The 72,089-nt window shown below is 39.4% G+C and overlaps 1 protein-coding gene across 1 annotated transcript; it reads right to left on the bottom strand.

Moving 5' to 3' along the window:
• Nucleotides 1-32,765: 32,765 nt before the first annotated feature.
• LOC129781626 (uncharacterized) lies at nucleotides 32,766-61,951 on the bottom strand. The gene is made up of 3 exons (XM_055789261.1): nucleotides 56,938-61,951; nucleotides 55,538-55,819; nucleotides 32,766-33,496 (listed from the first exon to the last, which is right to left on the bottom strand). Exons 1-3 carry the CDS (start codon nucleotides 61,949-61,951, stop codon nucleotides 32,766-32,768), a joined length of 6,027 nt encoding a protein of 2,008 aa, XP_055645236.1.
• Nucleotides 61,952-72,089: the final 10,138 nt, after the last annotated feature.

Genomic DNA, 72,089 nt, shown 5'->3' with positions numbered 1-72,089 from the left:
AGTTTTAGGATTAAATCTACAACCGATCGTTATTAGAATGGTTTCCAGCAAAACACATTACATAATTGTCCCATACAAATTGTCTGCAGCTAATTAGATACACTTAAATTTTACGACCATTCTCGCTGCTCGTCGCTGATTAGATAAGCCCACTTTGTGTTTATTGGCGGCTCAACTGAAAACCTCCAAAATCCAACCGAGGACGGTTTCAAATTGTTATGTTTTTTCCCCGTTCGCTGAGAAAATTATAAACTGGATAATTTTCCAATAATCTAAACACCCGCTGTCTGTAGCAAATGTGTGTATGTGTTTGTATGTGCTATCCCCAGTGGCATGTGGTTTGGAATTTTCTCAGACTGAAGTCTGAAGTCCATGCCGTGCCGAGTGCACTTTAACAGTGGGAAGCAATTTTCTTTCGACCCCTCAGTGTTAGGAATAATTAGACCGTTATTTATGTTCATTTTCCTTTTCCCGAATAAATTAACATCTCGTTGGACGTAATTCGAGTACGTTTTCATTGTGGCAAGAGTTTTCCACGAAGTGGGCCATAATCATCATAGACAGAGGGCGCGGGGCTGATTGCTCGGTGCTTGTGATTCAACCAAAAAAGGAGAGAGAGAAAACATTGATCTCCGTGATTGTTTCATATTTTTAATTAATGACAATAATCCCTCGCCACTCAATTTGCGCCGATTGGAAACTAATCATTCGATTTTCCATTACCGTGCCGTTTACTTCCGACTCGGCGCGTGCAAATATTTTCCAAGTGATTAAGATTTTAATTGGGTTTATTGTTTGTTTATCTGTTCGACATCTCGGGATCGGCAGAGCAGAGGTGGCAGGACGAGGTGAAATCCGTTCGTTTACCGTTCGTCGGCTCTGAATCAATTAATTCATCACGTAGCACGTTAGTGTACACTTCCATTACTCGGTAATGCCAGTACTCCCCGCACCGCCTAGGTACTCATAATCCATTCCATCCCGCACCGGGGGATATGTCATTATTTCGCAAACCGTACTAAATTATTCATGAAGAGATTCAACAGTCTGGCGTCTCTGCCCCTCTGTTTGTCGCCCTCCCTAATTTGTAATCGAATGCAATCCGTCGTATTTATGATGAACGGTTAGTGTCATTTCCATGCTAAGCTCGCAGTAATCAGTCCTGACACTGCTGCGATGGTAAGTGGGAACAATTTTCAAGTGATAATTGCATTCGTTTGATGGCATATCGTGGCTGTCGTGGTTGGATCACTAGCGATAAAGCTTCGGGCTCGATTTTATGTTTAGTCAAAACATTACTGTACATCAACAGTGGTGCATGCCTATATTTCCGAACTTCCCGCACAAAAATACACTCCACAAAAACAAATAGAAGAAGAGAGTGCGAAGTCGAAGAGTTTTAAGGTGATTTTTAAAATAGAGTAACTTCTTGAAAAACCAACGCATGAAGATGGGATGTTCATCATTTTAGAGCCTCTAAATACAGGTCGGATTCGATTATCTGGGATTCGATCATCTGGGATTCGATTATCCGGAATTTTAGACACGATTATCCGGAGTATTTTATTTTTCATTTTCGGAAATTTTGAATAATTTGTATAATTAGAGAATCCGTTCCAAGGGCCTCTCGGTATTGTTCCGTCGTATGGGTTCCGTACTCTCGGAATACCTCCGTTCTCTGCTAGCTCGTACGTTGTGTGTCTCTCGTCACTGTCCACCACTGTCTGTCATCAGAAGAGGAACGTCACTCGTCATAGGTGGAACTGACTCTTCATAGGTTGTTTTAGCTCTTGTTTGTGAAGGTGTACAATGTCGTATACACAAGGTATGGCGAATACACTACAACCCCCCCTTAGGAATAAATCAAGCAAATCCGCATCTTACTTTATTTATTGGTTTCAAGTTTATTTGATTCTTTGATCCTGTATCAATGAGGTACATAGTCTCTATACTTCAAAGGCTGATTTCTAATCCGTTTTGCTGAAGTTGATGGTTCAATCAATGGTTCATAATCATCTCCAGGTGTTGTGCTGTTTGAGTTCGCAGTATCTTCATTACTTTCCTCGTTCATTATAATGGGATTTCCTTCGGGCGTACCATCGCTGTCATTGTTCTCGGCTTGGACATCTTCGACCTTCCTAAGATGTGCAGTACTACGCCTGTATTGGTTACCGGTACGTTTAGACTGGATAATGGTATTTGTTCCCGATCTCCGATTTACGATGTACTCCTCATTTCCAAAGTCAGTATCTAGTTTTATTTGCTTTCGCATTCTTTTCAGCAACGCAACATCTCCTTTATCTAAATCACTCGGTTTCGCATGACGTCTGCGATCCGCATATAGTGCGATTCACATACAACATCCACGTCACGTCCACCTTCCGTCACGTCACGTTACGTCAGTTGTTCTACCATGCATTTCTTATGGAAACATTCACATACACCGGCAACGTAACGAGCCGTCAGCATACGTTCAACGAAAACGACCGGCAGGATTTGTAGAAAAGAATAATTGACGGAGACGGACGGCTCGTTTGGTTTTTGTCTGGGCTTTGTGTCTCGGCTTTTGTTTTGATTTGGTTGTACAGTAATTTATATCTAATTCGACATTAAGCTAATTGAACAGATCTGTGATGCAATACGTTTAATTGGAAATTTTTACCTCTTATTGGACATTTTTGTAAACATTGAGTTCGGAGCCCAAATTATGGCCCCACATTGAAAGTCACCACCAGTCGCGAATGTCCAATTACTGGTTAAAATCGACTCCAATGCGACACTGAATGGTGCCTCGCATGATAAGTAACTTACTGTACTTTTTATGCCAACATATCTCTTAACTCTAAATTTCGGAGTGAAAATCATTCGCGAATAGCTGAGAGAAATATTCTATTTATTATTATTGGTGAATAAGGGTCGGACTGCGGGGTTTAAGTAGTTAAATAATTGAATTCGATGATATTCATTGAATTTTTCAAAATTTAGAATTGATTCTAGGCATGCTGATTTGAAAGAGTGTATTGCAATTTAAAATTGTTGTAGGTGGCGACACCATGAATAACATTACATCAATCATTCGTTTGACATTTGACGTGACGGTGCTGGTGGAAGCATTGACTGCATGTGTGAATTTGTGGAGACGTTGACGGAACGTAGACGTTCTTCTCCGTAACGTTCTATGTGAATCGCACATATTCCTTCCCTTTCTATTTGGCCACTAAATCATGCCCTCGAACGCTGTCGCCCTCCTGAAAATTTTGTAGAGTCGGAAGTTTGGTCCTTAAATATCGACGAACATAATTTCCCTAGGATGTTTGCGGGCGTGATAAGTAAGGAGGTAAAGTCTTAATTCTTTCCTCCAGTCATAGCCCAACTCTTGTGCGATTTTCAGACGCTTGAGAATTGAACGATTTTGCCGTTCAACTTCCCCATTAAACTGCGGCCAATAGAATATAGTATTCAACAGCTTAACTCCATTCGCTTCACAAAAATCTCGGAACTCATCGCACTCGGAGCTGAACTATGGAGCATTATCCGCTTTCAGAATTAAAGGAATACCGAATCTACTAAATGTGATTGATAGCTCTCTGATAACGTCACTTGTGGTCGTACCTTCCATCTCAATGACCTCCATAAACCGGCTGTAGCAGTCAATAATGACCAACAAATATTGTCCTTCTGGAAGTGAACCAAGGAAGTCAAGAGCTACTGTTTCCCATGGAGCAGATGGAAGTTTACTGCGAATTATGGGTTCCGGAGCCTCAGGTGCGGCCACTAATGTGCAGCCTAGGCAGTTTTTCACAAATCTTTTAACAACTGCGTCCATCCTTGGCCACCAAACATTAGATCTGAGGTGGTTCTTCATCATGACGACCCCTGGATGTCCCTCATGAGCAGTCGACAAGACTTTCATCCTAAGTGAACTGGGAACCACAATTGGGTCACTCCTCAATAGAATGTCATTTAGATCACATAATTAGTTGGAAACTACCCGGTACTCGATTGGAAGTTCTCGCAAAGCATCTCGTCTCAAGATATCTAGAATACGTTGGGTTTCAGAAACATTCTTTGAAGCATCTTGGATCTCCTGCCAGGACAATGCAGAGCAGTTTGCGGCATACAGCGTAACTTCGTTAACCATGATTTCTTCTGATTGATCGAACGGAATAGCGTCTTGTTTTGCAAGACGAGATAGCGTATCGGCAACATTGTCTTTACCTGCCACGTGGATAACTTCATAATCAAAAGTTTGCAGCCTTAGAACCCAACGTTCTATGCGCGCACAAGGTTTAGAGCGTACAGAAAACAGAAACTTCAGTGCTTTACAGTCTGTGAAAATTTAAAATTTCTTCCCCAAAAGATAATACCGAAATCGTTCAACGGTCCACACGTTGGCTAACGCCTCTTTCGCCGATATCGCCGCTCTGTTTCAGTTAAAGACTTTGATGTAAAGCTGATTATTTGATGCTGATTTCCACAATCGAACTGAACAAGTATCGCTCCCAGTCCAGAGGGGCTAGCATCGGCTATTAGGCTAGGCGCAAATTGAGAAGCGTATAGCGCTCGTAAGCGAACGCGAGACTACCAACACGATTCATACGTGCCACAAACGTAGCGTGGTGGAGCGCATATTGAGTCGCAGTTTGAGCTTGAGCTTGAGCTTGGGTAGACTGTACAATTCGTAGTTGCTCTCCGTGATTGACCTGAACCAACCAAACTGCACAAAGAACACACAGAATGACGCTTGGGACTAGCAAATCATTCTCGTTGTGCAGTTCTCGGTGATTCGAGCTTTAAATGGTCAATAACGACGCCGGCCACGTCCTTACATTCACCAGGGGAAGGGAAGGAATGTTAGTATGATATTCGCCGCCCGAAGGCCAGAAGGGTCGCCTCTATAGCGTGGTTCCCTAGCGATTATCATGGAAGGGATAGTTGTTAGTGGGAATGGTTGAGAAAAATCAGGATTCACTGCGGTAAGTGATGTGATTCTGTAAACGCTAACTCTAAACTGCTCGACGAAACAAAATCTCAAAAATCGAAGGTATTTAAGGTAATACACTGCCGGACGTACGACTCTATACTTTCTAGAATATTGTAACGATGAATATGATACGATTATATATGATTTCGACACCCGACAACGAAGGTTATCTATGAGAAATCTGAGAAGGTCACCAAGAAACCCCTCTACAGTACGAAGGATCTACAATACATATCTCTATTATTTATCGCAAGTCATTTGTATCTAAATTCCAATTGCTATGACGGATTGCAGAAAGCTGAAAGGGTAACCGGAAAAATCGTTATATTCTATTATTTATCGTACGTACTATTCGTCGAAATTACTCTCCGCGTTATCTTTTGGAATGATGAAAGAATGAAAGAATTCTAAAGCCAAAGAATAAAAGAATTGAAAGAAGAATTGAATAATCAATGAATTAAAGAATTGAAGAATTAAAGAATGAATACAAATATAAAATGGAGCTTGAGCTTGGGTAGACTGTACTCTTCGTAGCTGCTCTCCGTGATTGACCTGAACCAGTGAAATTGCACAAAGAACACACTGAATGATGTTTGGGAGTAGTAAATCATTCTCATTGTGCAAGTTTCGGTGATTCGAGCTTTAAAAAGTCAATAACGACGCTAGCCACGTCCTTACAGTCACCAGGGGAAGCGAAGGATTGTTAGTACGATAATCGCCGCCCGAAGGCCAGAAGGATCGCCTCTATAGCTTGGTTCCCTAGCGATTATCATGGGAGGGATGGTTCTTAGTGGGTAGAGGTATGAATCAGGATTCACTGATGTAAGTGATGTGATAATAGAGACGTTCTAGAAACAATCGTCAATATGTTCCGTCATTCATTGCGCGTGTACTTTATTGCGCGACGGTGAAGAATTATCTTTGAGAAACCTGAGAAGGTAACCAAGAGAACTCCTCTAGAAACAATCGTCCCGGCGGAATACTCCGTTACTGGTTCTGAGGTTCTCTGAAGGATAATATAGCTTGAATTTTAGCTTCCGATGGTTTGATTCCATTACGGTAGATTCGGTGTCCCAGAAACTCCCGCTGTGTTACTCAGAAGAGACATTTATCCCAATTCAACTCTACTGATCTCTGTTTCAAACGCAACAGTATTTGAAATTGTTGATAAAACGAATTCGGTCGAAGGAATATTTATTCATCGAAGTAAACAGAAAACATGAATTCATAAGTTAAACAGATTAATTAGAAAATTTCATGCTACCTTCTCAAGGCGCTCATCGTGTTCTTTGACATCCTTGCCTTCAATAATGACGTCGTCCAAATACCAGTAAGTTCCAGTGCAGCCCAGCAAAATCTCATCCATGGCCTTTTGGGACAGCTCAGGCGCAGTCACCAGGCCAAATGGAAGACGCTTGAAACGAAATAACCTACGAATTGCGATAAAAGTGGTAGCATCACGTGACTCCTCCGCTAATTCTATCTGCAGGAATGCCTCCCTAATGGCCAGTTTGCTCCAAATCTAACCTTTTCCTAAACGCATAAGATGATTCTCTCTCAATACAGCATCGTTGACTCGGCGAAGGTCAAGGCAGAGGCGTGGCTCGTTATTTGCTTTTCCAATGATCACTAAAGGAGACTCCCAGTTAGTAGGTCCCGACTTGACCTCAATGATTTCATGCCGCAAGAGTTGATCGATTTTTCGATTCACCGCATCTTCAAGGGGAATGGGAATCCTTCTCATCGGTTGGAATATTGGAACCGCATTTGGGTCCATGTGAATATAAGTTTTCACGCCTTTTATTTTAGTAAACGGTTCCTGTACCTCGACCACGCGGTTGACCTGTAATCCGACATGTAGGACACCTAGCTGCTTAGCAGTAGCATCCCCCAATAAGCAACGCTGACCACCCTTCACAACCAGGAATTCTGCACTTGCTTCACGTTCTCCCATTGTGATGAGCGTTACGAAAGATCCGAGGATGCTTAGAGGTTTCTCTGTTCCGTATGCTATTAAAATTCGAGACGATCCTTTTGTGAACGAAGATACCGTCACATTCTGGGACTTAAGTTTAGTCCATATATTCTTTTTTCGGCGAACATGGTGGTTTGTGTACCTCTTTAGTGCTGATTTTAAAGTGATTTTTCGTGAGAAATATACAGCTGAATTTGGAATAAATTTGTTCCACTGACGGCTAATTTGAACAATTATTTATCAGGATAAGTACCATTACTTGCATGCTGATAGTTAGTTTGTGTTTTAGTTTGTATATTTACCACGGCTCTACGGCTCGCCGTGCCAATTTAGCCAATTTCAGAAACGGTAAAGATGGCTCGATTATTGTTGAGTGTGCGGCAGGGGATGATATTGAAAACGTAAAAAATGGAATTGAAAACAATCTTGGAGAAAGGTTTAGCACATTCATACCAAAACCAACGAAGCCAAGATTGAAAATTATTGGGATGAGTGATCGATATTCCTCTTATGTTTTCATTGATTATTGGAAGAGTCAAAATGAAAACAAAACATTTCGATGAAAGATGTTAAAGTTGTTTTTTTTTTTATCCACAATTTATCGACAATGTTTGCCTTATAACTATGTTGGTAATATGTAACCGATTACTCGCGGTTGGCTCGAGGTTAGTATTACAAGTGTTTTCGTAATTGTGATGTTGCTGTCTTCAATGATCTGTACCTGTGCCCGACACGGGATACTTCCTATTGGGATGCAGCTGACCATTAATCAGCAACGCCCCCCTAGTCTGTACCCCATATCTAGCGTGGTGCGTCTTTCTCGACTCGAGGAATCCAGGATAGAATGGTCACTAGCCGGCGCAATCATCAGCTCGTGTAGAGTTGTCATGAGCGGTACAACCTTTGGCTCTTGTTGAATGATCAGTGGACTGCACAGCCTTCGGCCCGTGCATCTGTAAAGAGTGTGTGTATGTATTGCCGCGACTAAGTAAAAGTTTATAGATCGGATAGGAGGGATACGAAACAGGGACACAACGAAGGAAACATCATTAAACGTTGACATCGGCGTTTCTGAGGAACAGGTATAGATGAAGCAGAAGATCAGGATCACGGCTACCTAAGATATCCCGGACGGGGATATCCGATTGTCTGCCTATTGCTCTCAGTGCTCTAGAGAGCTGAGAGCGAGCAGCATGGAACCGGATACACGACCAGACAATATGCTCGATGTCGTGGTAGCCATCGCCACAATCACAAAGATTGTTTGCTGCGAGTCCAATGCGATAGAGATGCGCGTTTAGGTTGTAGTGATTGGACATAAGTTGTTGTAGAATATGAAAATCCACGCTTGAAGTATAACAAATATAATACAATCATTGAAGTTGACCATGATACTTACGTCAACCTTTTTTTTTATCCCATTTATTTATTTATCTGGCTCATTAGCATTTTATCTGTAACAGAGCCGGGTTTTTATCGTGTACATGTACATATGTTTATGTTTATATAAATTGTAAATTACACAGTAGAAGTAGTAGCCATTTAGGCGTTAGGTTTTCTGTTCCATTACATTATGGTAAATTACACTCTAGTAGCCATTTCGGCGTAAGGGTATTCTATCTGTTCTTCCATTGTTCAGCAGACCGGACAGCGGAGACAGTTGATATTGATCATTGTTGGGTTATTTATAGATCAGCAGCCCGATGTTTCTTGCAGAGCAGAGCAGTTGTATGGATGAATCGATCTTTGTTCCACCGTGGATCGATCTCCATAGCTGTTGATGGTTGCGTGGACGTAGTTATTCTATAACAACACAAAGATGGTCAATTGAGGGCCCTGAGTTTGAACTCACGATCGATCGCTTAGTAAGCGAACGCGTAACCAAGTGGCTACGAAGACCCCCTTACGTCAACCTGATGACTGCTCAAAAAGTATGCATCGGGTGGGATAGATGTAACGTGGTTGAGGCCTTTCATATTTTACGTTGTTTCAAATGTGGAGAATACGGACATAAAAGTAAAGTTTGCAACAAAGAACAAATATGTTCTAGATGTACTGAGAAACATAAAACATCTGAGTGCTCATCAACCGAATGGAAATGCATCAATTGTTGTAAAGTAAATGAAGGACAAAAATTGAATTTGGATGAAAATCATCCAGCTTACAGTACACAGTGTCCTGTGTATCGGAGACTATTGGAGAAGAAAAAAAGCAACATTTTTCAAACAACTAAATAGCAATTTAGGAAAAGTACACGTGAAAGTAAGTTAGCAGTAATCTGTTTGAACATAGCTGGGCTTTCTACAAATTACGCAGAAATTCGATTACTTGTAGAAAACATGCGACCTCAAATGGTATTTCTTGCTGAAACACACATGGTTAATGAAGATTCATTTGACCAGTACAACATACCGGGTTATAAAGTTGTTTTTGCTTGTCCCACTCCAAACACACTGGAGGTGTTGCAATTTATGCAAAAGAATCAGTTAAATTCAACATCCGGTTAAACGAATCTGTTGAAAATATTTGGTTCTTGGCTGTTTCAGTTGAAAGAGGCATGCAGATGGGAAATTACGGAATTCTATACCATTCCCCTAGTTCCAGTGACCAGCGTTTTATTGAAATTTTGGAGAACTGGTGGGAAAATGTCGTTGATTGCAGTAAATTAAATGTAATTGCTGGTGATTTTAACATTGATTGGCTTAATGTACGAAATTCGAATCAGTTGAAACAATTATCGCATTATTTTAACTTAAAACAAACGGTTATCGAAGCTACTAGAATTTCTAAACATAGTAGAACTTTAATTGATCACGTCTTTTCAATTTTTGCTACTGTTCATTCTTCGACAGAGGGCAAATTTAAAATAACTAACCATGAGACAATTTTTGTTAACATTGAGAATGGACAGAAGGACTGTGATAGAAACACAGTAAAGATCAAATGCTGGAAACAATATTCTCGGGAAGCTATGTCTCAACTTGTGTCGGCAAGCCTTTTGAAAAGATCATCTACTGGACATCTGGATGATAAAGCAGCTGTTCTAACTAATACTTTGAAAGAGTGTACGAACAAATTAGTTATTGAAAAATATATTGATTTAAGTAATTCGAACAGCTGGTACTCTTTGCATCTGCTGCGCCTTAAACGCAATAGAGACAAAAAGTACAGAAAGTTTGTAAGAACTAATTTAGAAAATGATTGGAATATGTACACTTTGGCGCGAAACATATATTCACAGGCCTTGAAAAAGACTAGATGTGAATATATACAGAGGAAAATCGATGAACATCAAAATAATAGCAAAGGACTATGGAAAATATTGAAAACATTATTAAATTCTAAAAATAGTATACCGCGTTTCATAGTTTTCGGAGGGTCAGAAGAACAGTCAGACGAAATTATTGCAGATAAATTTAACAGTTATTTCGTTAATAGTGTTCTACTGATCAACCAAAGCATTGAGTTGGTGAGTGAACCTGTCGAAATAATACAGCCGACTATTATCAATTGCAGACTAAAGGGTGTGTCACATCAAATTGCATCACGGAAAAAACGCTGTAGAAATTCGCCCAGTAGACCGATCCTTTTGTAAATTTTAGACAGTAAAATAAAAACTATTAAACAACTTTTGGAATTTTCTTTTTATTCATACTTCGAGCCCAAGCCCGTATGCTCGCACCTTCCTCTTTACCCCGTCCATAAGGTTCTGTACAACGTCAGGTTGTAGTTTTTTTTTAACAGAAATCCATTTTCTCTTCAAGTCCGCCTCCGATTTGACAACTTTTGGGTTCTTCCGGAGGGCCTGCTTCATAATCGCCCAATATTTCTCTATTGGGCAAAGCTCCGGCGCGTTGGGTGGGTTCATTTACTTTGGCACGAAGGTGACCCCGTTGGCTTCGTACCACTCCAACACGTCCTTTGAATAGTGGCACGAAGCGAGATCCGGCCAGAAGATGGTTGGGCCCTCGTGCTGCTTCAATAGTGGTAGTAAGCGCTGCTGTAGGCACTCCTTAAGGTAAACCTGCCCGTTTACCGTGCCGGTCATCACGAAGGGGGCGCTCCGCTTTCCGCAAGAGCAGATCGCTTGCCACACCATGCACTTTTTGGAAAACTTGGATAGTTTCTGCTTGCGAATCTCCTCCGGAACGCTGAATTTGTCCTCTGCGGAGAAGAACAACAGGCCCGGCGGCTGACGAAAGTCCGCTTTGACGTAGGTTTCGTCGTCCATTACCAGGCAATGCGGCTTCATCAGCATTTCGGTGTACAGCTTCCGGGCTCGCGTCTTCCCCACCATGTTTTGCCTTTCGTCGCGGTTAGGAGCCTTCTGAATCTTGTATGTACGCAAGCCCTCCCGCTGCTTGGTCCGCTGGACGAATGAACTTGACAAATTCAGCTTATTGGCGACATCCCGGACCGAACTTCTCGGATCACGTCTAAACTGCTTAACTACGCGCTTGTGATCTTTTTCACTGACGGAGCATCCATTTTTGACGTTCTTCACCTTCCGGTCGATGGTTAGGTTCTCGAAGTATCGTTTTAGTACTCTGCTGACCGTGGATTGGACGATTCCCAGCATCTTACCGATGTCCCGATGTGACAACTCCGGATTCTCGAAATGAGTGCGCAGGATTAATTCACGACGCTCTTTTTCGTTCGACGACATTTTTCCAGATTTACCAAAAATTGACAGTGAAGCATGGCCAACGTGATCTATACACTCTTATCTGATTATAAGCGAAAGCTGAAGATATAATTCCTAAAAATTAAATTTCTACAGCGTTTTTTCCGTGATGCAATTTGATGTGGCACACCCTTTAGATTGTTTTTCACCTATCACTTTTGCGGATTTGAAAGGTATTTGTTTTTCATTGAAAAAATCGGCTGGTACTGATAATGTCAACGCAAAAGTGATTCAAGATTGTTTTCATGTCATTGGACACGATCTGCTCGACCTAATAAATGAATCTCTACGAACTGGGCACGTGCCAAACGTTTGGAAGGAATCTCTTGTGATTCCAATCCCCAAAGTTAATGGGACGGATAAAGCCGAAGAGTACCGCCCTATTAACATGTTGCACATATTAGAAAAACTGTTAGAACTTGTTGTGAAAGGTCAGCTTATTCATTTTATAGATAACAACAATTTGCTAATACCAGAACAGTCGGGATATCGAGAGGGACACTCTTGTGAAACCGCACTGAACCTGGTGTTAGCAAAATGGAAAGAAAACATCGAGGCGAAAGAGACTATATTTGCGGTATTTCTGGATCTTAAACGCGCTTTTGAAACAATTTAGAAACCTTATTGTTACAAACATTGAAGCGCATTGGAATTGTTGGAATGGCGTACAAATGGTTTGAAAGCTATTTGTGCGACAGAACTCAAAAGACTCGTTTCAACGATTCTGTTTCCGATCCCATTGGTAACTCACTCGGGGTGCCACAGGGAAGTGTTTTAGGGCCCATTTTGTTCATTTTATATATAAATGATATGCGACGGGTTTTACGATATTGCGACATTAATTTATTCGCGGATGATACTGTCCTCTTCATCGCAGCTAAGGAGATAAAAGAAACCGCGGAGCACATGGACGAAGATTTGCATTCTCTGGCTAAATGGCTCAAATTTAAGCAATTAAAGTTAAATGTTGGCGAAACAAAATACATGCTCATTTCTGCAGCAAACTCCAGTATTGACGTTAATTTCGAAATAGACGGTGAGACATTAGAACGCGTGAAAGATGTAAAATACTTAGGAGTTATCATTGATGACAATTTAAGTTTTAAGTCTCACATTAACAATGTCATCAAGAAGATTGCCAAGAAGTACGGCGTTTTGTGTCGTTTGAAGAAATAGCTGACAGTAAGCAGTAACATTAATTTGTACAAATCTTGTTGGCTAGGAGAATGCGTGGCTGGAACCATACCAATGAAAGTGAGGAATACTCTGACCGTTGGATTTTCAAATTTGCAAGGAAGGTTTGTCCCGATTCTGTTCCTGCACAGAGCGTCGTACGCGATATTCCGCTCCAATGCGATTATGAGAATTTTTCGATGGTGGAATTCTCAATTGCTCTTCTCTCATGTAACAATTCAGCTCCGGGGTCGGACAAGATTAAATTCAACTTGTTGAAGAATCTTCCCGACTTGGCAAAACAGCGTTTGCTGAACTTGTTTAACAAGTTTCTGGAGCTGAATATTGTCCCGCATGACTGGAGACAAGTGAGAGTGATAGCCATACGGAAACCCAACAAGCCGGCTTGCGATCACAACTCGTATAGGCCGATTGCAATGTTATCCTGTATTCGCAAATTGTTAGAGAAAATGATTCTACTTCGTTTGGACAAGTGGGTCAAAACGAACAATTTGCTGTCAAATACGCAGTTTGGCTTCCGCCGAGGTAAAGGGACGAATGATTGTCTCGCGCTGCTATCTTCTGAAATCAAAAGCAAAGAACAAATGGCTTCCATTTTCCTCGATATCAAAGGGGCATTTGATTCAGTTTCCATGGAAATTCTCTCAGAGAAGTTCATAATCGTGGACTTTCACCAATTCTGAATAATTTCCTGTACAATTTACTGTCAGAAAAACACATGAATTTCTCTCATGGCAACTCAAAATCTTCTCGTTACAGTTGTATGGGCCTACCGCAAGGCTCCTGCCTAAGCCCCCTCTTGTACAGTTTTTTACGTCAATGATATGGGTGATTGTCTAACTAGAGACTGCACGCTGAGACAACTTTCAGACGATGGAGTTATTTCCATCACGGGTACTAATCCCGTCGCTCTGCAAAAGTGGTTGCAAGATACCCTGAACAATCTGTTCACGTGGGCCCTCAAGCTGGGTATCGAATTCTCTACGGAGAAAACTGAAATGGTCGTTTTTTCTAGGAAGCACGAACCCGCCCAATTCCAGCTTTACCTATCCGGCAAAACGATCCAACACTCTATGTTTTTCAAATACCAGGGTGTATATTTTGATTCTAAGTGTACCTGGGGGAGACACATTGCGTATTTGAAACAGAAATGCCAGCAAAGAATCAATTTTCTCCAAACAATTACCGGAACATGGTGGGGTGCCCATCCAGGAGACCTCATTCAGTTGTACAAAACAACGATATTATCAGTGTTAGAATATGGCAGTTTTTGCTTCCGATCAGCTGCCAGGATTCATATTCTCAAGCTGGAGAGGATACAATACCGTTGCTTGCGTACATACGATGAGTCTCGAAGTCCTGGCAGGAGTACCCCCGCTTACTCTTCGGTTCACAGAATTATCCTACAGATATCTCATACGTTGCAAGATCATGAATCCATTGGTGATTGATAACTTCGAAAATCTACTACAACTGACTCCTCAGTCAAGTTTTATGTCTTTATACCATGAGTACCTTACCCACGACGTGCACCCTTCACCAGGCATCTCCAACCAAGTTTGCTTCCCATACTTTTGCAATTCCTCTGTCATTTTTGATCTGTCCATGCGACAAAAAATCCATGGAATACCAGATCACCTACGCTCCAATGTTATTCCGTCGATATTTTCGGAAAAATATGGGAAAGTTGGATCTGATAAAATGTTCTTTACTGACGGTTCATACATAAACGGGTCCACTGGCTTCGGCATCTTCAATGAAAATTCCAGTGCCTCTTTCAAACTCAAAGATCCTTGTTCCGTGTATGTCGCAGAAATGGGTGCGATATACTATACTCTAGGGATCATTGAAACACTGCCCATCGACCATTATTTTATTTTTTCAGACAGTCTCAGCTCAATAGAGGCAATCCGCTCAATGAAAGTTGATAAACGCTCATCTTATTTCCTAACAAGAATAAGACATCTATTGAGTGTTTTGGTCGAAAAATTATTCAAGATTACCTTAGCATGGGTTCCCTCTCATTGCTCGATTCCGGGGAATGAGAAAGCGGACTCGCTAGCTAAGGTGGGCGCTTCAGAAGGCACACTTTTTGAAAGGCAAATTGCCTATAATGAATATTTTCACATTCCTCGTCAGGACACACTCGTTAGTTGGCAGCGCATGTGGAGTGAAGATGAGTTCGATCGTTGGTTACACACGATTATCCCTAAGGTCTCGACGAGTGCATGGTTCAAAGGATTGAATGTAGGTCGTGATTTCATTCGCGTGATATCTCGGCTTATGTCCAATCACTACAACCTAAACGCGCATCTCTATCGCATTGGGCTCGCAGCAAACAATCTTTCTGATTGTGGCGATGGCTACCACGACATCGAGCATGTTGTCTGGTCGTGTATCCGGTTCCATGCTGCTCGCTCTCAGCTCTCTAGAGCACTGAGAGCACAAGGCAGACAATCGGATATCCCCGTCCGGGATATTTTAGGTAGCCGGGATCCTGATCTTCTGCTTCATCTATACCTGTTCCTCAGAAACGCCGATGTCAACGTTTAATGATGTTTCCTTCGTTGTGTCCCCGTTTTATATCCCTCATATCCGATCGATAAACTTTTACTTAGTCGCGGCAATACATACACACACTCTTTACAGATACACGGGCCAAAGGTTGTGCAGTCCACTGATCATTCAACAAGAGCTAAAGGTTGTACCGCTCATGACAACTCTACACGAGCTGATGATTGCGCCGGTTAGTGACCATTCTATCCTGGATTCCTCGAGTCGAGAAGACGCACCACGCTAGATATGGGGTACATACTAGGGGGGCGTTGCTGATTAATGGTCAGCTGCATCCAAATAGGAAGTATCCCGTGTCGGGCACACGTACAGAGCATTGGAGACAGCAACATCCCAATTACGAGAACACTTGTAATACTAATCTCGAGCCAACCGCGAGTAATCGGTTACATATTACTAACATAGATAACAAGAAAAACTGTTAAAATATTGAACTCCGGCTCCGTCAGGCTAACGCCATAGGAGCCTTGATAAAAATATATATTTTGGAAAAAAAAAAATTTTTGATTTCACCGCATATAGATTTTTGCTCGTCGATCCTATTCCTTGCAAACAATACACAATTAACGAGATTGCAGCGTTTGCAAAATAAGCTAATACGTTTGATTTTAAGATGTAGTAGATACACTTCCTCTAGTTTGATGTTGGACGCGCTACAGTGGCTATCTGTGAAGCAAAGAATTTATTATTTGACAATGGTGTTCATCTTTAAAATTTTAAACGGTATGCTGCCTCGATATTTGTGTGATCGAATTGAAAGAGGAAGTGATGTTCATAGATACAATACAAGAAACGCGAATGATGCAAGAACACCAAACTTTATGTTTAGTTGGTCACAGAATTCGTTGTTGTATAAAGGTATAATTTTTTTCAATTCGATGCCCAGAGAAATAAAACGTGCGGCAACAATGGCAAAGTTTAAGAAAATGTGTATTCTAATCTGTTTTGTAAACAGGTTTCCATAAAATTTTTGCCTAATAACTTATTTATGTTTATAATTGATTGACATTTACAAAATTCATTTACAGGTAAAACTACCATGTTCGTACTGATGATGATGATGTTTTTTTTCTTTGCTGTTAATGTATATTGTAAAAAATAATACAGGGCGTTGTCTACGAAAGTTTGAGCCTCGCGCGCGTTTGGTAGGTCTGGACTATGTTAATAGTGAACACTGGCAGGAATACTGATACACAATGAAATTTTATATGGGGTCTGAAGTGGAAACTGGAATGGGGATAGCTCATTCAGAATTGTCGTAAACTATCTTATCATAAGATGGTTATATCGAGTATTTCTGAATAGTGGCAGATCTCTAATATGTTATTAGTTGACACTTTTAGATATTGGGTTAAATTCCCAATCAGTCAAGGATCTTCCCGGGTTGGAAATTTTCTTGACAGGCCTTGTGAAAGCTTTGGATCTGAAGTTGAGACTATGATTATGTCAATGTCGATACGGATAGAAACATTGTTTTTTTTTACAGTTTTCGCCAATTTATAATGTTCGATTAATAGAAATTCATGCCTGCAACAGAGTCAGTTCGTTTTTGTTTTTGCTTTATAATGCTGGTCTCTTAAATTTTATGCAAACATACATACTATCTATAAGATAAATCGACCTGTTCAAACCTTTGTAGGGGTATGAGGTGCGTCATCATCATCATCACCAAGCGTCATCGCTTATCAAATTAGCGTCCGCTCCTGAATCAACTAGCATTTCGAGCTTCACACCTCCGACGACATATTCGATCACATTAGCCCCATTTCCAGAATAGAACGTGTAATAGACTTTGCTTGTTCTCCGTTACCGTCATTTTTGCATTCTGATGTGCATACCTCCTCTGCTTCTGTTACCACACGAATTTGTTTCTGTTCCGCTTCCTTTGGATTATCACGCTTGCGCTTGCGGCACAACTTCTCGAAGTGACCGTAGGTCATGCAATTTCGGCACTGCTTGTTGCGGGCAGGACATGCCATCGACACGGAAACGTGACCTTTGCGTCTGCAGTTGTAACAGGTCAATGCTGGCCTAATAAACAATTTGTTACTGCTCTTTGGGTCTGTTCTCGACTGTCCTATTTTGTAGACCTTGTCTGGTTGCTTCGTTGAAACAATTTCCTCCACTTGTTGATAAACTCCCTTTTGCGATATCCCCAGTGTTTCTATCTCCTTAAGCGGCAAATCTTTCAGCAAGATCCTCCTACGAACTTCGTTTGACGTGCATCCTTCGACTACAGCGTCCGTCATGTGAATATCTGTGAGTATCTGAGCTACTTCCGTTCCATATTTCTCAAATCCACATTCTGCTGCCTGTTGTTTCAAGCGAATCAGATAACCAGCAAATCGTTCGTTGGGTTTCTGCCGCATTTGTCGCAACTTCCTACGATCTGAGGTGCTCTGATGTCTAGGTTCAAAAAATTCATCCAACCATTCGACAGTAGCGTCATATCCCCAATTCAACGCCACCATTGGTACGTGGTCATAGTCCTTGAGATTTCTGACTACCGTTTGAAGAGCAGGTCCGCCCAAGTGCAGGAGCTTCGCTCGCATGACCTTCTGGTCTGAAATTCCATTCGCTGCAAAGTAGCATTCGATGGATTCCTTCCACGCTCGCCATTCTTTGGCCAGTTTACTCGTCTCTATCTGATTACATCGAAACGGTAAACGGTAAAAAACGAAAACTGTGCGTCAAATCCAGATGTGGAGAACAATTGCATACTCTGCATCATTTTAAATCGTCGACCTAGCATATACATCTAGATTTACGCATATATTCCGTTTACCATTCAGTTTTTTCTCCATCAATTACCAGTTGATGCTTAACATTATCTACACTACATAGATAATTCAGAAAAAATCTCACTTCCCTGGGATGGTCAAATCAACCTTTGCTACCTCCGTAATAACGCCGAACATTCTCGAATCAACAAGGAGAATTTGGATAATTCTCGCTTATCTGGCAAGGTCCAGTTGACCTTCGCCATTCCCGTGAGAAAGTTCAATTTCTCAACCCAACGAGGAGATTTATGAAAATTCTCGCTTCTCTGGGAAGATCCAATTGATCTTCGCCACCTCCGTGAGAAAACTGAATTATCCAACATTAGCAAATGGAGCAACCATTATGCAAAGTAGGATCAACTTCAATGGTGAAACTATAATAATTATACCTATGATCGAATCAAATAAAATGATTCAACATTCAAAAATTCATCCATTGGTGATTAGCAATCATGATTTCTTCCTGATTTTTATTCTCATTTATCCTGATTTTTTGAAAACATGTTTCAATAATTATTAATGATGAATACAATGATGAACATAAAACCAACAATAGATGATGCGATGAATGCTGCACGTTGAACTCGTTTTTTTTTTAACTAGATAAACTAATATCCACAACACTCGCTAAACTACGTGTTAAATTCGCGTCATGTTTTAACCCCCTTCCCCTTTCGGGATTCCTTGATCCCACGTAATAACCCGCCGTTCAAAGGTGAGAAATTGCTACACTTCGACTGACTCTCGAGCAACCGAATCAAAAAAAAAAAGAAACATACAAGTCCAAACATAACTTCATATCATCGGCCCCGAGGGGAATCCCTCCTGTGGTGCAAAAATCACATTCTCTTCTCACATATCACCGGAGCGGTAGACAGGGTGTCGTTTGGAACGAGTGAAATCATATCAATTTGATACCTCTTTGTTGTGTCCCCGGGCCACAGCCAACCGAAGGAACCACACGGATCGTGCAGGGGAAATGGGAAACGAGGTGTACGGGGAAGACAAACGGAACACAATCATAGCCCCCTTTACGAAGGATCACTTTTGTTTCTGCAGCAAAACATCAGAAATGAAAAATGTTTTCGGATCTTCTTGAGACAATTTTCTTCGATTTATTGTGCGTTTTGTGTGCCCGCGCTGCTTCTTCGCAATTTTACGCGTAGCATTTTTTATGACTGTTCGGTTCATTTTTTCACACTGTGGATAAAAATGCTTAGAATACAAGTTTCTCTCTCTTCGAGAAGTGAAAATAATATGTTACAACATATACAGGATCCAGAGTCTACTAATCTTTGTAAATCTCTGATCCAGTTCATATCCTGTAGAGCTCCTAATGTATTTACTCCACTGTATAAATCTTACGTCCAATTTGGCATAGCTTCATCTTCTTCATTCTGCTGAACTTTCCCCATCAACCCAAATAACTTCCTAATTGGATGAAGTCTTCATTATCGGTGCGCAGCGGGCGATTGGCGATACGAAAACATCCCACCAAACTGTTGCCCTTTCTGTTCTCCTGGTGTGTCCACCGGAATCCGCTGCCAGGAAGGGAGCAAAAAGCGAAAATTTGAACTAATAATGAAATTATCAAGAAGCAAGCGAAATAAAAACACTTCCAAAACATGCGAACCATGCTGTGCAGGGGTAATTTATTTGTTTTAATTTCACCCTCCCTTCCGAAGGGGCTCTCCACAGTCAGTAGGTATACGGTATTCGCCGGAGCCTGGACCGCGTCGAAGGTGATGCCCCTAGACACAGCAGACACTGCGCCGTTTGTGTTTCCAACAACTTTTATGGTCAACGAGCTTTGGAATGTTGGAGGGACAGTGCCGAACAATTTTTTCGCAACACGTTTAGGATGGGGATTTTAATAAAGTATCTTTTATAATTTTATTAGAGAGTATTGTCCGGATTGTGTTACATTTACCCGACCGACAGCTACCCGAAAGACATTTACCTGAATTCCAAATGTAACAAATACCCGAATGAAACATTTACCCGAAGGAACATTTACCCAAATGTATTATTTCAGTTATATTTGATTAGAAGATATTTAGTAAATCCTGATGAGCGTTATTACAATGATCACTAGAAAGTAACCACATATCGTAAAAAAATCCGAAAACAAATCATGTTCTTTTTCATTTCTTTATTTGGCAACTGTTAGTATCAATGATCAACGTTTTTCTAGCGAAAAGATCCATGTCAGTCCCTAGGGATCAACTACACTCTGTCCAACTTCTATAAGACCACCCTGATTCTATTTCATTGCAACACAAACAGTTAGAATTTCAATAAGATACATTCATACATTGTTGGATGCTTAGAATAAAGTATATTTAACGTCAATTTCGTTCAAAAGAGTTGTTTGTTTATTTATTGTGCTTAAATATGATAATTTCAGCTGTCCAGTTTCTATAAGACCACTTCAAAATTCAGAAGTATTATCAATGAAAAATTCAAAACAATCGGCTGGTTTACATGTCAATAATTGGCAACCTTGCCATTTCGACTAATAACCTTGAAAATTCGTGTTGGAACACTATTTACCAAATTCTGCTGAACGGATTTCTCGATATTTTTCCATTCTTCTGAAATTGCGACCTTGAGCTCTTCAATCGTGGTATACCGTTTTCCCTCAGTGTAAATTCTGCGTACAAGGATCTCTCCCCAAGATTATCAACAGGATTCAAGTCTGGAGAGCGAGCCGTCCAGTCCAAAAAAATTAGTTTTTGGTTCTTAATCCATTGCTTAGTTTACTTTCTGGTATGAATAGTAGCATTGTTTCGCTGAAATGTGAATTATTTGTGACGATATCCACACAAAAACGGTAGGAGGATTTCAGAATATGTGTGTAATCCTTGAATGATGTGAAAGCTATATTGAGCTTTTCGGTTGCACAGAATCCCGCCCAAACCATGCACGAGCCTCCACCAAAATTCCTAGTTGAAAAATACTGTTTCTTCTTCCGTAAATCATCCGCCAGTACCCGTTGAAACCATGAGGACCATCCACTTTCTCGTAACTTTTTTTCGTCAGTGAAGAAAAAATACATTGAAGAACTTTTCGTTATGGTATATAGCAAATGTTTTTTTTTGGAAACATTCTTTGTCACAACATACCATGTCCCACTGTCGGTTCATGTGAGCTTTGGCAAAACTCAGACGTCTTCCGATGTGAGATGGTGTAAATTGAGGAGTTTTAACATTTTAAACCCTCTTTATGTGAGGATTTTCTACCAAAATTTGACGAATTGTCACTCAATTAGTTGAGAGGTTGAAATATTACTTTATTTTCATAAGCGATTTTGAGGTATTCGAATCTGTACTAACTATTTCCCGCTTATCCCGATCAGAGAGCTTCAATTTACGTGGAGCTCTCTCCTTGTTACCGTATCCTCGAAAATTCGCCAAATAATGGGATCGCCCAATCCGACAAGCGATTTCTCTGATATCAACATTTTCTTGGTGAAATGCATCCATTTGTCGTTCTTCTCTCTCCGTGAGCACTTTTCCGTTCGGCATTTTCCAAATTTATTGATCAAAACAACGGAAAATGTAACTGGTCTTATAGAAACTTGACAGTTGAAAAATACGAAAACAATCGTTTACACTCATCGGTTGCACACACACACACACATATGAAAATCATGCAGTGTATGGTAGTCTCCAATACCTACACACTAGAATATAAATTGAAGCATTGTTTGTTTACAACGACACAAAGCAGCAAGATCATTACCTGGTCTTATAGAAGTTGGACAGAGTGCAGGGGCTCAACGTATTAACTGGTATCCAAAATCTCGTATATTGCGCAGGTAGACCAAAAACGACAGAGAGAGCGGCATTGTGTACTATATTTTTCAGCGTTATGGAAAAGATATATAGTTTCACTTTTATATTGATTAAATTATGAATTTGGCATGAATGATGGACTTTCAAATTCGATTATGAACACTATCCAGTCGCTTGGATCACGCAGCATAGTAACTCATTGTACTCATTCAAAAAGGCTTCCAGCTCGTCGGAGATGCTCCCTGCTTTAGATGAATTGATGATACTTGTGTATTTGTAGATGGATGTTCAATGAAGCGGGCGTTACGCCATCAGTCATTGAACAACTTAAATAAATTCGTTCTGTTGAAAAAACGAACAACGGTTAAATTATTAGAATATTTTTGACACAAAAACAATTAAAAATAGGGAATTGGGGTCCAAATTTATGGTTATATGTATGGTATGAATTCAAATTTTTGAAAAAAAATATCCAGATCTTTTTTTCTGCATAGAGCCACCCTATTCGGTATTAAATGTATGGTTATCGGTATCCTACCGGTATCATATATAGTTTAGAACTTATTCTCATACCTACCAAGTATTTTGAGTATAATTTCATCAAAATCGGTCGAGGCGTTTCGGAGGAGTTCGGTAACAAACACCGTGACACGAGATTTATATATACGAGGGTCACTATTTATATTTCGGGAATTGGCAACACTGATGTCATGTGAGTCCATCTGACGGTTCCATCGTAAAGTTTGACATTTTTGACGATATACGTACTCAGAACATTTTGTCATACGGACGCTATTTGTTTATTTTATATTTAGTTGAAAGTTTGGTCTCGGCAAAAAATGGAACTGAATCGTGAACATTTTCGTGCGATGATTTTTTACGACTTTCGACGTGGATTATCACAACAAGAGTGCGTCAATCAACTTAATTTGACTTTTGGCGATGAAGCTCCATCAAAAACCACTGTGTATCGCTGGTATAGTGAATTCAATCGTGGTCGTAGTTCGCTGTCCGACGAGTTTCGTGAAGGTCGTCCAAAATCGACTGTAGTGCCAGAAAACATCGATGCTGTGCACGAAATGATTAAGCAAGATCGTCATGTAACCTATTGTGAGATTGAGGCATCCCTAAGCATTAGTTCCACCAGCATATATGCGATTTTACATGAACACTTAGTTGTGCGAAAATTATGTTCACGTTGGATCCCACATAATTTGACAATCGCTCAAAAAAAAAAGGCTCGTGTCGATTGGAATAAATACTTTAAAATTGGTTTAAGCGCAAAAGTGTATCGATCATCGTGGCAAGTACTTTGAAAAACAATAAAAATATATTCGCAGCTTAACTATTTGTTTTTGTTCCTATTCCCGAAATATAAATAGTGACCCTCGTATATAGATGATCTGCGACGGGTTTTACGATATTGTGACATTAATTTGTTCGCGGATGATACTGTCCTGTTCATCGCAGCTAAGGATATAAAAGAAACCGAGGAACACATAAACGAAGATTTCCATTCTCTGGCTCAGTGGCTTAAATTCAAACAATTGAAATTGAATGTTGGCAAAACAAAATACATGCTAATTTCTTCAGCAAACTCCAGTATTGACTTAAATTTTGAAATAGATGGTGAGACATTAGAGCGCGTGAATGAAATCAAATACCTAGGAGTTATCATTGATGACAATTTAACTTTCAAGTCTCACATCAATAATGTCATCAAGAAGATTGCCAAGAAATACGGCGTTTTGTGTCGTTTGAAAAAAGAACTCTCGCGTAACTTTTGAAAAGGTCCAATGTAACATTTTCGTCAGCTCGAGAAAAACGGAGTTGAAGACCCGAACATTATTTCGCGAATTGTCTTAAGCTATCGATCTTTATCGCTGCTTTCACCACTAGCTGTCAAGAATAACTCCGTAAAACCAATTGTAACTATCGTTCCGTGATTTGAGATTAAAGTTGAAGCCTCGTAGCGAAAAATGTTACATTGGACGTTTTGACTGCCCGCGTTTGCACATTGGACATATTACGTTGCACGATTAGAATTTGAAACTAACTAATGATCAACAATCCAAATATCAGCATTTCGTTCTAAAGACAGATTATTATTGTTATTACTCGTAGAATTGCACTGAAATCGATAACTACACCTGCAAGAAACAAATACTCAAAACGACCGAAATACGACTTCTTAATGTTTTGACTGCTTTGTTACTTCGGACGTTTCGGGCGTCGGAGGAAAGTGGTGTCCGAAGTAACAGCCGGGTGCTTAAAATCCAAATCTGTACATTGGATATTTTTTGTATCGGCGATAAAAAGATGAAGAAGATAGATACGTGAACGATTGTTTTTGTAATGCAATCAATGATTGAAAACTAATAGCGTGCATCTATTAACTCGATTTGTTTACATTTGTTACATAGGACCTTTTCAAAAGTTACGCGAGAACTGACGGTGAACAGTAAAATTCAATTGTATAAATCATTGGTGAGATCAATAGACTTTTGCTCGTCGATCCTATTCCTTGCAAACAATACACAATTAACGAGATTGCAGCGTTTACAAAATAAGATTATGCGTTTGATTTTAAGATGTAGTAGATACACTTCCTCTAATTTGATGTTGGACGCGCTACAGTGGCTATCTGTGAAGCAAAGAATTTACTATTTGACAATGGTGTTCATCTTTAAAGTTTTAAACGGTATGCTGCCTCGATATTTGTGTGATCGAATTGAAAGAGGAAGTGATGTTCATAGGTACAATACTAGAAACGTGGATGATGCAATAACACCTAACTTTATTATTCAGTAGGTCGCAGAACTCGTTGCTATACAAAGGAATACATTTTTTCAATTCGATGCCCAGAGAAATAAAACGAGCCCACGTTAAATCTGTTTTGTAAACAGGGTTTTGAAAAATTTTTGTAAATGAATTTTTCTATGTTTATAATTGATTGAAATTTAAAAAAATTTACAGGTATCTCAAACTGCCATGTTCGTACTGATGATGATGATGTTTTTTTTTATTGTAAAAAAAAAGAGAAAAACGAGCGTTGTCTACGAAAGTTTCAGCCTTGCGCGCGTTTGGTGGGCCTGGACTAATGTTAATAATGAACACTGGCAGAAAACTGACACGCAATGAAATTTTACGTAGGGTCTGAAGTGGAAACTGGGATTGGGATAGCTCATTGAGAATTGTCGTAAACTATCTTTCATCAGATGGTTGTATCGATTATTTCTGATTGTAGCAGATCTCTCTTATGTTCAATTCCCAATCAGTCAAGGATCTTCCCGGGTTGGAAATTTTATTAACATGCCTTGGAAAAAATTTTGGGCCTGAAGTTGAGACTATGACTATGTCAATGTCATTATGGATAGGAACATTGTTTGTTTTTTCGCAGTTTATGTCTATTTTTAATGTTCTATTGATAGATATTTATGGCTGCAATAGTTTTGGTTTTTATAATACTGGCTTCTTGATATGTTTGAAAATAAATATTATCTATAAGATAAATCGTCTTGCTCAAACCTTTGTAGGGGTATGAGGCGGGCCATCATTATCATAATATTAAAAAAAAATAATAACAGACAAGCTGATTTGTGAAAGAAGGAATATTTTTTCTGTAATTATTGAATTAATAAATTTAACTGATCCTAACTAAAAGATCGTTTCCTAAGTTGCAAACTAAACGGGCAATCGCTGAAACAAATGTTTGCTTGGGATATGCCGACGCTTCCGACGGCGGGTTGGCGGCCGACTCGGATTGCGTCACTTCGACGACTTGGGGTCGCTCGCTGCCTTATCCTCATTACTTCGTCCCCATTACATTGCACAATGATCCAGGAGGTGCATTTAAGTGGAAATTAGCATCTAGAGCTCGACAGTTATTCTCTAGACAAAAACTGTCTTCAACAAAGTTGTTGCATATGATAGAGCGCTTATTTTGATGTTGTCAAAAAATAGGCTGACCAACATTTACGATGAAATAAAAATTCTAAATATCTTATCTTTATAGATAGAGGTGAATATAGGTCTACAATGTTAAAGCCTCAGTTATTTAAGAAAACTTTTTAAAACAAAGTTTTTGTTAAAATTAATTGACAAGTTTTGAATGTTTGTCTTACATATCAAGTAAGCTCTAAAAGTCTTCTGTAGACAGTTTGCATGTAACATTTGCAATATAAAAGTTAGAGCGAAGAACCGTTTTTTTCATGGCGACCCTAACGTAACATACAAAAAAGACGCTATACCGGTTATTTCAAGAGATAGGAAAAAACTTTATTCTACAAACATGTCTCAAATAATTTGGACTACAACATTGTCGAACTAAATTTATCTCTATCTATAAAGATAAGAAAGTAATTTTTTTTATTTCATACGAAATTTTGGTAACCCTATTTTTGACAACATCAAAATAAGCGCTTTATCATATGTAACAACTTTATCGAGAAAAATTTTTGTCTAGAGAATAACTGTCGAGCTCTAGATGCTAATTTCCACTTAAATGCACTTCCTGGACCGTTGTGCATTGACCTCAGAATAAATTTCATTCCGACAAAATAAATTCATAATGAGAATTGCGCTGCGCTGACGTCAATACGTTAGCGCCATTTGGTTCTATTTTTTCACATTTTCAAGGCATGTTTTATAATTGTTATGTTAAAATTAATCTGCTTTATTCTCTAAATATTCCATAATATTCCTTTCACTTCGTATTTTTGTTGCTCTCTTATGTTGTTTCTATTCAATCTTATCTATTACCAGGAAATTCGACAAAACTCATAATCCGATTTTTCCTTCTTCATTCGGGTAAATGTACCAATCGGGTTTTTGTCACATTCGTGTAATTGTTGCATTTGGGTAAATGTCGCTTTCGAGTATTTGCTGCATTAAGGTATTTGTTAAGGTTATTCGAGTGAATGTCATTTGGGTATGTGTTACATTCGGGAAAATGTGTTTCAGGTAAACGTGTTTAAGGTGAGTGGTATTCGGGTAGAGATGGGAGAACGCTCACGAGCCGCTCATTTGAGCCGGTAGCACACAGTTATTTATGAAAAATCGAAATCCAAAATGGCGATCTGGAACGTCTGGAACAATTCTTGGGGCCTCTCTTAGCCCCCACAATTTCTTTGAGTTCCACGGCCAAATGGTCGGTACTTGCAAACTTTGCAACCGTGGGTCTCCTCCAGATTCTGGTTCAGTGGAATAGCGACATCGATGATGGTCACGTGTCGGTCGCTCTTGTCATGCACCATAATATCTGGACGGTAGTGGTGGATCTAGAGGTTGGTCAGAACAGGGCGATCCCAGAACAGCTTGAAACGGTCATTTTCCAGGACAGGTGCCGGCAGGTACCGGAAGCTTGGTACGTTGTCTTCCAATAGACCACATTGGAGCGCCAATTTTCGATAAACAATGCGGGCCACGTTGTTGTGGGGCTTGGTGTAACCTGCGTTGGCCAAAACGGACCAGCCTACCATAATGTGCTCTATGTTTTCTCCGGGTTGATGGTACATCCGGCAAACGTCATGCAAATTTCATGCTTTCTGCTTCCAAGTTGCAATTTTCTCCTCCACTGTCTGCAGATTGCCAGAAGTTCTGAACACCATCGGGGCCCGGTGCTGTTCGCGGTGTTCCTCAGGTAGCGCGAGGCTTTGCGGACATCGTTCTCTCCGACGATGATAGCTGGCATCTCCCCAATTTCACCACAACTCTACTCCTCCCGTCTTAACCACACCAGCCCGTCGCGATGTTGTACTGGGGTTTCCCAAATGTCAGCCCAGAAAAATCGAACAGCAACTTTGATAATTGTTCATGTCTTTGGGATATATATTACAAATCTGTTGGCCAGTGTTTGGATATCTATCAATATCGAATGATACACAATGTGTCATGCAAGTAACCTCTTACGAATATATAACCAAACATGAGTGGGCCATCCAGACACTTGTATGAATGATAGTAAGCACTTGTGTTACACTAAATGATTAAACAAAGAGAGGAATGAAGACTGTTGATTGCATATCCGAGCTGTACCAAACAAAATATATCTATCGGCGGCTCTACGAAATTGTTTTGAAAATACTATGTATTCCGGCGTCTTCAGTACCATGTGAGCGATTTTGTCGAAAGCAGGAGAAGAAGAAAGACATAGTAGACTTTTCTCAGATAACATTGAAAAGATAATGTTTATAAATTGAAATATGTAATGAAGATTACTGTGATGGAAATATATCAGAGAAAACCTTCAGTAAATTGATATTTTTACTATTGTCTGTACGAAATATTGTTTTAAACTTCTCTTTGAACATATCCGAATAAACCGCTTCTTGAAAAGCGCCGTCGAACCACTCAAATTAGTCGGCTCTTTCCAATGAGGCCCAGAGCCGTAGCCGCTCACTGAAATGAATCTTTCTGCCCATCTCTATATTTGGGTAAATGTGACATAACCATTGTCATAGACACGATCGTATTTTCGATGAAGGGCTGCAAAATTATTTTATTCAATTCGCTTGTGTATCACTGTGGATGTTATTTTAGAACGCATCGAAAATTGAGAATTAACTCTTCACTAGACTCAAAATAATGTTTTGTGTGGTTTTGTCACTCAGCTACACGAGGGCAGTCCGATAAGTACTTAGCCTACAAAAAACAAAAATTTTGGAAAAGTGATGATTTATTTCTCAACATAGTTTCCTCTTAGCTCGATACACTTGATCCAGCGGTGTTCCCACAAATTTAATCCAACTGAAAAATACGTTTTCTTGAGGTCTGCAAAGTAGGGCTCCGTGGCGGCGATGACTTCCTCATTCGAATCAAATTTCTGCCCGACGAGTGACTTTTTCAAGTCACTTTGGAAACAAAACAAAAAAAACGCACGGGGCCAAATCTGGAGAATACGGTGAATGGGACAGGAGTTCGTAGTGCAATTCGACCAATTTGGCCGTGGCGACGGCGGAATTTCCATTTTCCCCGTTTTGTGAAATCCGCGGACACACACGGTCAAAACAAAACTACAAGTCCGATTCGGCTGAATTTTGACAGCAGCCGTTTACGAGAATGTACTACACGATAAGTAATCTCTCTTGCGATACAGACACCATCGAGCGATGAGGCTAAGTACTTATCGGACCGTCCTCGTATATTCCAGTATGAACTCGAGAAACCCGGTATTCTTCGTTTTTTTTACAACAACAAATGTGCACATAAAACAAGCGATATGTCTTGTCCGTCACATGAAAAAACGAAGAAATACATCCATACCACGCAATTAGACGCCCAAAATGGATGCGAAGTTCTGTTCGTGGCAACAAAAAATTAGTGGGTTATATCTATGATATAACCGCAAGGTTCACGTGGAACTACCTTAGCTTAGCAATCATTCGTTTGTATTGATTAAATTCTTGATTGAATGAAACAGTTTCCAAATTCAATTGAGTTCAATATATTTGCTCTGTGAGTGAAAAAAATGAACAAATGCCGTGTAAAGTCAATTCATTTATTGTGATTGATTGTTCTTCGTTACAAGTAAATTTAATGACGGACCTTTTACGTTTGGTATGATGACTAGAATAAAATATATGTACGGAAGAATTATCAAACGTTTGATGAACCAGCCTAAGGCTGAAAATCTTTCCAATAAAGACAAAAAAAATTATCAAACGATTATTTTATTTTACATTTCCCTCTGAAGTTTACATCCCAAAAGTGTACATACTTCTCGAATCTCGAATTTGCTTGAAACTGGGAAGTTCATTCGTTTCTAGTGGCTGCACGATTCCTAAGTTTAGAAGATCATGTTAGGACAGACATATTCCACTCTGCACAAAGGCAAGCGAGGACAAAAGTACTCTCAGTTTGCATTTATTTGCAGAGCCGATTTCCCCAGAAACTCGGTTTTGAAGTCTGTGTTAGGGAAACACATTTCAATCGGAACAAAAATACCCCCGATTTGTATGAATTCGCAATGCCGATTTCCCCACGCTTCATGGATTTGAAGTCTGTGTTAGGGAAACACATTCCAGTCGGAACAAAAATACCCCCGACTTGCATGAATTTGAAATACCGATTTCTCCAGGCACCTTGGTTTAGAAATCTCTATTAGGGAACACATTTCGGTGGGAACAAAAGCTCCCCCTACTTTCGTGTGTTCTTTTTCTTCTTTTTGGCTTTAAGAGGGTTTAAACTTTTCAGTTCACTCGCCTCTAGGCTCTTTCGTGTGCTTGCAATGCCGATTTCGCTGCTTGGTTTTAAAGTCTGTGTTAGGGAACATTTTTCGATGAGAACAAAAGTCCCCCTACTTTCATGTATTTGCAATGCCGATTTCCCCAAGGCTGCTTGGTTTTGATGGCTGTGTTAGGGAATCCGTAAATCGGGCCAATCAAAACGATGCAGTTAGGGCGTTTAGATAACGCCTAATATTTTACAGTTATTCAATTGTTTATCTAATGAAAAACAACATTTTGTTAGTTGCGATAGATGCGTAGAAATATTCCCTATCAAGTGATGCAAACATCTCTCCTATCCAGTACGAAATGTTCGAGCTATAAGCATTCGAAATCTTTCATTTTTTCCTGCATGTTCTGTGTTCAGGTTTTCATTTTACCCTCCATATATTCCGGTTAGACGTAGTCCCACGTCAAAAAAATGCTGTATAATTTTTTTTTTTCATTTCCGCGAAACAAGTAAATTTCGACAACACAGCTCAGAGCAGCAGCCTTTGGGTTCGATTGCGAATCATGCGTCGCTTTTTTGCAGCCGATGAGGAATCGATTCCATTAATAATTATTTTTATTTTTTATTTTTTTTTTATTTTATTGATCTCCAAAAACTTAAGACATACGTATTTTGTGTTCAAGTGCCGCTGGTAAGACTAAGTGATCCATTACATTTCCATAGTCACAAAAATATACTTTTGAAAGAATAAAAACTATATCTAATTTTGATTGAAATATTCTACACACGCTCTCTTAAATCTCACTGAAATAATGAGCTTCCATAATGCGATGTACTGTAACGGGGGATTAAAGATTTTCTACCTCGCTGGCTTCTCATAGGCATCAGTTTTGTATACAGGTATGGAGGAGTTCGACTAGATACTAATTTATGTAACAGGATAACAGATCGCATTTTCAAAAATTTATCTAATCTTGAACCTATTAAAAAGTGCTGTAAATGAGTCACGCTTGCGAACCGACTTAAATTGAAAACAAAACGTATACAACAATTTAATGCAACCCTATATCGGTTTATGACGTTTGCTGAGGCTTGCATTAGTACAAAATCAGGGAATAAAAAATGCGGATAGATTAGAGTTTTGAAAAGTATCTGTTTAGTCCGAGAACCAAGAGAACTTGCTTTCCATCTAAGAGTTCTCAAAGACGCGTAGATTTTTCCACATTGTTTTAATACAAAGGCATCCCATTCAAAATTACTCTGAATGGTCACTCCTAGACTCACGACTTCATTTGAGAATAAAATTCTACTATTTTGAAGCGAGATGTTAAGTTCACTGAAAACATTTCTGCTAAGAGAAACGAATATTGCTTGCGTTTTCTGTGCATTTATAATCAACGAATTATCATTTGCCCAATCGGCGACATTAACCAAACAAGTATTGATGAGCAATTCAACGTGTTTCTGTTGCATATTCGTGCAGTTGTAATACATTTGGACATCATCAGCGAATAGATGAATCACACAGTTACTCAATTTCGAAGGCAAATTATTGATGTACAAGGAAAAAAGTAATGGGCCTAAAACAGATCCTTGCGGAACACCAGAACTTATTGGTAGCATAGAAGAAAAACGATCATTACAGAAAACAGTTTGAAATCTACTAGACAAATAGGAACGAACTAACTGAACAGCTTTTGGACAGAATCTAAACTGGTTTTCAAGTTTTTTACATAAATTAGCATGGCTTATGGTGTCGAATGCTTTCGAAAAATCCAAAAGAATCATGACTATGTTGCCTCCCTTGTCAAGAACTAGACCAATATCATCACAAACACTTAACATTGCAGTTTTGATACTGTGTCCAGAGCGGTACCCAGATTGATTGGGAGAGAGTAGATTATTTCTGTATATAAAACAACTGATTTGCTCCTTGGCTACTCGCTCAAATGCCTTTGATAAAGCACTTAAGATGCTTATTGGTCTAAGATTTTCAAGTGACGAGGATGTTTTCTTTTTCCTAATTGGAATAATGGAAGGAAGTCTGGAAGTCTTCCACTGTATTGGATAGATGCTTGTTACGAAAATTTGATTGAATAAATATTTGAATGGTTCAATAATTATTGCCAAAATTATTTTGACAAATTTTATGGGAATGCCATCTAATCCAACTGCGTTTGATTTAATTTCAAAAATCGCTTTAACAATGTGATATTCTTCAACGTCTTTGAACTGAAAAAGGAATTCTGATATCGGTGCTAACAAGACTGCTTACTGAATTACTTAGAGTAAAGTTACTACTGAAATATTCATTGATTTGGTCCGCAGTAAAATCTGAAGACAAATCAGAAGGCTTTTTTCTTAGACCTATTTTATCAAATTCTTTCCATAAATCTTTAGAATACATGTTATTCGTAAACCTACTATTGATGAAACTTTCTTTGGCAATTACTATCATTTTAGTCACTTTGTTTCTTTGAGTCTTGTACATTGCATGGTCAGCCTCAGATTGACTTTGCTTCCATTTTTCAAATGCAAGATCACGAATGATAATCTCTTTGGATATTTCGGGATTGGACCAAGGTTTCTATGTGGGAAAGGTTTAACTCTGTTGAACGATGCGCAGCAAATCCTCCCCAGACTTGACGATCCGATCCTGATTCGAATTTGGAAGCTTGATGTAGACGATTCCTCCTCGACAGTAAACATTTGAAAGTTTCCCTTCTTTCTTCAATTCGATGGCTTCAGACTTGATTTTCCTCACCGATGGTATCAGATTCTCGTTTACATAAATCCTTTTATCCGACTGAAATCCAATTTGCGCTAACGTCAGCGATCTGGAGCGCAAATATTTGCCGAAGAACTCATTCCGCTGGTTCGGGATAGCAAACTGCACAAGGATAAAGCAATTGGATCCTTCTCGTAGTACAGATCTAGACAGACGACGCAAATCCACCAGAGGTACTGCAGATTCGGTGTAGCCAAGGGCTTTACACCACAGCTGATAGTACGTGGACAGGTTTTCATTCCTCATATATGGAACTCCACTAATGATCAAGTCGTTGGAAAGAAGTGATCTAGCAATTGCCTCTTTGTTGTCATGTACGTCGTGCTTCACTAGTGTGAGTTTGTTGTTGACTTCACACAGATCACGCCGTATATCATCCAATCCCTTATTCAGTTGTTCTCGTAGCTCATGACCTAGGTTGTTTCTTTGCTCTTGTGTGTTTTTTCCTTGTTGTGATATCAATCTCGCCAGCTCGTTGTTTGACAGATCACTGCAGGGAGAGTCGAGCGATTCATTTTCGTGGCTTTTGTTTTTACTGGCTGCGTCTAGTGATCCCCGATAATCGTTCGATTAATCGATTAATCGAATATTTCATACAGAAATCGATTATTAATCGAACGAATACTGCACAACCAATAATCGACGGCGCCAGTGGTTGTATGGTTAGCGTAACAGCCTCACAATCCGATCGGCCTGGGTTCAATCCCAGCTGGCGTCGTTGGGATTTTCTGAGGCGAAAAATCTCTGGTTACGTCTTCCTTCGGAGCGGAAGTAAAAAGAAGTTGGCCCGGCTCATGAGTTGTTGAGTCTGATAGGTAGGAACAGGTGGAGTCGCCTCCCTGATGTCGGTGATTGGCACTAAAGTGGCGGAAATAGGCCGACGAAAAATAAGCGAAGATAAAAAAAAAAACCAATAATCGAAGCGAACGAATAATTTACGTCGATTAATCGATCCATACCCAGAGAGAAAAAAACGTACGGCCGCAGCAGTTTTATCCTGAAAATCAATCATGCCGTCAACGCGAATTGAGCTTCGTTTACGACTTTAGGGGAGCGTAAAAGATAATAATTGATTTTCAGGCGAAATAAACACTTTTTTGATTCCATATGGCTTTCTTGCAAATGAGAAATATCAGTATAACTTATTATTTCTCTCAGTGTGACGATTAATCGATTAATCGATTATTTGGGGCGATTAATCGTATCGAATAACAAACTGCTGAAAACTATTCGATTAGCTGATGAACGATTAATTTCAAAAATCGGGGATCACTAGCTGCGTCATTCTTCGACATCCCGCCGGTTTTGCTTCAATTGGCTCATGGACATACAAAACATACAGCAAACACGGAATATGGCAGGCAACACTGAATTACGATGAAGCGGGAAAACAACAATGCTCTTATCGCGGATAGTTAATGTAAATCCGAAAAAAATCACTGAGATAATAACTTCGCTGATATATCTCAATGTTATTCAGCAGAATGTGACTGATTTGAGCAATTACACAGCCAATAACAGCGTTTTTAAAGAGTTTCAAACGGCACTATTTTTACTGCCACTTCATTCTTACCACTGTTGCCAAGAAGTATTTTCCGGTTCAATTAAGTGGTATGATAATCATTTTACTCGAAAGATGAAATGTCTGAGAGTTATATGCTTGTTACTTATTGATTGCTAAGCCAACGTTAGTCCTACGTTCACCTTGCTGTTATATCACATATATAACCCACTTCTAGTTTATTGACACTCCGATCGTTTTTGGAGCAGAAAACGGTTGATTGGTCAACATTTGATTATGTTGCGAGTTGTTTGTTTGAACACTTCCTGCGTTTTCCCGCGTTCAAAATTACCACTTTTAAACTTTCTGCACCAGCATACTCGGAGTAAGCTCTCACCAGCATTCTATGCGGATTGGAAGCGATTTTTTTAGTTTACGGCAAAAAAGGTCCGCAGATCGTTGTTCGTAGGCACAAAATACACAATTTTAAACACTAAAAACGATTTGTGGTTCATGCAGCCTTCTATGTGTGACTTATTTAGTATTATAGTGACTTTCAACACTTTTTACTGGTTCGTCACCTTTGCTTCCATTTTTCGAAGAATACCGGGAGTGAGAATACAACTCATGCTCATCTAGTGTGAGAGGTATGGATGTTACCACTATGCCAGATCGCCTCCACATTTATGTGTAACTATTCCGGTTTCATATGCATCAACGGGATTTGATAAGTAAAGATAAAATTTCTAAAGAAATTTGGATATAGGGGTCGATGGTATCGATTCTTTCTGGAAAAGGGATTTCTTGCCCAAAATATTTTGAGAATCCCTGAACAAATCGAATTTACTCAAAGGTACTATAGCGAGGCAGGACCCCTTTCAAACTCCCAACAAATGATAGTTTAGGTGCAATTCATAAAAAACAATCCATTTGGAGGTAGGTGATTGGATAAAACCAATAGAGGGGAATATCACATTCACTGGGTTAGGCAGACACTCTGTTCTTAAGTGAACATTTCGCTCCAAACTCGTCTCTTTTCAATCTCCATTAAAGTCGTTCGATTATAACAGCCACGCTATGTTTCATGAATCCAACTCAAACAATAAACCATTATCGAATGATCTCGTTCGGAGAAGGCCAACAATTTTATCACCATCAGGTAGCGGACACAATAATAAACGCCACTGGCGTTGGTTCGTACAGCTCGTGATTTTCAGGTAGGACACATCCCTCCTTAGGTCCTTTTATGATGAATAATTTTATAGCTATCTATTTCTTCAGTAGAAAACCACAGAAACTAGCTCCAGGTGACGAGGATTGCCGAAGGCTGCAGAAGTCACGACAAAGCTGCTGCTGCTGCTGCTTTCTTCGCTTCTACAGAAGGACCCAGAAATGCGTGTATAAATACAAATTAATTTGACTCTGATTTTTTGATTGTTGCCTCCTTTGTCAGCGAAGGGGAGGGAAACATGGTCAATAGAGTCATGGGGGAAGAATAAAGCGACCACTTCAGTTCCGACAAAAGAGCAATCGTAGTGCTCACCTGGTTAGTGTGTCGAGAAGCCGTAATGATAAATTACCGCTGCCAGATCTTCGGGGCAATTTCACGTTTCGCTTGTATTTGTCACCTCAAACAATTGTCCTTTTGTGCAGTTTATTTTTTTCTCCACTCTCGTCCCAGACAATGGTTTGGGACTGTGAATCGCAGAACAATAAATTAATAAATGATTTTTTGATTCTCATTAAGTAATACAAGCACTTTTTGGGCGAACTCATGTTCAATGTAAGGATGCTCTTTGTGCGACGAAAACATAGAAACAAGGGGTCAAAAATTGCATTATTGTTCGAAGTTGCAGTTTCGCACCTTGATCTTGTTCGCTAGGGGGCACAAATAAAACCATCAAACGCTTCTCGGAATAATTGAAATGTTTTCGACTGTTACGGTCGATTTGGTTCGATGAAAAGGTGTCAATTTGGGAGCGCGTGAAAACTTTGTTTTCAATCTGCTTCGTTGCGGTTCGTCAGCAATAAATGAAATTCGAACTAATGGAAATTCCATTCCAACAACATACAAAACATTAATCATGAGTTGATTTCGGATCTGCAGATTACACATTAACAGTCTCTCTGATGACTTTCTGTTGATTTGCTGGATGAAATAAATCAATTATATTTGAATATTTTACTAAATGGTGAATCAGACAAAAAACTTCGAATGATTGGTTTTGAACCGTCCTTGGTCTCTGCAATCAATGCAATCAATGAGAGTCTATGAGATGTCGGAGAGAAAATTGATTGTCGAAGAAATTCGGACCCGCATTTTTGCATTTCGCAATATTTTAAGCAGTTTCTATAATTTTTAGTTTTTTGTGTTTCTTAAGGTATGGTTAAGTGAAACAAAACAAGCCAAAACAAAACAATAAAAAAACAAAAGCGTGAAGTAGATTTTTGAGTAATGGATCGACTGTCTCACTTCTAAAAATAATAGCTAAAAATCTCAATCGGTCACCTTGGACAACTTTTACCGCGCAAAAGATCGCCAACACCTTCAAAACTTTTTGGGTGGAAAAATGGTCCGTTGAAGCGACGCTGTTCCTTCGAAGAATCAAAGAATCCATCACCAGATTCGAAGACGTCAAAACGATGAGAGAGCAACGAATCTTATCCAGGTTAAGAACTGGCCACTGCAACAAAAACATGTGATCAAATCGAAGATCCTTGTTTCTTCCCCTTCGCGATTAGGGGAACAAGAACAGTCGGCATCTTCGAGTGGCGCGGATTCCCGATCTGTGGCCTGGGGCCATGGTAAACGAACATCCTCGTCAAACGACCAGGGAAAAAAAACTCTAATGCGTGGAAAATCTCGTGACGAAATCTGTTTTTTGTTTATTGTTTTATTGTTAATTGCTTGTCCGTATGTGCATCTAAAATGAATTAATGTTTATAGTTAGCGCCCATCGCGGCATGGTTTCGGCCGTTTTTGCTGAGACGAACCAGCCAAGGAGGCTGAAATTAATCTAAAAATCTCCCAAACGGTATCAAGAATGGCCGCCCCTAATGCTTGCCAAATTAAACGCTGCTCGTCGTCCTCTCGGAGGCACCAGTATGGCTGCACACCCGAATGCTCATTTCCCAGCCATTTCCTTGAGTCGCATTTCGCACCCTGCCACCGAATTGCCGACGCTACTCTCATTACCCTTCGTTTAGAGATGAATAGTGACGCTAATTTTGAAAACCAGAGTACGCGTCCGCCGCAGCAGCATCTCTCTTTCTCGATTGTTCCCCGTAATGACTTGGCGATTAAGTTTTACAGTCTTCGGAACCGATGCCAGAACTTTATTGGATGTTATTTATTATTTAATCGTTTATTTCCCCCTGCGATGCTCGAGCGGACTGTGAGCTCACTTACAGCCGATATGCGTACTTCCTTCCCTCCCGAATTGGTCCGTTTGATACCCTATCTACCCGGATAGGGAAATGGGAAAATTTTCCAGCGAGGGGTGACTTTGTTGCAGACTCTATTTTCCAAGCATTATCGCCGAACAATCTCGGCAGCCGACAGCTGGATGTATTGTACGAGCTGAAATTGCTATACCATGGCATTGTCGTCCTTCCCCGTCGGGCTCTCCTCGATAATAGCAATTAAGTGGAAGTTCATAAGTGGATGATAATCGGCGTTATGCGCCGCGGCCGTGCCCCTTTTATTTTATTATATAAATTGATGAGGATGATGCGGCCTTGTTAGTTTGTAGATGGGCTGTTGTTCTTGTAATGGTTCAGGATTGTTCAATTGTTTCCGATGGGATGATACACAAGGATTGCATTCGTAATGTTTATTGTTGTTAGATTCAGTTTTAAGGGAACTTTCGCAGAATGATTTCGACAACAATAAGTCCAATAGTAAATAATATTGTGTCATGTAACAATATTGGCTTAATTTTACTGAAACAGTTATTTTATTTTAGTCCAAAAACATACTTCCCTCTATTCCGCGCGGCGAACGACGTGCGATGATTCAAGTCACGGTGTGAGATTTGAAGTGGTGTCCTCATACGATATCGACTCGGGCATCAAATAGGAGCTGACAAGTAAGGCGGCTCCCACAATTAAGCAAGAAACTTTGCTATCTCACCTCATTCACCGGACGGAATATAGAGGAGTGTTTGCTCATTTCAAAAGTGGCTGTATTCCCGATTCATCCCCGATAACGATAATGAATGCTAAAATAATGTTCCAGTCGTCGGGGAAATTGAAACCCTTCATTTTATATTTGACGAAATAGCACATCTCGGCCTTAAGCGAATAAATCATGTAAAAAATTTCATTTTTTTCTAAACCTTCTATTCACTAACATCATTGTGTTAATGAGTCCATGACTCCCATTTGAAAAAATGATAAAAATTTCACACGGCAATTGAATACTCAATCTTAATTCATAACAGACAATTGCCCATCGACTGAAATACAACTAGACGAACTTTGAAATGTTTGTATGTATGGAAGCAGACATCTCTTTCTTTTTTCTTTTTTCATCTTTTTTGGGATTGCATCCAAAAAACGATTTTTTTAGCGCTTTTTTATAGCGAGACTTTATTTCGCAACGAGTACAGTCAGCTGGATTATTAGAAACACTAAATTTCTATGCACAGAGTCTTTCAGATCAAACGCTCACGCAAAAAAAAAAAACGAATAGCTCCTTAAATTTTTTTGACATAGAACTACGTCTTTCAGGAAGGGTGCCAAATCAGAAAACAGGTCACGTTTTTATGAAATAAAGTTAACGTTAATAACTATTTTCACTGTGAACGAATTCTCATGATTTGCATACCAATCGAATCGGAAATTATCTAAGATTTGTTTGATATGACATACATTACAATTCGCTAATCTCTAAACGGTGAAAACTGGAAGAACTTCCTTTTTTCCCATACATTTGTTCTGCCAATTTGTGTGCTAACCCTACCCGTATTTCGAATGCTTATAACTCGAACATTTCATAACAGATCGGAAAGATGTTTGCATCAAGTGATAGGAAATATTTCTGCGTCTATCACAATATATAAAATGTTATTTTTCATGAGATGAACAACTGAATAACTGTATAATGTTAAGCGTTATCTAAACGCCCTAACTGCCAAGTTTTGATTGGCCCGATTTACGGTTTCCCCAACACAGACTTCAAAATCGATGTACCTGTAGAAATTCGCTTTGCAAATATACATGCAAGTCGGGGGTATGTTTGTTCCCACCAAGCTGTGTTTCCCTGAAAAGGGCCTTCTAAATCAATGTGCCTGGGGGAACCCGCCTTAAATATACATGCAAGTCGGGTGTAGTTTTTGGTGTTGAATACTTTTGTACTGAGAAGCCTAGGAAAATCGTCATTTCAGATACTAGAGGTGAATGAACTTTCGCGGTTCTAGAACTACGTAAACATGAGATGTGCAGTAATTTCAGAGGGAAATGTAAAATACAATGATCGTTTGACAATTCTTCCGTTCACATATTTTGGTAGTCCTAGGCATCATATCAAACGTAAAAGGACGTTCATCAAATTTATTTGTAACGAAGAACATAATCTATTACAAAAATTTTGATGCATTCTAAAATAATATTCGAAGTGGTAAACAAGTGGATTCCATAATATAATTTTGTAGTTCTACGTCGAAAATATGCGGTCGTGTCCTAGATATAACCCCTTACAATTTTTTTCGCTTCTTCGATGGTAACACTGCATTCCCTACTTCGGGACGATAGAATTCGGCTACTCGTTCAATCTGATCGGATGGTTTTTAGTGTCAAGATGTACAATTTACAAGAACATGTATTTTTAGTGAAATCGTATTACTCGAACAACCGAAGCCTTAACTTAACTTTGATTTATTCTTATCAACGGGTACAATTATGCCCTAATGACGACCTCTTACTGAACTAAATTTACATTTTACTTATATATGTATAAACGTGAAAAAAAATTAATCGGTAATAGCAGTGGCTGTAATTGCGGAGGTGTATCGTTTTTTAAGTAATGCGCGAGACAATCCGAAAAGAAACGACTGTAGCGGTTGAACACACGGTACATACTCGACATAGGCGGCTCATTGTAGCCATAGTTTGTGTTAGAAAACGGTATTTGTAGGAAACTGTGAGACCTCAGGTTTCTTGTTTGCACGTTCAAATTAACCTTCTACAGAAGCTCTGGACAATCAGTATGTGACAATATCAAATCTGATATGAAGCAGGTTTTGGCAATCCTTCGACGATCATGCAATGTTTCTATCCCGATAAGTTTGCAGCGATTTTCATAGCTGGGGAGATTATGAGGATTACTCCGCGGTAGATAGCGCAATGTAAACCTCATGAACTTCTGCCGGACAGCTTCCACACGTAGAATACCGCTTTGGTAGTAAGGTGCCCAAACAATAGAAGCGTACTCCATTAATGAGCGAACCAGGGCACAGTATAAACCTTTCATGCAATAAATGTCCCTAAAATGTTTGGTCGAGCGAAATATAAAGCCCAGTGCTTTAGATGCTTTAGAAATTATGTATGCGCTATGCTCGCGAAACGTAAGCCTTGAGTCCAGTATGATTCCTAAGTCCTTAACACAGTCAACACGTTGTAGAGTTATGTCTTTAAGCTTATAAACATAATAAGCTATTAAACGCTCACGCGAAAAGGATATTATCGATTTAACTATGTCCTCTTATGTTAAGAATTTCAACATTTCTCGTCGTCGATTACTTCCTCTGGGGGTACATGAAGGACCGTTGCTATGATAATAAGCCACAAAATTTGGAGGAACTCAAGGAAGAAATAACTCGGATTTTCAACAGCATAGAAGTCAGAATGTTAGAGTTGTGCATGAAGAATTTTATTCACCGTTTAAAACGCGTTATCGAAAAATGGGGTGGTCACATCGAAATTGTTCTAAAATAAGCTTTATTTTCGTTTTTTAAAAATAAAAATCGGTTCACTTTTGTAGAAGTTATTAAAATTTGTTGCGAGAGCGGATAATCTGAAAGACCCTGTACATTGGAAAGGATCATGGGTGAAGATCAAATTAGTTCACAAATCCGAAAGCTTGTTGTTCTGGATCATTAGAAACACTTACTTCAGTGAAGGATAGAAAACATATTGCGAAAAGACGAACTCTTAGCTATTTCGATCTAAGGGACCAATTGAGTGGTGTCCCCAAAGTCTAGGTTATTTTGGACTGCAACGGACTTATTAGAGTTGGCAAACAACGCTGCTTCCATCCAACTACCTCAAAAATTATTCAGCTTGGCAGTAATAAAGAATTTTCATGTCTATCCGCAATGACTATTATTTAAATTCTCGTCAGCATCTCAGCCACGATTTTCCACAAACCTCTTCCGAGCGCTGCTTCCCATCATGACATCTTTATCATGATTCCAAATTATGTTTGTAATAGCTTGAAAAGCTATTAATCTATTACCCCAAGCAGCATTAATGCACATAAATAAATAAAGTAAGTTTTATCTGCCCGTTGTTTTACTGTGTTTTTTTTTTCTTACTTCAAAACACGTACAGCTCATGCTTCTCCCATTTCATGACCAAGATGGCCGGAGGGTTTTCTATGCGCCTCGCAATCAGGAAACCTAAACTGCAAATTAGCACCTATCGCGCAGCATGAACCGCAGCAGTCATTCACGGTTCGTGATTTGCTAGGCTACACACAACTCGGCCCTGGTTTAGTCGTGAAACGGCATTCGGGGGACCGGTCGATTGAAATGATGTGATAGAATTTTACATCCCAGCCGAGTTGGCGCTTGTTGAAGAACCCCCCTGTCCGAATCGATATGGGAGCCGTGTTTGGACTCAACGGTGCTATACTCATTTATTTATCTTGTTTGCCTCAAGGACCGATTTGAGCGCGCAACAAAAAACCAACAAAACTTTGTTTTACGCGAGAGGGAGAAAGAAATCGCACGGCGCGCGAAATGGAGAAAGCAAAAGCGTAAACACATCGTGAACCTCCGGACCGGATAACGCCTTCCAGCTTCATCCTAGTTTATCTGCCCATTATCGGGCCGTAATCTATAACAGCCTTTAGACTTAAAACGGCAGTAAACAAGCATGCACCACAATTACTGCTACACGGAAAAGTCGTGATTCCAGGCGGACATTTGGACCAGATCTTCGCATCGCAGGCGGGAACATCTCAATTTGAGCGCTGCTACGAATCGCACCCAACGAACAAAGCGACGGAGGGGGTAAAATGAGCTTCGGCTTCTTGTTGTCGGGAAAATCTATATGTAGTCGTTATTATTTGTACATTTTATTAGCATTAATTCGCTTACGAGAACGAATTTCCTCGGTTACATTACACGACGGGCACCCCTAGAAGTAAATTCGCGCTCAATTCAACCAAACGCTGCAAAATGGGAAGCCATATTACAAATCACAATCATTTTGTTCTCCCCCTCCGATTGCTGTTCACAACGATGAACAAAACATTTTTATATTATTGATGGAGGGTAGACACCGCCACCGAAAGATGGAAGACCGCCAGGGGAAATAAAAGTGCCAATTCCTGCTGCTGCTATTACGCTGCAATAAAATGGCAGTTTTACGCTTCGAGTTGCTGTTGGCTTTTGGGAGAGGAAGGGTCACTTTCACAAACCATTTTCGGCCGGCTGGAGGGGTTGTGCGAAAGGTAACCCAAATCTGCAACTGTAATTCTACATTATTCATGCTGTTTATGCTAAATGAAGCGACGGTTATTGGGGTACTTTGTCCGTTGAGCCTATTTTTGAACAAGTCCTTGGAGATTCGGTCCAACGGAGTCTGAGGGTTGAGAGTTTTGGGAATCGTAAACGACTTGTGGTGCGTCCTATTGTGCGGGAAGATGGTAGCTAATCAAGACGGTTATAACACGGTTCATTGTGGTTAATCGATCATCCCCGAATAATAAGACCGTTGACGGGTATACTTCAGAGGATTGCGGTCGCTGTTATGATAAAGTGCGTTTCATATTTAAAACGTCACTAACCTGGCTCGAAGAAGTGTGATAGGACATGTGCTTAAGTTGATTTACAAACACTCAAAGGGGGTAATTTTCCGATTTATAGATTTATTTGTTTATAAATTAAAACGAGCTTTGAAAAAACACATTTGATTGGGTTTTCCATGATTATGACACGGCTGAACAGTAAAGAAATTCTCTTTTCAAATAAACTTTTCGATTGCCCAACGGCTTACCTCAAAAATGTTCTTTCACAACAACACTTTTTTAAGAAAGCTTAACCCTCCTATACTCGCGTGCAAAATCATAACACGTATACTCGCACACGGTGTCACAGACCGAAAATTAAACTTCTCTGTGATGTTGCTATTGTGTATTTTTCAGGCTTTATTGGCGTTTATTTGAAGAAGAGGATATGATTGAATGAAAAAACTCCTAAAAATATGTTTTCTTTGTCTTTATTATGTTTTAATAGTCATCTAATTCAGCCTCATCAAAACAGAGTAATTTTTGATACTCCAACACAAATAGCGAAATTCGAATTTTTCACTGTTATTAATTAAAAGTAAGCAACTGAATAGAATTCATGGAAGTATAAAGAGCTATAAAATAACATAAAAACATATTAATCGATTGTGGTTTCACTGGAGTAAGAATCGGAACATAGCATAACTGCATGCTCGAAGTAAACATATTTTTTACATTTCATGCAGTTGTTGCGTGTTTTTCGTTTTTTTTAATCAAAGAGAAGAATGTATAACGTATTCTAGATAATTACCAGATGATAAAGGTTCTGGAATATAAAGTTAGCATATTTCTAATATTTTTTGTCTCTTAATTCTTGGTAAACTAAAAATTAATGCCTTTTTCTAGATGGGGCATATATATACAATCTTTTATACAACGATTTCTAGGAACTTCCTTTTCTTATATATACAGTGTACACAATCTTTTATACAAGGATTTCTAGGAACTTACTTTTCTTTTTCTTGTTTTCTTGTAGATATTGTCCATTATAAAAAAATATCCCCGAAACTGTTAAAATTTACCATAAGCCACCGATTAGTTTATAGTTTACTGTTAACAATTCTTCCACAAGTGAAATTCTTTCACAAGTGTGTATATGTATGACCATTATATTTAGCGAAAAACTATACGAAAGTCAAACATTCATATTTTGCTTTTGAACGTAATATATCGACGAATAGTTAATATATGGATCCGTTCAATCCAGTTACAAAAATGACTGATATCAAATAAGAATAATCCGGTCATTATCTTATGCATTATATTCAATAAATATTCCTCGCCACTAACATTAATTTATACATTTCATTCAACAATATTCTAGAATATGAAAAATGGCACTTGTCCAAAAAAGTTACTCCTATACTCGCGTCGGTGTGTCAGACCGAAAGTGTTAAAAAAGTGGCACACGACCCTTTTGTACCAACACATGCGATACGCTAAACGATGACGAACGACGAATAACGAAGCTAGAGAGAATCGCAAAGTCGTAGTGTTGATATTTTCTGAGAAATGAACGAATTATTGATTTCTCGATCTGACAGACCAATGCGCGAGTATAGGAGTGTTAAAGACTCTTCAATCAATACGTAACGTAACGTAAAATACGTTAAAGTAGGTAATCAATGGACCATTTAACTATTTATGCTCCTAAATGGGTACTTTTAGTACTTCATCGTGTTTTTTTTCATCGATGCACCCCCCGATTTGACAGCTGATTGTTTACATCTGAGAAAAACATAATCTTAGTAGCTGTTTAGTCAACTTTTCGTGCGTAGTGAGCTATTTTCGACGCTGGGGAAGCTTCCGGAAAATGGGTGAAAAGCGAATCTCAACACAGATCCGAGATTTGATTGTGCGTGACTTGCAGCGTAAGGAGTCTTAACGGAACATTACTAATCGACCGGGAAGAGGACCGAAACGTAAGGCCGATGCAAGAACGGACACGCTAATCATCCGGGAAGTAAAGAAAACCCCACGAACGACCATTCGAGCGATTGAAGAAAAGTTGGATCGTACCTATCGTCCAATCGTACCACTATTTAAGTGCCCAATTAGGAACAAAAGTCATTTTTTGTCTTTCTAAAAAAAAAAAAAAATAGATCAACGATACTGAAATGGCAAAATGGTCTACATCAACTACATTAACTACCTACTCTTACATAGTATTGACAGGAATACCGAAAAGATTGAAAAACATTTAATATTGGAATACTTTGATTTCAAATGGGGTGATTTTTTTGCGCTCATCAGTGTACTAAACCAGACTAATAGTTGAAGTTATCGATTCCTTTAGAAGAAGTAATGAATTAATGAGTCAATGAAATGTTTCTATTCACGAATAGTTTAGAAACCACGGCGCACCTTCTTATGTATTAACATAATGTAACATTGAAAAGAGACTGAAATCTCATGTTACTAATTCGAAATGAAAATAAATAAAATCCGTTGCTACATTTTACGAATTATTGTTTGATTAAGTCCTTGAGAAATACCATTGAAAAAGTAAGGCAACAAGGTAATTCAAATTTTTTTAAAAAAGCTTGAGCTCGGGTAGACTGTACATTTCGAAGTTGCTCTCTGTGATTTACCTGAACCAGCGAAATTGGCCGAAGAACACACTGAATGACGCTTGGCAGCAGTAAATTATTCCCATTGTGCATTGTGTTTAACAGAACATTACCGTTTTTTCGACCATTTCTTTTTCTCAATTTGCACCGTATTTTGAGTACAGATAAAAAATATTTATTCCTTTATCATTATTTTCAAAAAATTGTTATCGAATGAAAATATTCAATATGCAATCGACAGTTCGCGGGTTTTGGAGATGAATTCTGGTAGGTTACTTCTTTTTTGAGCCGAGGAGTTTTTTGCATCATTCCAATCATATTAGTTTCAATCTGGACGTCAATAAATGGCTCACACATCGCCTTTACGCACCAAGCAGTAAGTTTCCATGCAAAATACGCCTTATGTTACGCTTGGAAATGTTCATTTCGTCTGATGGACGCATTTGTTCGCGAAAAGAAGTGCGTCGAACGCATGAGGTTGTGCAGTCGTACCCACTTTGAACGCCCCTCATCAGCTGTTTCTTTATACCGTTGCAATGTACGGAACACGAATCGATCATTGATAGAAGGCGGTTTGAACAACTCATTATTCTGTTTCGCCGTATCCCGCACTCAACTAACGTGACAGTTGCCACATACATCTCGTACAGGTTGAACTTCATCGAACAAGCACTGATGTGACCGTGAAATTTTGTAATTTTTGTAATTTTTGTTGGTAATATTGATGGTGTCATTAGAATTTTTCAACATTAAAGAAAAGAAGTACTTTTTACTAGTGAGATGCAGAGTGGAGGCTAGTGAAAATGTGTAATTTTTCTACGATACTGCGTTGGAAAGTACATGGAAAGATGGAAGGTTAGTCTAGCAGAACCACGGAAGTATAAAAGTAATGTATTAAAGTCCATTCCCGAATGGTTACATATTTCGATGGCGTTAGTAAAGAGTTTTCTGTTCAGATAGATGAAAACATTTTGTTTGATCAATGAACAACAATTAAAGGAATTATAATTATTAAGATAAATTGATGGTACAAAGAATCGGTGCCAGTTGCAAATCGTTAGGTGTAAATATTTTCAGAAATAGAAACAAAATTTCTAGAGTGTTAGACATTCGTGCAGCTTACTGATCATATTTTTTGTGTCTGGTAGTACCGCATTTTTTCTACGATAGACAACATGTAGACAAGGAAAAAATCGGAAGAAAACTGTCAAACAGATATTTAATCCGGAATGAATGATTTTATTATTTCTTCGCAAAATTCTCTTCAATACCAAAATATTTGTTGTTGTAGAAAGCAAATCAGGTATATATAACATGGTTTGATTGTTTGGTTTTGTTATTGGTTCAATTCACTTTATGAAATTTAAAAAGAAGTATTATTTTTTTTGGTTTTTTTTATGAAGTCGTTAATTGTGAATAATGGAAATCCAACGATTTTATTTTAATTTATTATAGTCTTATCAATGCTCGAGAAGAAGAGGTGTGATAACTGCTAACTGCTACTTGCCGAATTATTTTCTAGCTTTTAGTACATTATTATGTTTAATCTATTTCATTAAAATATTTTTCTACAATAAAACCATTGTACTGTATTCTATTATTCAACTCATTTCTTTTGATACCGAATTTGTTTGCGAAAAATACATAGTGTGTTCTCCAAGTCAAGTTCGTTCGTTTGATACACATATTTCAATGAACCTTTATTGAGATAATATGGAATCAGCTATTTTGTAGCGACGGTCAAATTGGATGGGATAAGCAGCTTTAAAATGACAGCAGAGATAAAGACGTTTCATGAATTCGATCAGTTCCTATTGGCCAAATTTCTATTAATGTAGGAAAACCCTACAGATATGCAAACATACATACAAACAGTTCAAGCTTAATAAAACTCTTTAATAAAGTAATTTGCTATTTTGTGATCGCGGCCATCTTGGATTCGGATTTTTCATTAATAACCGTGTTTTATTAGTCAAGCCCTTTCATTCGATATTCATATCAACTCTTCCTCTACGGCAGTGTGCTCCACCGGAGTGCTGAACGGAGCACTGCGCCGAAAAGTATGCATAGCGCGCTGGTGTGATCGATGTGCAATATCACCCTAATGTCGACGCTCGTACACACAGGTCGTTGCGCAGATGTCGTCTATAGATGACGCTCGTTAATGAGTCTAATGAGGTTTTGAAAAAAAAACGTATTCCGCCATTTTGTAGTGGAAGCCATCTTGGAATTTCATTTTTTCGTGAATAACTGTGTTCTACTAGTCAACCCCTTTCATTTAATACCCATGTTGATGGGGTTTTGGAAAGCCCATATTGAGGTTTTGAGAAAACATTTGATCCGCCATTTTGTTTATCTTGGATTTTCAAGATCATGAAATACGCAGTTTTATAATGATTGCAGAGATAAAGGTGTGTTCCAGATTTCAGATCAATCGGTAAACAGAAAGGGGGTCAAAGGGCCCGGCCGGGTAAGGAAGTAAAAAGTGCCCCCAAACTAAATCACCAACTGTATGGCAAATATTGTATGGGATATTAAATAAGAAATTTTGGCGATTTTGTTGAACCACTATGTGGTTTAACATAATATACATATTAACATCTATAGTGAAAAACGTACTTTTTCGTTTATTTCACGCCATCCTCAAAAGCTTCGAGATAAAAATTTGAAAAAATACTGAATGTGAATCTTACTACGGTGTATCAAGAAAAATTATCAAAAAAAAAATTTCATCAAAAATTTAAGTACTGAAAAAATATTGAAATTTTGATTTTTTTTTTTTTTTTGATTTAGAGATTCAGTACTACTCTAATGCATATATCAATGTGTTCCTACGGCTTTTCTAGAAATATGAAAAAATACTGAAAGTACATCTTATTAAGGTGTATCGATCAATATTTTAAATTTTTTTTTCAATAAATAATCAAATTTTCATCAAATAATAAAAAAAAAATTTTCAACAAATAATCAAACACTAAAAAAAATTAAATTAATTTTTATTTTAATCTATATATATATATATATATATATATATATATATATATATATAAATGTATTTCTGTCTGTCTGTCTGTCTGTCTGATTCTTATGGACTCGGAAACTACTGAACCGATCGACATGAAAATTGGTATGTAGGGTTTTTTGGGGACGGGGAAGGTTCTTATGATGAATTGCCAGTAAGCGAGTAGTTCGAGACCCCTCCCCCCTCTCTAAGGGGGAACTGCCATACAAATGAAACATAAATTTCTGCATTACTCGGAAAATAATCAAGCAAACGAAACCAAATTTGGCATGTGAAGGTTTTGGGATGCAATAATTTTTTTATGATGGTTAGACACTCCTCCCATCTTTGTAAGGGGGGGGGGGGTGCTGCCATACAAATGAAACATTATGACACAAATTTCTGCATTACTTAGGAGTTAATCAAGCCAACGGAACCAAATTTGGCATGTGGAGGTTTTGGGATGCAATAAATAAATGTTTTTATGATGGTTAGACACTCCTCCCATCTTTGTAAGGGGGGGGGGGGTGTGCTGCCATACAAATGAAACATTATGACACAAATTTCTGCATTACTTAGGAGTTAATCAAGCCAACGGAACCAAATTTGGCATGTGGAGGTTTTGGGATGCAATAAATGTTTTTGTGATGGTTAGACACTCCTCCCATCTTTGTAAGGGGGGGGGGGGTGCTGCTGCCATACAAATGAAACATTATGACACAAATTTCTGCATTACTTAGGAGTTAATCAAGCCAACGGAACCAAATTTGGCATGTGGAGGTTTTAGGATGCAATAAATGTTTCTAAGGTAGTAAGACACTCCTCCCCCTCTCTAAGGGGGGGCTGCCATAAAAATGAAACACAAATTTCCGGATTACTCGGGGAGTTTTGACGCAAACGAAACCAAATTTGGCATGGGGAGGTTTTATGGTGAGATATTACTTTGAGACCCACTTTTGCTCTAATTTTTATCTAACTTTTTAATGAAATATAAATAATATTACAATGGTTCCACCTCGTTCCCTCACAATGTTTCAAGCTGAACGAGTTCTATTTCTGCTAATTATACGAACGATTTTATTTTATACCACTAAACTAAACCGGTAAGTAAAATGAGAGATAAGGAAACGGACTGGTCATAACGCAGATACAGATTTCAAATTGGAAAAACACTTTAAAGAATTTTTCAAACTCAACCCAAGACGAATCCTGACTAATCGCGAATTAAACCCAATACATTTATTAGAATTAACCATTGAATTTGTAGGATTTTTCATATTATCTGATCCCCGATAACGGTCTGCTAGGGCGAAATTATTAACTCTGAATAGCACATTTGGTGCTCGCTCTGCAGATTCAACAGGAACCATTGTAAGATACATAAACTTGCTATGCATTTGCCCGAAATCATAGACCACTTGAAACTACAAACTATCGGTCTCCGAAACAAAATCGCTTACTGGCAATTCATCAACTTTCTCCATCGGTAACCACTTTTCGATCGGTAGGCAATCAATCACAAGTACCAATTATCACATTATAAAATATTCACGCTCAGTAAATAATTTTGCGCTAGATTTTCGCTCCACTCGAGCAGCTGGGAGGGGGAGTGAGCAGCAACAGAAACCATGCCAGCGACCCCGCGGCTGCAGTAGCAGCTTGGTGTTTGGTAGACAAACTGCATCCGCGCGCGCAATAGGGGCGATAGGGACGATGGACTGCATTTCTCTCTCTCTCTTGGGTGATGATTTACATTATTCATGAGGCCATAATTTGCATCAAAGTGCTCTTTCACGATCTCTGCCATATCGCTTGAAGTGGGAAATGGGCAGATGGTACGGGAGTGTGGAACGCCAGCAACATTGTTACCAATCTCGTCGAGATTCCCTTCGGTTTAATCGTGGCCAGTTATAAAAAAAGTGCAGTTATGGTTGGTAGCGAAAAACGATTTCTGCTACATCAAATTGCTGTTTACTATAGCAATTTCCTAAAATAATGCACTGCTCAACCCAAAGCAACGGTAATCAGCCGCATGCCTGCCGCGGTCCATAGTCGCTTGGTATCCATGTTCTGTGAATGCACATAAAAGACGATGCCGCTCTGTCGTTCCAAAATGGCAGCTTCGGTTCCAGGTCGCGCGTTCCATTACGCCAACATTCGCGCGAGGGTTGGTACAATTAGCGTGCGCTCGTAAAAAAAGTACCCTCCATTTTATCGTTCGAGTATCGTTACCCCGGCAGAAAGTGCAGCTCAACGGTGGAGGAATATATAACATTCAACTGAGCGGGAAGTGAAAACAATAAACATTAATTAGGCTTCATGTTTCGTATGTGTGTAATTGGATAGATCTTTAAACAGAAACAGGGACCATCATTGCGTTACGAGACTACTGGCTGCAATGGAAAAAATAGTTATCCATTCTGTCAAGTACAGGGAATTGATCTTCTAAAAAATCAGCCTAGTTGTCAAAATTCTTGTTGTTGTATTTATTTCATATTCAGAGTTCCTAATATATTAAGCGATCAGCTATTGCTATGCGTCTTAAGTCTAGATAAAAATTGAGTAAAAAAGCTTGTTTTGTATGATTGGATTTTTTATGATTTTGAATGTTAAACATATTATACAGGGTTTTCCAACTTTAAATTCCGAAAGTAAATTGAAATAAAACACACTTAGAATTCGAATTTCGATGAAACTTTTATTTCAAATTAAAGTTTGGTTTATGCCATATTGTGTGAAATACAACATCATTCAAATGTCCACCTAGAGCTTCCTCGCACACCTTGATCCGGAACAGGTAATTTTCGATGACTTTTCGGCACATATGGGGCGGTATCTCGGTCATAACTTCACGAATGTTGTCTTTCAAATATTCAAGAGTTTGCGCAGAGTGGGCATAGACACGGTCCTTCGCATAACCCCACAAAAAAGTCTAGCGGGTTCAAATCGCATGACCTGGACGTCCAATTGGCATCACCAAAACGCGAAATTATGCGTCCCTCAAATTTCGTTCGCAATATGGCCATGTTCGGTCGTGTTGTGTGGCACGTGGCGCCGTCCTGCTGAAAGCACATGTCATCCGTATTCATATCTTCAATTTGTGGCAAAAAAAATCGGTTAACATGCGGCCATAGCACTCACCATTCACAGTTACCGTCTCGCCGTCCTCATTTTCAAAGAAATACGGCCCGATGACTCCACCAGACCATAATGCGCACCAAACAGTGACTTTTGGCGGATGTAATGGCCTCTCAACAATCACGTGTGGATTTTCTTAGCCCCATATACGGAAATTTTGGGTGTTCACATAGCCACCGAGCTCGAAATGTGTCTCATCGCTGAAGAAAATTCGATGCGAAAATTCAGCATTTTGCTGCTGTTGTTCGTTCACCCAATCGACGTATGCGCGTATGCCGACGCATTCCATGGTCACCACGCTCTAATTTTTGTACCAGTTGGACTTTATATGGATGTAGGTGCAAGTCCAAATGCAAAATTCGCCACAATGATGTGTTTGATAAGCCCAATTGCTGAGCACGCCGTGGAATCGAAACATTCGGGTCATCTTCCACACTGGCAGCAACAGCAGCAATATTTTCGGCCAAACGCACATTACGATGATGCACAGGTTTCACAATATCCGCTACGGATCCAGTTTGTTCGAATTTACGCACTACATTAGCGATTGTGTGCTCTGTAGGCCGTCCATGACGACCAAAATCCGTCCGTAATGCTCGAAAAACATTTGCCGGTTTTTCATTATTTTTATAGTATAATTTAACAAAATTAACACGTTGTGCGATGCTAAAACGATCCATATTGTAAAATGGCAGACATTCAACTAACGATATGACGCTTTGGTTGACAGCTATGTCAAACGGTTGTCAGCGCAGGGCTGTATACTTTCGGAAGCCCGAAATGGAAAACCCTGTATAATACATTTCAACAGGCGGAATTTCGCCCCAGAATGAAAACTACGTATTTGTTCAAAAAATTTTTGCCGAACCGCATTCCTTGAGTAGTGGAAGTCGAAGTCAGAAGCTACTCTGTTGAACAGACGTTGAAGACCCAATATGGCTGAGTTGTATCCATGATTGGTACGACGAAAAGGAACTCGGAGGAAAGCGTGGTCACGTAAAGTTCGAGGTTGAACCAGAAGGTTGATGTTCTCCAGAATAACTGGGCATTCTGTCCTAGCTAATAGCACATCATATACAAATAAGGCGCAGTTCACATCTCTTCGCACGTGCAACGTGTCAAGAGCCATTAGTTGGCACCGGCTTTCATAGCTAGGTAGCTGATGGGGGTTACTCCATAACATACTCCAAACATAAATAAACTACCTACATAACATAACCATAATTTAAACTTATTATCTTACTGTACAACGGACAGATTGCGGTCAATTTCACGATCGGAATAGAAGCACCTCTCTCCAAATGTCTGGATGCATTTCTGAAAGTTCTCATCTCGGGTTTCCAGGTAGGCACTTTCGTGAATCCCCGTTGTTCTCGTCTAGGGGGCAAGTTCAGAATGAATTTGAGAAATTTATGTTGAATATGTTGGAGTTTAAGTCGGTGTGTCCGGGCACATCCCTTGCAGACAGTAATCGCATATTCAATTGTAGGATAAACGATTTGTATTCAATTGCTGGATAAACGATGACTCTCTAATTCTCCAGACAAAATTTTGAGTTTCTGTCAATCAATATTATATTCTGTGGTAATTTTCTCAACGTTAGACCTAAAAATCTGATGGCATGTCAGACTTCCTTGGGCACACCGGTAATTTCTAATTATCTTGATGAGATACAGCCACTATGTGTGGCACATTGTCGAAGGCCTTTTCAATATGCAAGGGTGCCATTGCTGTCGTCTTGGATATCGACTCATCCTGATGTATAATATTTGAAACTCTAGTAAATTAATGAATGGTGGACCTTCCCTTACGGGAACCAAATTGTCCCTCAGGAAAAATACCATTCTCATCCACGAAAGCAAGAATTCGAGAAAGATTGATTTGAAACTCTATCGGATTTCAACATTCAATCAAATACTATTTTTGCATCCTGAAATCCGTTCGAATCATGCTATGAAATGTGAAAACCTTGCTGTAGACGTTCTCCTAGTTTCGTTGGCTGGGAGAAAGCAGAAATCCACAATCCAGGAATTGCACGCTTCAATTATATCGCACAACGACTTTTTCCTTTTAGTTCCACTTTCTTTCATCTATTACTGTAAACAGCATAGTATAACTAGTTCCACAGTTCTTATAGAACTTCCCTTTTGTACATTAAATAAACTGCGTAATTTATTTAGTAATAGAAATGATATAAAATTTTAATCGTCTATGTTTGTTCAAGTTCGGTTGGCTACTAGCTCGGCCGGTAATTTTGTTGGTGTATATTAATAATGTTTCGTTTCAGTCTGTTCCTGCATGCCTATCTAAGTATTTCGTTTTCATATGTGTTATCTATGTTCTCACTATTACCATTGTGGTAGTGTAGTAATCAGAGATACTCAAAAATTCTATTACGTTATGTGTATAACAGTTATAATTTTACTTTTTAACCCTAGATTTAAGTTTTAATCCAGTGCATGTAGGTGTTACGTGTTACACGTAAGAAAGTGTTGTGTTGTGCATAATTCTGTGTATAATTTATACTAAACGGCTACACTTGCTTTCACGCAAAACAACCGTCAACATAATCCAGTCGTGTTTGTGGAGCAATTTGTTCTTTATCAGATTAGCAGATTCAAAAACTATTTTAAATTATTAAAATTTGGATGTAAATTATTACTTAGAAGACAAGCCCTAACCATATCTGAACTATTTTTTCTATAAAGTGCACAACATTCCCGTAAAACTATATCCATAGTATTCAGTTACATAGAACACATTGATTGATTCGGTAAAGCTATTTTTTATCCCATTTTATCAACTTCAATCAGCGGAAAAAAACGTAAAATCGAAAAACTTACATTTTCTTATTTTTTTACCTTAGGTACCATATGGTTCAACAATAAATGGACATTATCAAGAAATCCAAGTTGAGCCGTACTTTTCAAGATAAAAGGGGTGTTTTTGCCGCTATACTCGGATTCGGACGAATTTTGGAAATTAAACTTCAACTCCTTTGAAGTTAAAAACTTCCGTAAAATTCACGACCAATTTATTCCGTGTTCATTTAAACTGGATGACTAAACTCGAACAGATACTTTCTTCGACTGACTTGTGTGACGACCGGCAGAATTCAACACAACTATATTGCGAAAGAAGAGATCACAAAAATTCTCCGATAATCCCTAAATCTATGACTGCGTTAGCGCGATCATTATCATGCGACCGAAAGAGACGGATCTACTCCAACTATTTGTGGATCACATGTTGGTTCTCAAAACTAAACAGTATACTTTTTATCTCTCGCTCAATCATATGCCGGCCGCCTTGAAATGCCTTCGATTTCAATTCTTTTTTTTTCTACGCTAGATACCGTTATACAATTCGGTTTGTTTTGACTGTGAAGTGAGACTGCTACGATTGCTGTGTCTGGTTCTATTATGTCTGGATTGTTGTGTCTGGCGTTGCTGTATTCCTGTGGTGACTGCTTCTGGTATTTCTCGCTATTGTCCCTGGAATTGCGTTGACCTTGAACTCTGTTCCTTTGTTTCAAATCAGCTGATTTGTTGGCGACTGTATTGCTGCTACTACGGTTGTTGATTCTGTTACTGCTGTTTCTGTTGCGATCTGTGATACTGCTGTTGTTTCTGAATGTTGCTTCAACTGGACCGATTATTTACGTTGTTGGAATTCCTTGACACCAGGACTGCTTTTGATCTTCTAATAATGCTGACTTTATTTTCGTGACTGTGACGGATGCTCATTGCATTCCGCTTGTGTTGCTTATGCGTTGCTGCTGTGTCGCTATCAGATAAAATAAGAACGGCTTTTTTATTCTGTATTTATTTAATAGAAAACGACTTGCCTGGACTGCGGAGGCCACAATGACCTCCGCTGATGCCGTCTGGCACCACTGATGTTCCCTCAGGGTTAACGAAAGGCAGCATATGATGACTGTTCGATGGTGGATGTTGAAAATGACGGCATAAACGTTGTTGACGAGATGATCGCCGAAACTAGCTGGCCATGCTTGACGACGATCAAACTGTTACGTTTGGAGAATGAATAGCGCTCTTCACCTCTAGTGCCGTCACGGGTACCTCAAAATGTCAAAATAGCTGCACTTAGTTTCTGTTTTGATCGGGCGCACAAATGCGCTGGCGTTATACGCCGATGTTAATGGACGAACTGGACGTAGCTAGATGCACTAGCACAACTGTTTGCTTGCTTCATGCAACACAACATGCAACCAACACCGAAACAACACAGATTACCTCAGTTTTCTGGAACTGGTTTCAAATACGAATTCGCCAAGATTGGCTTGCGATTGAGATAGACTGAGAAAAAAAAATACGGATAAGCTTTTTGAAAAATTATAAGGTACATAACTTAACTGAAATGCGGAGGCCGACCTCGACCTCCGCCCTTGGGGGAGCCCTAGTTCTCCCCATCGCCCGAAACTGTATTATCCCGAATAGGCAATATGCAAATTTTCGAGATTGCCCTACGAAAACTGCCGTACTTTGTTCGCACTGTTACAACGCGTACGTTACCATCCGGTCCAGCGTGAATTTCAGTCACTCGTCCTAGATGCCACTTTAATGGAGGAGTGTTGTCCTCCTTTAGGACCACCATTGTTCCAACTGCAATGTTGTCCTTCTACCTTGTCCATTTAGTACGATTGTGGAGGTTGGACAAGTACTGTTCTGACCATTTTATCCACATGCTTTGAACATAACGCTGAACTTTTTGCCATGCGGACAAACGATTCTCCATAATACCTTGTAATCCTGGTTCTGATATTGCGGTTAGAGGTCTGTGTATCAGGAAGTGCCCAGGGGTCAGGGCCTCAAAATCATCTGGATCATTGCTCAAAGGGGTGAGCGGACGCGAATTGAGGATTCCTTCAATTTGTGCTAATATCGTCACCATTTCGTCGTACTTCAAAATATGTGTTCCTATCGTGCGTTTAAATAAAGTTTTGAAGGATTTCACAGTTGATTCCCACAGTCCACCAAAATTTGGGGAACGTGCTGGGATGAATTTGAATTCTATCTCCTTTTCTACGGCATCCTTCATTACTGTTTCCTGGAACTGCTGGTCATTGAATAATTTACGGAGCTCTTGCAGTTCCCGCTTCGCACCCACAAAATTGGTGGCATTATCGCACATTATTAGACTAGGTCTTCCACGTCGCGATACAAATCTTCTTAGAGACGCCAGAAAAGCCTGTGTGGTTAAATCCGCCACAAGCTCAAGGTGTACTGCCTTCACGACCAGGCATACATACACTGCTACGAAGCTCTTCACAGGACGACTTCGACGATTTGGATAAGCCACATAAAACGGGCCACAATAGTCTACCCCAACTCTTTGGAACGGTGAGCATGGGGTCACTCTTTCTGGTGGAAGGTCCGCCATTAGTTGTTCGTGTATTCTTGGTTTTGCTCTAAAGCATGCCACACAATTGTGAATCACCTTCCGTGCTAGATTCCGTGCGTTCACGGGCCAGAAACGCTCTCTTACTGCCGAAACTAATATTTGCTGTCCCGCATGACACAGCTTGCGATGGTAGTGTGTAAGTATTATCTCAGCCAATGGATGACGATGATCTATCACGTACGGATGCTTGCGGCTGTTTGTAATGTTTGCATGACTAAGCCGGCCGCCAACACAAATTAATCCATTCATTAAAACTGGATTCAGTGAAATGATTCGGGAGGAAGGTTGCAACTGACGACCATTTGACAGGTCTGCCATTTCTTGCGGAAAACTCTCCTGTTGTGAGAGCCGAACTACCTTGTGTAAAGCTTCTTCATATTCGTAATACGTAATTGCTCCTGTTCGACGACTGACGTGATTAACCTTTTGAGCATTGTAACGGAAACGATAGATGATTGCTACGATACGAATTAAATTCGGCAGCGCTGATTTCAAGCTGAATATTTCGCTCGGCGGGGTTGATTGCAGAATAGCAATGACAGCACTTTTCTTCTCCATAATTGTTTGATCTAGTTCTTCTTCGTGGATTTGACCACCCTTTGGCCAGTGGGATTCATCGAATATTAGCCAGGAAGGACCACGGAACCACAGCGTCTGATAATGGAGTTGCGCCGGGATCATTCCTCTCGAGATTATGTCGGCAGGATTTTCTACTCCTGCTATATGCTGCCATATCCCGTCTCTTGTAAGATGCTGAATTTCGGAGACTCGATTTGCAACAAATTCCTTCCATCTTGAAGGTGGCGACGCAAGCCAGCATCTCACTATCGTAGAATCCGTCCAAAAGTAGGATTGTGGTTTGATTCGAAGACTGGTTATAACTTTGTCGTACAGATGCGACAATAATAACGCCGATGATAGTTCAAGACGTGGAGTCGACTGTTTTCTTTTATTTGTTTTTAAATTCTCTAGAGGAGCCACCCTGGATTTTGACGTTAATAGCTGCACATTCACTTGTCCGTCTCCATAAACTGTTCGCACAAAAATACAAGCTCCATACGCTTTCTCCGAAGCGTCGCAGAATCCATGAAACTGCACTACGTTCGCATGGTTGCCGATTCCAACCCAACGAGGCACCGATATTCCGTCGATTGCTGCGAGATTTCTTCTAAATTCGATCCAATATTGTTCAATATCGACGCTCAGTTTGTCATCCCAGCCGTATTCTTGTTTCCACAGTTCCTGAAGGAATATCTTCGCTTGGATGATGACCGGACCAACTACCCCCAATGGGTCAAACAGTCGTGAGATATCAGCTAGTATCGTTCGCTTCGTGATAGTCGATGAAGTCCATGCAGGTGTGCTGAAACGGAAGGTATCTGTTCGGGGCTCCCAAATCAAGCCCAACGTTTTTACTGATGAATGAGCTGAATCCAAATCTAAAATGGTTCGATCGTCACGTAGATGACGAGGTACGCTCTTCAGGATCGCCTCGCAATTAGAATTCCATTTGCGCAAAGAGAATCCACCTGATTCCAATAATTCTATCAGTTCCTTCACTAATTTTACGCCATCTTCGAAGTTGTCCGTTCCGGTCAGCAAATCATCTATGTAGAAGTCTTGCTTTAACACCCTTGCCGCTGTTGGATATTTATTTACTTCATCATCTGCCAATTTCTGTAGGCACTTCGTTGCCAAATATGGAGCCGAAGCCGTACCATACGTAACTGTAGCTAATTCAAACGTACGGATTGGTTCTATCGGTGAATCTCTCCACAGTATTCGCTGTAGTCGCTGATCTTCCGTGTGGATACCTATCATGCGATACATCTTCGCTATATCAGCGACTATAGCACATTTATGGACCCGAAAACGCAGAATGATGTCCAACAAATCCTCTTGGACAACTGGACCGACCATTAGTGCATCATTCAACGATACTCCTGTACTAGTTTTACAGGAGGCATCGAAAACAACACGTAACTTTGTTGTGGTACTATGCGGTTTCAAAACGGCATGATGTGGAAGGTAGAAGCCTGTCTCTTCCTTTTCATCCTCGCTGATAGGTTTCATGTGTTCGAGTGCTAAATATTCGTGAATGAATTCTGTATACAGTTTCTTGAGTTCTGCATTCATCGAGAATCTTTTCTCCAGTCCCATAAAACGTTTGACTGCAACATCTTTTGAATTTCCGAGCTGATTAATCAACATTTTTTTCTTAGGTAACGTCACTATGAATCTCCCGGTTTCATCTCGTACTGTCGTTTTTTCAAAGAACTCCTCACATGCTGTCTCTTCGAGAGAGTAAGTGGTTTTCGATCTACACGTTTCCAATTCCCAGAATTTAGTCAGTTGCTCTTGGATGTCCATTGAAACACTAACATGGACCATCGACATTGATGGACCGCACGTATTCTCAGGAATTTTGCCAGCAAGAACCCATCCAAATAACGTGTTCTGCATTGCAGGTCCCTCTGACGTTGCCTTCTGTTGTCCCTCACGTAACAGCTCAAAATAATACTCTGCTCCGATAATGATATCAATTGGACTGGATTCATAAAATAACGGATCAGCTAATAGCGTTGACTCAGGAAGTTTGAGGATCGATGGATTGAAGCTAGAAGTTGGCAGCGACACAGTTAGCCTTGGCAGCACATAAAAGTGCATGTTCGTAGAATATAGCGATATGGTTTTCGTTCTGGCTGCTACTTCCGCACTGACTGCTGTAGTTGACATGAACCGACTAGATCCTATACCTTGGACAACTAGATAGGATGGAGTTTTCTTGAACCGCAAACTTTCAAAAAATGTGGAAGTCATGAGGCAATGCTGGGATCCAGAGTCCAGTAGTGCTCGTGCTAACTTGAAATTTCCGCAAGAATCTGTCACTTTAACAATCGCCGTTGATAAGAGAATGTTGTGTGTGGGTGTAACGGGTAAAGTGGTGTAGGTTTGACTTACAGTGACCAGACCTGTAGTGGGTTGTGTGGGTGTGCTATGCGAGGTGACAGACGTAACAGGTGTATTGTTGGTCGACGGTTGATTTTGTTGAATCTGATTCGAGCGTGTGAATTTTGGTTGTCGAAAATGTTGGTCTATTGTCGCGGGTCTTACTTGAGGTGAGGGAACTGGGGATCTTACCTGTCCTACGTGTAACATGGAATGGTGGCGCTGCTGGCAGTGGTGGCACAATCCTTTCTCGCAGGTCCTTGAGAAATGTCCCGGGTGAAGGCAATTACGGCACAGTTTGTATTTCGCTACTGCTTCGATTCGCTCAGAAATTTTCATTTTCTGGAATTTAGCACATTTAAAAGCAGAATGCCAAGAATCGTTACAGAATGGACATCGAACACCTTTTCCATACGTGGTGTGACACACTGATAGTTTCGGTTGACGGAAATCTGGATTACTAGGTTTTGATGACGCTACAGCCTGTAATACTGCACAGTGATTACGCAGAAACTCAAGTATATTGTTGTATGACGGGACATCCTTAGAATTATGATGTGTTTCCCAGTGACGTAACGTCACTGTGTCCAGTCTTGAGCCTACCATGTATGCCAAAATGGTGCTCCATTCTGCGGTTTTCTGACCTATTTTTTCTAGCATCTGTATATTTCTTTCGAACTCGCTAATGAGATGGTTTAATCCCTCATAGCTTTCCCGTTTCAATACATCCAACGAGAATAAAGAATCCAAATGCGCCTTGACTATAAGTTTCTTATTCTCATAGATTTTCTCCAATGCCTCCCATGCTACTTCATAGTTAGCTGCTGTCTGCTCAATGGAGCTTATTTTCTGAAGGGCATCTCCAGAGACTGAAGAACGAAGATATGTGAATCGATCCATTGGTGTTAACTGCGTGTTGTTGTGTATGAGACTGCGAAACGTGTCCCTGAATGTTACCCACTCACGGATCTTTCCACTAAACACCGGTAGATTTATTTCAGGAAGCTTGACCTTGGAAAAGGATCCACCTGATTGCCTTGTTTGAGGACAGTCATCATCGTTTGAAAATGTTTGCCGTTTTCTCATCTGTAACTCAAGCAGTTCTGCCTTGAGGTTGCAAAACTCATCGTCAAACTCCTGTAACACTCTGAAGTTCTCCTTCTCGCGTTCAGCCTCTGCAGTCTCTTCTTCACCGCACTTCGTTGACTCATCCTCCAACAGCATCTCGATTTTTGCTCGGGTCTCTAGAAAATCCTTTCCTACTTCCTCCAGCTTCTGAAGTCGCACACTGATTTGTCGATTATCTCTTTCTGAGCTGTAGTTTTCCAAGAATAATCTGATTAGATTCACACTATCCCGCAATTGACGCTCCTTCTTCAGTAATGACCTCAAGTTGGCACTCATTTTCACTTCTCACTGCACTGCACCGGAAAAGTGAAATTAATCACTTTTCAATAATAAATTGACAGATCAACCCAAACGTTCCACCCACGCGACCTCACGCGACACTTCCGATAGACAATGACGAGCAATGGTATGAATAAACAGCGGAAAATATTCAACAATTCAACGATTTTTTGAAGAATGGAATACAATAATACAACCTCTGCTACTTGCCAGAAATAAAACTCGCATGCATTTATTTATTTATTTTCATTTTATTTCAACACCACGGTCGGTCACATGCAACAAACCACCTCCCTTTCTTCATGCAGTACTTCTCTGAGTATTCTTTTATGCAATTTCATCTGCCTTCCAAACTCTCGAATAGCTAAGTCCTCCTCCAGGTATTTGCTCCAAATGATCCCCAGCAGCAGCATTCGCTGTTCACTCCAGCAATAGTGGATAAATTTCTCCTTTTAATCAACTTTTAATTTCACCGAATTTGTATGGAAAAATTCACTTTTCACAATGTCCGCGAACAATTAGTTTTGTTGTCCGATCAATAGAACACAATAGCGTTCTATACGACTTATTGTCCACAGATAATTCGTCCGAATATCCGATCCGTTATCTATAATCCGGAGATCCGGTTCGAAGGACCAATGTTTTTGCCGCTATACTCGGATTCGGACGAATTTTAGAAATTAAACTTCAACTCCTTTGAAGTTAAAAACTTCCGTAAAATTCACGACCAATTTATTCCGTGTTCATTTAAACTGGATGACTAAACTCGAACAGATACTTTCTTCGACTGACTTGTGTGACGACCGGCAGAATTCAACACAACTATATTGCGAAAGAAGAGATCACAAAAATTCTCCGATAATCCCTAAATCTATGACTGCGTTAGCGCGATCATTATCATGCGACCGAAAGAGACGGATCTACTCCAACTATTTGTGGATCACATGTTGGTTCTCAAAACTAAACAGTATACTTTTTATCTCTCGCTCAATCAAGGGGTGTCCAAATCACTTCGTATGTCAAAATCACCCCCCCACTAACCCTACATATCACGTGATTTTATCGTTTCTATGAATTGTACATCACACACAGTAGCCATTTAGCTGTAAGAGTATTCTTTCTGTTCTTACATTGTCCAGTTGCACCGGATAGCGGAGACAGTTGAAATGATCATTAATAATTAATTAATTAATAGCACAACAGCCCGATGTTTCATGCAGAACAGAGCAGTTGCAAGCAGCGCCTCAATATGGATGAAGAGAGGTCAGGACTTCGACCGTGAATCGATCTCCATCGCTGATGATTGTTGCGTGGACGTAGTTGTTCTATAACAACACAAAGATGGTCAACTGAAGGCCCTAAGTTTTGAACTCACGATCGATCGCTTAGAAATCGAACGCGCAAGCAATGTGGCTACGAAAACCTCCTGGTAAAGCTAAATTTCGTTTATAATTTTCGTTGCGTGTTCATTCCACCCGAAAATCCATTACAATTTTCAATTCACATATATGGAAAACGAAGTTCGATGTCGTATATATAGAATTGCGTGGCAAGTTCGTCACATTTGCACAAATCGATTGGATTTGAGTCGAATGAATTGCAGAATGTAATATTGCGATCCGTTCGGGAAATTATGACTCGATCGGAATTCAGAATACAAGTGAGTAGTTGATCTGAAAACGGATCTGAAATATCCGAGCAAATTATATTATCGATTTCCTCAGGGCGTATTTTGTCGACTGAGGAAACGAAAAATGTGTGTATGAGGTAATCCTCGTTTTTTCTATTCAACCCAATACATCCTGTAAAGTTTGGGACTGAATTCGTGTAATTTTGTAATGAAGCTTATTAAAGACTCATTTTTTTGTTTTAACATACGTGCTGTAATATCATGATAACGCATTGTTTTGGCCTGGCTATAACAAAGGCTGTATCGGTGTTGCTCATGATAGCGTTTGGCAAGTGTATGTATTCATTCTCACGCCGCATCGATCATGGATTGTTGGCTCAGTTCACGACATCGCAGAGTAAATAATTATCCATCAGATGCACTATTTTGCTTGTTTCGTCTCCTCTAACCTCATGCTCATAAATATAAATTCAAAATGATGTGATGTTGCTTATAATGAACGGTGTACCTGTGGCTAAATCTCGTTGTTTAATATTTACGAAATACCCGTCTTGTCCCTTCTGAACGGCCTGGGGATTTTTGGTCATGCTGGAATTTTTTTTAGCCAAAATCAACTTCTTTTGGAGCTGGTGAGGGAACTTTTCACAAATGAATTTGCGTCGCTCCATTTGTCTCGCTCTCAATTTGTGTGGCATCCTTTTCCAAGCTGCTGAATCTTTCCCATGACTTTAAAACAATGGCCAATTGCTGTTCGAGACACATTCAGTGTTTCTGTATATTTAAGGGGGTATTCTAGTGTAGAGGAACGAAATTTGGACTTTTTTTCGATCTCTGAACAAATGAAACAAGGAATATTTTTATATTCTATCCATCATATATTATCCATCATTTCATTACAGTGGAACCCCGATAATCCGCGAGCGGATGAACCGCACCGTGGAAAGCGAGTTCCATAGTAATTTTATGGACTTTGCGGAATTTATCAGTGAGTGGTAGGTTTTTGCGCTTTTGTTTTGGTCATGGCTTTCAGTTTATTTGACCACTGGTGTACACGACCTTACAGATAAATAGTTTATTGAATCCTGTATTGATAAAACATTGTTATCATTCTGACAAATCTTTTTTTATGTGTTTGCATTTTTTTTCGTCATTTATTGCGTTATCCGCAATTTTCGTGATCTGCGGTGACCTAGCCAGACTACTCCGCGGATAATCGGGGTTCTACTGTACTTTATCTTTATCTTTTAACAGAACTAGAACTAATCGGGAAAAAAATATTGAAAATTAGAATTTTCTTTTCAGCTCGTTTTTAATGACAATTTTTTTTAGTTATCAAAATTGAAAAATTATTAAAATTAATTGAAAAATTAAAAAAAAATATATTTACTTGACCCAGCGATGCTCCAACTTCTTTAATCCATCTAAAATACGTTTTCTCGAGGTCTGCAAAGTAGACTTCCGTGGCGGCGATGACCTCCTCATTCGATTCAAATTTCTACCCGGCGAGTGACTTTTTGACGTAGGATTACGTCTTTTGGGAACATATTGGGGTACAAATGGGAAATCGAAAATCGAGCACATCGTGAAAATTGTCCAATTTGAAACGCTTATTACTCAGTCATTTCATGATGGATTGATGAGATTTTTGCGTCAATCGATTTCGGCACTCCATAACAACTGTTTCCATTGAATAAAATAATATATGTCATGAAACTAACTATCGAAAAATTGAAAAATATCAACCCCTATCTTCACCCACTTCTGATTGGCGACTCATGCATTTACAATTATTGGTCAGTTATATCCTGATGGATTTACAATTGGATTTTGCATCAATCGATCTGAGCACTCCATAACAATTCATCACAATGAATAAAATAATATATTATATGAAACTGACTATCAAATAATCGTAAAATCGTGAACCTCGTTCTGATTGGTCGAAATTGAAGATACGGAGAAATCGGCATTGTAAATACATCAAAGTAGAGAGAACTTTTGTTCCCCACCGAAATGTGTTCCCTAACAGAGACATCAAAGCTTTTGTTAAGTAATCTTGCTGGCGATACTGACATCATCGGGCGATGAGACTAAGTACTTATCGGATCGCTCTCGCATAAAGATTAATTCAAATCGAATAATAATATCGGTACAGTTTGAATCGGTACAGTTTGAATCGGTACAGTATAACGAGAAACATCGTATTCGAAAGCTTAACAAATTAGTTTCGAGAAAAATGCGTTAATTATGTTTGGGTTGGGTCGTCATTCAACAACTCCAATTCCTCGTCTTCAAAGCGTTTCGCTGCACCAGGATGGTAATTGTTATTCAGATCCAAATTACTGTGTTTCTAACATGTTTTACTTCCAGTACAATTTATGATAAAGCTCTCCTCTTATTTATCTAAACTAGGGGTTTTCAGATTTTTTTATGGCATGGTACTTTTTGTAGCAAATTTATTTGACGGAGCACCTGCCTTTTGACGTAGGATTACGTCTTTCGGGAACATATTGGGGTACAAATTAAAAATCGAAAATCGAGCACATCGTGAAAATTGTCCAATTTCAAACGCTTATTGCTCAGTCATTTCATGATGGATTGATGAATTTTTTGCGTCAATCGATTTCGGCACTCCATAACAATTTTTTATATTGAAGAAAATAATATATGCCATGAAACTAACTATTGAACAATTGAAAAATCTCAACCCCTATCCTAACGGAAATACCCATCTCTGATTGGTCGAAATTGACGTCACATGCGGCGGGTCCCTAACAGAGACATCAAAACCAAGCTGCCTGGGGGAATTCGGCATTGCAAATACATAAAAGTAGGGGAACTTTTGTTCCTACCGAAATATATTCCCTAACAGAGACATCAAAACCATGCTGTCTGGAGGAAATCGACATTGCAAATACATGAAAGTAGGGGGCATTTTAATATTGCAAGTAAGGTGAGTGATACGAATAATTATAGCAAAAAGAAAATCAAATTTGGAGGTTTGATGTTGGTTACTTCATGAAATTTCATAACAATGACCGATCGTGTATTGTGAAAAATTTAGCACAAGTGTAAGTGTAAAATTGTATATGGTAGCAGTTGTGTTAAAAATGACTTGATATATGGAACGATTTATTTCAATTTTCATAAATAAGCACTCCAAGGTGTGTTCCCGCTCGAGAACGAGATAGCATAACGGAATCCTACGTCAACTATGCGGTCGTGTCTCGTACACAACCCTACTGTGACTTTTTTAATCAATAAAACAAATCTTATTTGCATTGACATTACTCAACTGGGAACGATTCTATTTCGGCTACGCGTCGCAGTTACGCGATTTACTTCAGAAGATAAATTACTATTGTCCCAGTGAAATTGAATAAAAAAATGGTGGGTTTTCAAATGGGAACATTTGCTATAACTTCGCGGAGACCATTTGAAAACCCCTGCTCTAAACTTTGAACGATCTGGTAATAAAAAGCTGAACGTATAAAAACGAGGTTAACGGCAAACATTTATAGTTACTGCAATGTTTGCTTTGTTTTAGTAAAATTTTAGTAAAGTCTAATACACTAGGGAACTCCCGGCTTTGGTGCGCGCATCATTCAATGAAATATTCATACCCAAAGACGGAAGGGTAGTTTTTAATGCAATCTGAGATATTGCTCTAGTGAAAGGTCTTAGGGGAAATGGGGGTAAGACGGACATGTTAAGACGAACTTCAATTGTATCTTTGGAAACTCATGTTTTCCAAAACTTAAAAGCAGTTTCTTACAGTTCAGTACAGTATACTGGTTTTCGAAATAATTGGTCAAATGTTTTATAAAAATGTGTTTTTCCATGTTTTTTTACTGAAATTAAAACAAGCCGAAAAGTAGAACATTTTTATCGATGCGGGTATAATGGACATGCAGTGGGGGGAATATGGACAGGTTAATAATATACGAAGCGTAGAGATTTATCGCTCGCGAGAGGAATAATTTCGCTCTCTCTCAGTGTTTGTGTGTCCAGTAACTGAAACAGAACAAAAAGAGAAAGCAATATAAAAAAGACGGGTGGGTAATGTCGGGGACATAACCGGAGTGACGTAGGACTATACAAAGGGGACAGCTTTTGTTAAATATATATTTTAAATATATTGTTTTATTTTCTTCTCCTACGTGAATACCTACCTATCTACCTGAAAAATGGATTAGTTTACTGTTTACTCTTTATGAATATGTTGATGGTTCTGAAAAGAACCTTTGGTGTTGTGTTTTTGTTATCACTCGATATTCCCATCTTGTTCGGTTAAACCTTCCTGTTTAGCTATTGCGTTTGCCACTCGCCACAGCTTTCACAGTTGGAAAATTTCTTCCCATCCAGCTTGTGACATATTGTACAGTAAATTACATTCAATGCGACGTGCCGAATCGCCAATCAGTGTCGCATTGGAGGCGATTTTAACCTGTAATTGAACATTTGCGATGACAGTGGTACAGTGTCGACTTTCAATGTGGGGTCATAATTTGGATCTCTATGTTTACAAAAATGTCCAACTAAATAAGTCGCATTACATGTCCGTCCAATTAGCTAAATGTCGAACTAATTGTAAATTACTGTACTTTCAATCTGGAAACAATTTAAGAATTGGTGAAAATTTAATAATCAAGAAAGTCCCCAACTATCAATAAGCTAAGAACAACTGGCAAATTCACATACTCATCAGATCCTGGCAAACAAATTATGAAAAAATCAATTTGTGTTTTATTATTATTTTGGATAATGTTTTAGAAAGCATTGAACTGTATTTCCTAAACTCTTTTTTGGAAGGTATAATGGCCCTGAAAAGCGTCTTGTTATATGGAATGGTTCCAATTTAGAAAACTTTGTACTCGTGGTTTTGAAAAAAGTTTGTATAAAGAACAAACCTTTTTCTTCTGCTACCTGATGCCGTTTTGCGATTGCGTTTGCCACTCGCCACTCGCTGCAACTGCCTGTTGCCTTGATGTCCACCGAACCGAATGTGTTCTGTTCCGAATGCGGGTTTTCTTATCGTCGCCAGCTAACTCGATCTCTTCGGCGGCCGAAACTATATAACGCCGGCTAGGTGGACTGGTGCACTGGTACTAACGCGCTCGGCCTAGCTACCCTTGCGGGGAACTCTAGATCAACACGGTTCGAGCGGGATTTTGCCTTTCCCTTCACTTTTCCTCCTTTACCATGTCCAGACATGGCTGTTTGGGTTGGTTTGTTGATGTGTTGTGATGCGAACCGATGTGGTGTACGGTTTGAATGAAAATGATCGTTACGGTAGGTAGGTAGGTATTGTATTATAGAGACTTTAAACTTTTGCAGTTCATTCGTCTCTAGCCTTGAGAAAGGCCCTTTGAAAACTCTACTCTACTCTACTCCAGCGCCACCACCTCCGCCCTCTTGCCTTGAGAAAGGCACTCGATCCCTCGCCGTCCAGCTCGTCCAGCAACGATGTTGTCCAGTCGGTGTCCACACAAAGAATGATCGTTACGGCAGCGGAGCGGGGATTTTTAAGCTGACTGGCTGGCTCGAGAATTACGCATGTGTGAGACTGCGACCAATGTTTCGTTCATTTTTTTTCTTTTTCCTTTCCAATCGTGCTTCATTCTATTTCGATGCTGCTCTGGTTGCCCGTTTTGGTCGGTACGATTTGAGGAGCACAAAATGGACCAATCAAAAATGGGCACATAGTGCATTTTGACAATGCTTGATATCTCACAATTATTCAATTATTTATCTCAAGTAAAATGAAATGTTATTCGTTATGATAGATGCGTAGATATATTTCCTATCAATTGATGCAAAACCCTTTGCGATCTATTGAGAAATGCTCGAGTTATAAGCGTTCCAAATCTTGCATTTTTTCCTACTTGTTCAGTGCCTAGATTTCCATTTCACTCCCTATATCTTCCGATTAGACGTAGTCCTACGTCAAAAGAGTTGAATATTCTTCCCTTCACTTCTCAACATACATTGGATGTGATTATGGATGTGACTGTCCATTTCAACCCCACCAGTGCAATTATTTCAATAATTTAAATTTACCACTTACGAATGTATTTACTTTTTCGTACATTTCTAAAGCCGCAATTCGACCTATTCGATTTTTTGGCAACATGTAGTTTGCGGTATAGAAGCACGTCGCACACAGTCTTTACATCGACGCAACACTAAACGACAGAAACAAATCTCGCGTAACTTTTGAAAAGGTCCTATGTAACATTCACATCAACTCGAGAAAAACGAAGTTTTTTTTTTTTTTTTTTTATCTTCGCTTATTTTTCGTCGGCCTATTTCCGCCACTTTAGTGCCAATCACCGACATCAGGGAGGCGACTCCACCTGTTCCTACCTATCAGACTCAACAACTCATGAGCCGGGCCAACTTCTTTTACTTCCGCTCCGAAGGAAGACGTAACCAGAGATTTTTCGCCTCAGAAAATCCCAACGACGCCAGCTGGGATTGAACCCAGGCCGATCGGATTGTGAGGCTGTTACGCTAACCATACAACCACTGGCGCCGTCGAAAACGAAGTTAAAGACCGGAACATTGTTTCGCGAATTGTTTCAAAAGGAATCGATTTTTATCACAACTTTTACCACTAGCAGCCAATAATACCTTTGAAAAACCAATCGTAACTGTTGTAATTTGTTTTTAGTTTGAAATTGAAGCCTCCGAGCGAGAAATGTTACATTGGACGTTTTGACTGACAGCTTTGTACATTGGACGCATCACGTTGCACAATGAAAATTTGAAAACAACTACTGAACAACGATCCAAACACTTGCACTTCGTGCTAAAAGCAGATCTTTATTGTTATCACTCGTAGAATTGCACTAAAAACGGTATCTACACCCGAAAATAACAAAAACTCAAATTGTCCAAAGTGCAATTTCGTGTTGTTTTGATTGCTTTGTTACTACGGACGTATCGAGCGTCAGAGGAAAGTGACGTCCGAAGTAACAGTTGAGTGCTTATAATTAGAATCTGTACATTGGACATATTTTGTATCGGTGATAAAAAGGTGAAAAGTATAGATACTTGAACGGTTGTTTTCGCCATGCGTTCAATGATTGAGAGCTAATGGTGTGCATCCATTAACTCGATTTGTTTACATTTGTTACTTAGGACCTTTTCAAAAGTTACGCGAGAAATCTTCTTAATGCATACTACGAGTCGAACTGCACAGATCGCAATCTGTGCAAACTGCGACTAACTATTAATCCTCACCCATCATAACCAAATGATTTTCTCTTGGTAACTCTGAGTTGACCAAAGCATTGCTAGACTGAAAGTAGTTCGAATAATTGAGTTACTCTCCGTCCTCGTTTTGTTTACAACTCCTAACAAGAATTTGCTCCATGGGAATGAGTGTCTCTATGACGTACGATTCTCGCTCTCTCGTCCGGGCGTTCAATTTTCCTTTCCGAGTGCGTTTACTTCGATGAATCTGGGTAAAATAAAAAATGCGCTACAGCAGATAGGACGACTTTAATGTTTAATGTTTCACAGAGGATTTTTCAGATGGTATTTAAATTAATCTACAAGAGACTACAAACAATAATCCCCCTCAAATCACTAATTTTATGAGTTAATGTAAATGCGTTATTGGCCAAGGCTATTACGACATCGAACACGTGGTCTTGCGAGATATATTTTTCCGCCAGCCCAAATACAGACCTCTTTTTTCGGGCCCGAACTGGTGGCTAGAAAAGACCTTGATTACCTTGAATTAATCAAAAAACATAAATTAGCGCAAATATGTCAACATGTGTTTTTTTTTGTGTAAGCACGTAAATATTTACTCATAAAATTTTTGGATTGTAAAAACTCTACATAATTTGTATGCAGTTAGACTATCCACAGTTAGTGTGGGGGGGGGGGCGAATACTCATACAACTCAAATGAATAATGATTCTCTGCTATCACAAAGCTGAGTAATTTTTTGACGTTTTGTTTTACTATTGATTCATTCAAAAAAAAAAACCTTTATTTTTAAATGTTTTCTTATCCTGAGACTGGCTCACCATATTGCACTGCTACTAAAACCGTAGGCTAACTTCAAGGATATTTTTTATTCATTTTCGGCGAATAATCAATAGAGTGCCGTGTTATGAAACATCAGAATAATAGCAAAAACAATATTACGATCATAAGGTGTTGGATAGGTTATTCCAGACGACATTGGAATATATTCCATATGATCATCTTTAGAAAGATTAAAGACCTTTAAAGGATAAATTTATCTTGGGCACATTGAATTGATGTTCATGACTTCCAGTCGGGTGTTTATCAGCTCTGATAATAATTGTGTGGTCCCCACAAAGCATATATTCCAATGCCGTCAGTTCACTGAAATTCTTAGCATACCGTTTGATGATAAGGTAGGATGTTGATAATCATTTGCTGCGATACCTATTTTTCCAACAGTATTCATTCGACAAAATGAAGACTGAATACCTGAAATTAACCAGATTTAACCATGCAAAT

Source organism: Toxorhynchites rutilus, chromosome 1, assembly GCF_029784135.1.
Source record: "Toxorhynchites rutilus septentrionalis strain SRP chromosome 1, ASM2978413v1, whole genome shotgun sequence".
Classification (NCBI taxonomy): domain Eukaryota; kingdom Metazoa; phylum Arthropoda; class Insecta; order Diptera; family Culicidae; genus Toxorhynchites; species Toxorhynchites rutilus.
The sequence above is the reverse complement of the archived record's forward strand: the minus strand, read 5'-3'. Positions and strand labels throughout refer to the sequence as shown.

What these genes read in the sequence shown, in the direction of transcription:
- LOC129781626 (XM_055789261.1), bottom strand. Translation starts at nt 61,951, where the DNA reads ATGAGTGCCAACTTGAGGTCATTACTGAAGAAGGAGCGTCAATTGCGG. An exon ending in ATCAGAACCAGGATTACAAG is followed by an intron (nt 55,820 to 56,937) that starts GTATTATGGAGA and finishes TAATCGGTCCAG; the next exon opens with TTGAAGCAACATTCAGAAAC. An exon ending in CAGTCAAAACAAACCGAATT is followed by an intron (nt 33,497 to 55,537) that starts GTATAACGGTAT and finishes GGGGATCACTAG; the next exon opens with ACGCAGCCAGTAAAAACAAA.